Source organism: Gasterosteus aculeatus, chromosome 12 (genome assembly GCF_964276395.1).
Source record: "Gasterosteus aculeatus chromosome 12, fGasAcu3.hap1.1, whole genome shotgun sequence".
Lineage (NCBI taxonomy): Eukaryota > Metazoa > Chordata > Actinopteri > Perciformes > Gasterosteidae > Gasterosteus > Gasterosteus aculeatus.
The window spans coordinates 24,502,926-24,571,029 of record NC_135700.1 but is presented as its reverse complement, the minus strand read 5'-3'; the positions used below and the strand labels follow the sequence as shown (position 1 = coordinate 24,571,029).

At 47.5% G+C, this 68,104-nt stretch overlaps 7 protein-coding genes across 18 annotated transcripts in view; 3 read left to right on the top strand and 4 right to left on the bottom strand.

Moving 5' to 3' along the window:
* The window catches only part of vps13c (vacuolar protein sorting 13 homolog C), a 41,552-nt gene extending 20,890 nt beyond the window's left edge, over nt 1–20,662 (top strand). For 8 of the 9 annotated variants that reach the window (XM_040162241.2, XM_078086072.1, XM_040162250.2 and 5 more), the window contains 39 exons: nt 73–211; nt 298–416; nt 1,107–1,273; nt 1,516–1,754; nt 2,107–2,333; nt 2,690–2,782; nt 2,855–3,088; nt 3,181–3,312; nt 3,472–3,561; nt 4,080–4,235; nt 4,310–4,574; nt 4,952–5,112; nt 5,198–5,319; nt 5,603–5,900; nt 6,395–6,784; nt 6,930–7,034; nt 7,305–7,460; nt 7,534–7,659; nt 7,762–7,895; nt 8,216–8,342; nt 8,672–8,907; nt 9,596–9,740; nt 10,338–10,478; nt 10,555–10,636; nt 10,775–10,844; nt 10,917–11,028; nt 11,116–11,229; nt 11,465–11,589; nt 11,659–11,740; nt 12,035–12,148; nt 12,612–12,687; nt 12,924–13,087; nt 13,163–13,208; nt 13,508–13,631; nt 16,356–16,470; nt 18,821–18,912; nt 19,001–19,124; nt 19,467–19,550; nt 19,669–20,662. In XM_040162241.2, coding sequence (XP_040018175.2) covers nt 73–211; nt 298–416; nt 1,107–1,273; nt 1,516–1,754; nt 2,107–2,333; nt 2,690–2,782; nt 2,855–3,088; nt 3,181–3,312; nt 3,472–3,561; nt 4,080–4,235; nt 4,310–4,574; nt 4,952–5,112; nt 5,198–5,319; nt 5,603–5,900; nt 6,395–6,784; nt 6,930–7,034; nt 7,305–7,460; nt 7,534–7,659; nt 7,762–7,895; nt 8,216–8,342; nt 8,672–8,907; nt 9,596–9,740; nt 10,338–10,478; nt 10,555–10,636; nt 10,775–10,844; nt 10,917–11,028; nt 11,116–11,229; nt 11,465–11,589; nt 11,659–11,740; nt 12,035–12,148; nt 12,612–12,687; nt 12,924–13,087; nt 13,163–13,208; nt 13,508–13,631; nt 16,356–16,470; nt 18,821–18,912; nt 19,001–19,124; nt 19,467–19,550; nt 19,669–19,770 — 5,628 coding nt within the window. In that variant the 3' untranslated portion in view covers nt 19,771–20,662. Of the gene's footprint in view, nt 1–72; nt 212–297; nt 417–1,106; nt 1,274–1,515; nt 1,755–2,106; nt 2,334–2,689; nt 2,783–2,854; nt 3,089–3,180; nt 3,313–3,471; nt 3,562–4,079; nt 4,236–4,309; nt 4,575–4,951; nt 5,113–5,197; nt 5,320–5,602; nt 5,901–6,394; nt 6,785–6,929; nt 7,035–7,304; nt 7,461–7,533; nt 7,660–7,761; nt 7,896–8,215; nt 8,343–8,671; nt 8,908–9,595; nt 9,741–10,337; nt 10,479–10,554; nt 10,637–10,774; nt 10,845–10,916; nt 11,029–11,115; nt 11,230–11,464; nt 11,590–11,658; nt 11,741–12,034; nt 12,149–12,611; nt 12,688–12,923; nt 13,088–13,162; nt 13,209–13,507; nt 13,632–16,355; nt 16,471–16,884; nt 17,468–18,820; nt 18,913–19,000; nt 19,125–19,466; nt 19,551–19,668 lie in introns of those variants that run through there. The other variant, XM_078086073.1, reaches the window with a different exon arrangement.
* Nucleotides 20,663–26,810: 6,148 nt separating this feature from the next.
* LOC120809417 (EMILIN-1-A) lies at nt 26,811–40,582 on the top strand. The gene is made up of 14 exons (XM_078086066.1): nt 26,811–27,320; nt 32,075–32,200; nt 32,440–32,678; nt 32,862–33,130; nt 33,346–33,519; nt 33,624–34,325; nt 34,730–35,036; nt 35,466–35,873; nt 36,904–37,152; nt 37,293–37,484; nt 38,434–38,550; nt 38,648–38,665; nt 38,787–38,921; nt 39,253–40,582. Exons 1-14 carry the CDS (start codon nt 27,187–27,189, stop codon nt 39,573–39,575), a joined length of 3,393 nt encoding a protein of 1,130 aa, XP_077942192.1. The 5' UTR covers nt 26,811–27,186; the 3' UTR covers nt 39,576–40,582.
* Nucleotides 40,192–42,944, bottom strand: LOC120809257 (membrane progestin receptor beta-like). Its single transcript, XM_040162940.2, has 4 exons — nt 42,574–42,944; nt 42,379–42,491; nt 40,938–41,295; nt 40,192–40,851 (listed from the first exon to the last, which is right to left on the bottom strand). The coding sequence occupies exons 1-4, from the start codon at nt 42,814–42,816 to the stop codon at nt 40,543–40,545; spliced, it is 1,023 nt and encodes a 340-aa protein (XP_040018874.2). The 5' UTR covers nt 42,817–42,944; the 3' UTR covers nt 40,192–40,542.
* A 1,097-nt stretch (nt 42,945–44,041) lies between these two features.
* Nucleotides 44,042–45,343, bottom strand: il17a/f2 (interleukin 17a/f2). The gene is made up of 3 exons (XM_040161775.2): nt 45,235–45,343; nt 44,821–44,972; nt 44,042–44,593 (listed from the first exon to the last, which is right to left on the bottom strand). Exons 1-3 carry the CDS (start codon nt 45,265–45,267, stop codon nt 44,371–44,373), a joined length of 408 nt encoding a protein of 135 aa, XP_040017709.2. The 5' UTR covers nt 45,268–45,343; the 3' UTR covers nt 44,042–44,370.
* Nucleotides 45,344–50,950: 5,607 nt separating this feature from the next.
* Nucleotides 50,951–52,670, top strand: il17a/f1 (interleukin 17a/f1). Of its 2 annotated transcripts, none has more exons than XM_078086068.1 (4): nt 50,951–51,230; nt 51,483–51,742; nt 51,826–52,084; nt 52,447–52,670. In XM_078086068.1, exons 1-3 carry the CDS (start codon nt 51,198–51,200, stop codon nt 52,070–52,072), a joined length of 540 nt encoding a protein of 179 aa, XP_077942194.1. In that variant the 5' UTR covers nt 50,951–51,197; the 3' UTR covers nt 52,073–52,084; nt 52,447–52,670. The 2 variants fall into 2 exon arrangements, with proteins under 2 accessions (XP_077942194.1, XP_040019063.2); XM_040163129.2 differs by having other exon boundaries at nt 51,042–51,230; nt 51,546–51,742.
* A 1-nt stretch (nt 52,671) lies between these two features.
* On the bottom strand, nt 52,672–56,481 carry LOC120809320 (stathmin-4-like). 3 transcript variants are annotated; one of them, XM_040163051.2, is made up of 7 exons: nt 55,964–56,481; nt 55,147–55,203; nt 54,929–55,024; nt 54,593–54,801; nt 53,890–54,054; nt 53,773–53,790; nt 52,672–53,437 (listed from the first exon to the last, which is right to left on the bottom strand). In XM_040163051.2, exons 2-7 carry the CDS (start codon nt 55,157–55,159, stop codon nt 53,429–53,431), a joined length of 510 nt encoding a protein of 169 aa, XP_040018985.1. In that variant the 5' UTR covers nt 55,160–55,203; nt 55,964–56,481; the 3' UTR covers nt 52,672–53,428. The 3 variants fall into 3 exon arrangements, with proteins under 3 accessions (XP_040018985.1, XP_040018992.1, XP_077942193.1); XM_040163058.2 differs by having other exon boundaries at nt 54,593–54,798; nt 55,964–56,097; XM_078086067.1 differs by having other exon boundaries at nt 53,773–54,054; nt 54,593–54,798; nt 55,964–56,097.
* Nucleotides 56,482–60,735: 4,254 nt separating this feature from the next.
* gpn1 (GPN-loop GTPase 1) lies at nt 60,736–67,380 on the bottom strand. Its single transcript, XM_040162873.2, has 13 exons — nt 66,810–67,380; nt 66,213–66,306; nt 65,916–66,022; nt 64,029–64,066; nt 63,850–63,928; nt 63,684–63,778; nt 63,235–63,280; nt 63,000–63,146; nt 62,541–62,623; nt 61,747–61,786; nt 61,564–61,654; nt 61,365–61,469; nt 60,736–61,082 (listed from the first exon to the last, which is right to left on the bottom strand). The coding sequence occupies exons 1-13, from the start codon at nt 66,975–66,977 to the stop codon at nt 60,976–60,978; spliced, it is 1,200 nt and encodes a 399-aa protein (XP_040018807.1). The 5' UTR covers nt 66,978–67,380; the 3' UTR covers nt 60,736–60,975.
* Between the last annotated feature and the right edge of the window lie 724 nt (nt 67,381–68,104).

The window sequence follows — 68,104 nt, the reverse complement described above, 5'->3', positions numbered from 1 at the left end:
AATGAAGCTTACGGATCTTAAGAATCAAAGGAAGAAGGTCTCAGAGGAGGATGACCGATTCTCCGCCTGTAGGTGGAGCTGAGTCATGACGACCTGAAGGTGCTGCTGAGGATCCTGGTGGAAAACCTGGGCGAGGCGGCTAGTTCAGAGCCCGCCGGCCCGAGACGGGAGGCCGGTCTGCAGCTCCGAGGAGCCGGAGGGCCCCCAACAGGTCTCTCTGCTAGTAAACGTGTGTGTAGAAATATCCAGCTTCCATTGATCGAGATGAGTGTTTTACATCCTGTTTTCTGACTTCAGGTGATGTTGGTAAACCAGCTGTGAGCAGTGACGAAGAGGAAGAGGAAGAGGAGACCATGAGGTTTAACTTCAACATTGAGTCTCTCGGTCTGGTGCTGTACAACAACGACCCCAAACAGGTCAGTCTTACTATTCACTACTGTAAGTCTTCTTACTATTACTACTAAGTCCTGGACAACCCATGTGTCTGTCGATGGGTTGATTTGGCATCTTTAGAGGGAAGAAAGTGGGTCGGCGTGGCGCTGGTTGTGCGCTGGTTGGAGCCCCGGCTGCTCCATGTCCCATGTGAAAGTGTCCCTGAGCAAGACACATAACCACTAATCGCTCCCTGGGCAAAAATGTAAAAGCCACCGGATAAAAATGTAATGTAAGTCGCTTTGGATAAAAGCGTCAGCTAATTGACCTGTGATGTAAAGAATTGTCAAAACAAAGAAACCGCCAGAAAACTGTGCCATATTAATGTTATTTTCCAGACTCACAGTTTGGGCAGTTGAGCTTTTTATGGTGGAAAAGAATCTTGTTCACTGTATTCTGGGAGGATCAATGAGAATATGCACAATATGGCCAAAGTCAATACAATGTTGAGACCGTTGGCTTATTATAATAGAATAAATGATTTGATGTTGTAATGGGATCAAACATTCTGGTGGGTTATGACATCGTTGTGTCTGTACACTTTGGATTATATATTTATTATAGGAGCTGATTTTCAACTTCCAAGAGAAACTCTTTCTGTGTCATTCACCAAGATTCAGTAATCCATTTCAAGCTGGTCCTGGATCAGTGCTGATTGTTGTTGCTCCTCTCAGCCGTCGGACCTCCGGCGGCAGCCGAGCCTCCGGCTGGGCGAGTTCGTGCTCCACCGCCTCACGTCGTCGGGGAAGGTCCTGACCAGCGGCAGCGTGGAGGTCTCCACCGTCCTCAGGGGCTGCACGCTGGACGACCTGAGGACCGGCGTGGAGAGAGTGACCTCACGGTAACCACCTCTGGTTCAGCAGGCAGGAAGCTACCCCGCTGCAGTAAAAGTCCTGCCCCTTTGTAGCAACACAGCTCACAAATATGCATTCTATAATTTTATAAATTTGTAATGGAACAAAAACAGCAGGTCTTTGGCTTTTATGAATTCTACCAAAGTACTTATAGAAACAGGTCATGAAATAACAGAGTATGCAAGACAACAGGAGCGAATAAGACGAAGGAGGTTGTGTTTCGCTGCAGGATGGTCGGCCGGAGGGACGAGAGCCCCGAGTCGATGATCGACGTGACCTACCGACAGAGCGCTGCGGAGCGCGAGGTGGTGGCCGTCCTGCAGAAGCTCTACCTGTGCGCCAGCGTGGAGTTCCTGATGGCCGTGGCAGATTTCTTCCTGCAGGCTCTGCCGCTGAGTTCCTCGTCCGGGCCGAGCGACCGGCTGCCGCTGAGGCAGACCGCCGAGCCGCGAGCGGACGCCAAGACCGGTGAGAGCGAGCGAGAGGGGAAGGGTGGAGACGGCCAGAGGGCAACGGGTTCAGCACAACCCACCGCCTTTACCTAGAAAAACGGACCACAGCTTTTATGATGCGTCAGAGCCGTGATGGCGTGTGCAGCTTCCATAAAGAAAACGCTGCAGCTCTTCCTCAAAGACGTGGTTCTTTGTCTCCCCGATTATCTAAAATGCACTTGACATGATTGTCGACGGGCTGTTTGGTCGTTGTGTGTCGTCTGCGTAGCAGGAGATACCACACAGGCTGATGTTGGTTTCCAGCCTATTCAGAACCACCAGAATAGATTTATAGAGCACAATGTGAACTCTGCTCGTCTCCCGCCCAGCGCCACCCGTCAGGACCCGTCTGCGGGCGGTGGTGATGGACCCCGAGGTGGTGTTCGTGGCCAGCCTGATGAAGGCCGACGCCCCCGCCCTGGTGGCCTCGTTCCAGTGCGACTTCAGCCTGCAGGTCGAGGCGGACGGCACCCAGAACACGAGGGCCAACCTGAGGGAGCTGAAGGTCCTCGCATGCCCCTTCATCCGAAGCGAGGAGGACAAAGCCGTCACCACCGTAAGACCGTCAGACCTCCGCGTCCTCTATTCCATGATGAGGAGCTCTTCAGCTCCTGCCGTCTGCAGCCGGTGGCTGTTTTTAACATGGCTGTGAATATTTTGAACCCACCCGTCTTCTAATGTTATTAAAGTCTCGTGGCTGCATAATGACATTTGACTCACGCGCCTCAGGCGCCTCGCCTTCACGTCTCACGAGGTGAAGATGTCCACCCTTGGAGGACGATAACGTGTTCATTCAAGCATGTCAAATATATTGTATTGATTTCAGCTGCGGGAGAAATGCTCTCAGACTCTCAGGGAAATATCTCCTTCACCCGAAGGTGCTCTCTGACTCACCACTCTGACCTCCTACAGGTGCTGAGACCCTGCTCTGTTGCCTTGGAGACCAGAACCCACCCCAACCAGCCAATGAGCGGCTGTGTGACGGTGGAAGAAGTCATTGTCAAGGTACGTGTCCAGTCACAAGTTTGGACGCGCCAGAGACCAACTGTCCCTGAACTCATCGTCTTCGTCCCGCAGATCTCCCCGTTCATCCTCAACACGGTGCAGACCATAACGGCCGCCATGACGACCAAGCAGAGCGAGGAGCAGGGCCAGGTGTCCGAGGCGGACCTCGGGGACCTCTGGTCCGTGAAGAACGTCTACGGCGGTAACTACTGGTTCTTGGGGGTGGACCAGGCCACCGAGCTCACCGAGAGCTTCAGAGAGCAGGACGGCCGCCAAGCGGGCGAGAGCCTGACCGCGGAGGTCAAGGTGCGATTGTTGCGCCGCGAGACCCTTTTGTTGTGAAACCTCTACAAGCTTCTTGATGTGTTTCATGTTGACGAGGTTTTGTCTCCCGACAGGTGGTCCAGGTGACGCTGGAGTCCGGTTTGGGTCATCGCACGGTCCCCCTGCTGCTGGCCGAGTCCTCCTTCCGTGGATCAGCCAAAAACTGGTCGTCTCTGCTGCAGCTCAGTGCAGACATGACCCTGGAGGTGGGAACGGTCAAGCTGGACACCTTCGACATTAACCTGAACCCGTTAATATGCATTTGGCGCTTTAGATGTAGAAGCAGACGCAGCTGAATGTTTCTGTTACTGAAGCCAAACCGAACTTTAGCATGTATGACCTGATACGTTGACACCTGTCTGCAGGTGAACTACTTCAATGAGGTCCATGCGGTGTGGGAGCCTCTGATCGAACGAGTGGACAGCGGCAGACGCAGATGGAACCTGGAGCTGGAGGTAAATCCTCTTTGTTCTTAGCAGCTGTTTTTTTTTCTGCCACAAGGAAACTTTATTCAGAATCATTTAGTGTGTTTCAGAGAGATTGCCTTTGAAATAAGGCAGGTAGAACCCAACATGTAGGATGTTCTAGTCTGCAACCTTTTTAATGGCACTGACAAGAAGCCTTTTGTTCTGCCTTTGTTCCCTTTTTTGGCAACCGTCCGAGAGAACTCCTCCTTCTAGAGTGGATGAAGGGTTCTCAATGGAGCCCTTCATCCCAGGATAAAGGGTTCTCAATGGACCCCTTCATCCCGGGATAAAGGGTTCTCAATGGAACCCTTCATCCCGGGATAAAGGGTTCTCAATGGAGCCCTTCATCCCGGGATGAGCCCATAAGAACCGTAGCATCTAAGAAGGTGGAGTCTGGTTGGTCGGCGTTCGCACTGACAAAGCAGCTCTGCCTCTCTACTGTTTGAACAGTCAGGAGGACAAAACAGGTGATGAACAATCCTTCGTTTTTGGGCTTGTTTCTGCAGATGAAGAACAACCCGATCCAGGACAAGAGTCCTGTTCACGGAGACGACTTTGTCATTCTGCCCGAACCTCGCACGGCCATCAGCATCTCCTCCAAAGACACCATGAACGTCACGGTGTCCCAGTGCAGCCTCAACGTCTTCTATAACCTCGCTAAGGTAGGAAGGACCTCACCAGGGTACAACGCACGACATCTTCTACCACCTCAACCAGCTCACTGTGTTTTCATCAGGCGTTCTCTGAGGCCACAGCCTCCACCTTCGACTACACTCTGAAGGAGAAGGCCCCCTTCACCATCAGAAACTCCCTTGGCATCCCTCTCATCGTGCAGCACAGTGCCAACCTGAGGCCCATGGGTTCACCTGCACAGGGGAAGCTGCAGGAGCTGCCGGCGGATGGCAGCATGGACCTGGAGCACTCCATGTTTGAACCGTCGTCACGAGGCAAACTGTCGGCTCTGCAGCGGCAGGAGAGCTGCCTCTTCAACCTGACCATCGGTCAGAACATCTCCTTCACACCAACATTCATGTGTACCTGCTACATGTATGAGATCACACCCCTGCTCACTGCTCGTCTGGCTTAGCAGAACGTGTTGTAACATCCTGCGTCAGTTAGAGGCGCTAAAAGGTCCCGTGAAGGTGCACGCCGTTAGCATACGTTCATCTATCTCACCCGGCAGAGCGAGACACACGGGTTCACCCGGGGACAGCGACTCTGTCCGTGGCTCAGGAGGACCTGGTTGCACCGTCCTGTGCTGCTTGTGTCCACATGTAGAAGTGTTTCTGACACCCAAAGCATCGCGAGGACCGGTTGGCGCGGCGGGAAAGACGGGTTACTGTGACTGAAGGTGGCCCATGTGTCTCTGAACCCGCAGTTCCCGCCGGATACAGCGAGATCTCCAACATCGCTGTGGACAAGCCGGGCCGCCGCCTCTACAACATCCGCGGTCCGATGCTGCAGGAGGCGGTCTCTGTTCTGCTGCAGATCGACGCCGCCGAGGGCAACAAGGTCATCACCGTCCGCTCGCCGCTGCAGGTCTGGATCCCGCCTCAGAGAGTCTCCCTTCCGCCGTCTGATCGCTGGTGAAGAACCAACGGCGTTCCATGTTTTGCATTTTCAGATCAAGAATCACTTCTCGGTGCCGTTCACCATCCTGAAGTACTGTCCGACGTCCAGGAGCCTGCAGAGCCTCGGGCAGGCCGAGCCCGAGCAGGAGTTCCACATCGCCCTGGAAGCATACAGGTAGCAGCGCAGTGCCTTGCTCAGGGGCACGGGGTGTGTTCATCCTGTAAGTAAGCTGACGTTAAGTGAACGGCCTCGTCGGCTTTTGAACCTCCAGCTAGTTTTTACTTTCCGACGAGCGAACGGAAGGAACAGCGGACGAGGTCGTTCACGTAACGTTAGCTTAGTGTTTCAGGGCCGTCAATCACCTCAAGCATCGTTTAAAGGGATTTCATTGCCTTCAGACTTGTGGGGCTCTACAGATGTTGTCGGTGTGATCTATGCCCCTCCCCCCCCCCCCCAGATGTCAGCTGTTTGTGCGTCCGGCGGGTCGCCTGAGCGGTCGGTTCGGTCCGTCCTCCACCTGCGTGTCCTGGAAGGAGCAGGTGCACCGCAGCGCGGAGGTGCGCTCGGTGCTGCAGTGCCCGGCCAGCGACAGCGGCCCGCTGCCGCTGATGGTCAGCGCGCTGGCCGTCCCCGACCGCCTGGGACACATCGCCAGCCAGGGAGAGGAGGACTGGGACCCGGCCTACGTCCTGCACCTCCACCCGGTGGCCACGCTACGCAACCTGCTACCTTACACCGTCTGCTACCTGATGGAGGTACGCTCCTTTCATCGGGACGAGACATCAGTAACCTAAAGACACCTGAGCTGCATGGTCCCATGCGGTCCCATGTGGTCCCATCTGGTCCCATGTGGTCCGGTGCGGTCCCATGTGGTCCCATGTGGTCCGATGCGGTCCCATGTGGTCCCATGCGGTCCCATACGGTCCCATCTGGTCCCATGTGGTCCGGTGCGGTCCCATGTGGTCCCATGTGGTCCGATGCAGTGCCATGTGGTCCCATGCGGTCCCATACGGTCCCATGTGGTCCCATGTGGGGTCCCATGTGGTCTGATGCAGTCCCATGTGGTCTGATGCGGTCCCATGTGGTCCCATGTGGTCTGATACGGTCTGATGCAGTTCCATGTGGTCCCATGTGGTCTGATGCGGTCCCATGTGGTCTGATGTGGTCCCATGTGGTCCCATGTGTTCTGATGCGGTTCCATGTGATCTGATACGGTCTGATGCGGTTCCATGTGGTCCCCCCTCCTCAGAGCTCAGCCGACTCTTGTGAGCTTCAGGAAGGCAGCACGTCGGACCTGCTGAGCGCTCGCGTCTCGGGGGAGATGCTGTCCCTGGTTCTAATGAGGTACCAGGGCCGCGACTGGCACGGGCACCTGCGTGTCGAACAGGAAGTGCCCGAGTTCTTCGCCGTGTGTCTGGCCTGCGACTCCGACGCCAGCCTGACGCTGGACGTGAGCGTGCACGTGACGAGGACGGCCGGCCGCCTGCTGCTGTCGCTCTTCAGCCCGTACTGGATCATCAACAAGACGTCCAGAGTGCTGCAGTACCGAGCCGAGGACGTCAGCGTCAAACACCCCGCCGACTGCCGGGACATCGTCCTCTTCTCCTTCAGGAAGAAGAACCTCTTCAGCAAGAGCAAGGTGAGGCGTGTGGGGGTCAGAGGAAAATCGCTCTCATCTAAATTCAGATAATTGTGAGTTCATTTCCGTGGATTGAACGAATGCTTTGAGACCAAGGACTTTGTTTGCTCGTTGTCGTGGTGATGAGCTGAGGTTTTGGTTGCAGCTCCAGCTGTGCGTGTCCACCAGCTCCTGGTCGGACGGCTTCTCTCTGGACACGGTGGGAAGCTACGGCTGCGTCCGCTGTCCCGCCAACAACATGGACTTCCTGGTAACTAAGTTAGAACCGGACGCTCAGACCAGTTTCACCTGCCGGTGTTTGGTGAGAGGAAGGAGGAGGAGCTGATTAGTGGCTCCTTTAGTAGTTCGTGTATATTTGCTTTTTTTTTAATTCTTCTTCGACATTAAACTAAACTGTGGGTCCGTTTACACAGTTTATGAATCGTGTTTTTCTGGAGCGAACGGCCAAGCGACTCATCCATGAAGTCACCAGGATGAAGTATTAATAGAAACATGGCTCAGTGCTTGTTGGTGCCTCCAGGTGGGCGTCAGCATCCAGATGAGCAGCTCCAACCTCACCAGGATCGTCACCATGAGTCCGTTCTACACTCTGGTCAACAAGTCCTCGTACGAGCTGGAGGTGGGAGAGGTCACCGGCCAGGCCTCCACCAGGTGGCACTACATCGCCTCCAGCGAGGTTTGTGGCGCCGCAGACGGTCCCCGACGCGCAGAGAGCCGCTGTGGGCTGTAACTCTGTTGTTGTGTCGCAGTGTGCCCCTCTGTGGCCCGAGGACAGCTCGGGGAAGCTGTGCGTCCGCGTGGTCGGATCCGAGTCCACCTCCAAGTGCTTCTTCTTCAACCGGCAGGACAACGGCACCCTGCTGAGCCTCGACGTGGTCGGTGTCTGAGCTGATTGACCTCTGAGGGCCTCCAGCGTCCAGCGCTGCTCACCCTGTGTGTGTGTGTGTGTCTGTGTGTGTGTGTGTGTGTGTCTTCAGTGCGGCGGGATCATCGTCGACGTCAACATCTCCGATCTGTGCACCATCATCAGCTTCATCGATTACTACGAAGGGGCGGCTCCAGCCCTGCTGCTCAACCACACCCCCTGGGTCACCATCAGCTACAAGCAGAGGTCAGAGGTCACACATACACGCACACCACATGAGCCCTTTTTAGGAAGATCTGACTGATTCTCTTCAAACAGGACATTTTTAAATCTGATCATTTAGTTTCTGCAATGATGTCATCTCGTTTTTATTGTTACTGCTCCGATTGATTGTTTTTCTAAGCATGTAAAGTACCACGAGTAGCTTATGGAGGAGCTCTGTCTCTCTCTCTGTCTCTGTCTCTCTGTCTGTCTCTCTGTCTGTCTCTCTGTCTGTCTCTGTCTCTCTCTCTCTCTGTCTCTCTGTCTGTCTGTCTCTCTCTCTGTCTGTCTCTCTCGCCCCCCAGCGGCTCGGCGATGGTTCACCAGCTGAAGCCCGGCGAGGCTCGGCGCTTTGCGTGGGACGACCCGGCGGGCGTCCGGACGCTCGCTTGGAGCTGCATGGAATATTCTGGAGAGCTGGACCTGCTGAAGGTCTGACTTCTAAACATAAAGTAACGTAGAGCAATGGGACGATCATATTGATAAAATAAACCATGCCCTCATCGTGGTCGGAGTCTTTCAGCCTTTCTGCATGACAAAGAAAGTATTTCTGCACTGAGGAAGATGGACATGTTTTAGTTTATTTGCCTCAGATGTCGTGTTTGCAGCTTGTACAGTAAATGCAGGTTTCTGTTTATGCTGCAACGCCAGTTATGAAGCAATGTTTCTACATGTGTTTGGATTATGAACCCGTCAAGTCGGTCACTTAACTCATTGAAATGTTTGACAGTTAAACGAGTTGAGCGTGTGTGTGTCTACAGGACGCCGTGGGTCAGTTCTCCTACGACAGCCTGTCTCAGGTGCACTGGGTGTCCTTCTTGGATGGACGCCAACGGGTGCTGATGTTCACCGAGGACGTCGGCGTGGTGACAAAGGCTCGACAGGCCGAGGAGCTGGAGCAGTTCCAACAGGAAGTGAAGGTGTCTCTGCAAAACCTCGGTCTGTCGCTGATCAACAACACCAACCGGCAGGAGATCGCTTACGTTGGCATCACCAGGTAAATGCATCACCAGGTAAATGCATCACCAGGTAAATGCATCTCCAGGTAAATGCATCACCAGGTAAATGCATCACCAGGTAAATGCATCACCAGGTAAATGCATCACCAGGTAAATGCATCTCCAGGTAAATGCATCTCCAGGTAAATGCATCTCCAGGTAAATGCATCACCAGGTAAATGCATCACCAGGTAAATGCATCTCCAGGTAAATGCATCACCAGGTAAATGCATCACCAGGTAAATGCATCACCAGGTAAATGCATCACCAGGTAAATGCATCACCAGGCTAATGCATCACCAGGTAAATGCATCAGCAGGCAAATGCATCACCAGGTAAATGCATCACCAGGTAAATGCATCACCAGGTAAATGCATCACCAGGTAAATGCATCACCAGGCTAATGCATCAGTGTGAGTGTCATTGCCATGGAAACCTGCGTGCATTCAGTTGCTGAATGTGCTTCCAGCGTTCTCTGGTTGGTAATCCACCAATGTGAGAGACTTTGGAGGCTTTTGTCTCTGGATGAAGAGCATCTGAAACACGGCTGGATTCTGGTTGGTTGCTCTGATGTATGATTCCTTCATACGAGCTCAGCCACTGGAGCAGCGATATCTTTATTTGTTCCTGGTCTCCTCCAGCAGACGGCCAGTAGTCAATAAGAGCGTGATGTTTGACCCGTTACAGCTCAGGTGTGGTTTGGGAGATGAAGCCGAAGAACCGCTGGAAGCCGTTCAGTCAGAAGAACATCAACCTGCTGGAGAAAGCCTACCAGAGTCAGCAGAGCGGGAAGACCCAGGGGGGCTGGGTCAAACTGGAGACCAACCTGGAGGTCAGAGCTCAACCCCCCCACACAGGCCAAATACCATGTTTCTCATTTACTGTATCGTGCCTCCTCCTTCCCTTTCCTTGACTCCTTGCGTCTAGTCCCGCCCCCTTGAAGAGGAGGAAGAGGATTTTAAACAAGCGTCGTTTCTGAAATACACAATCAGCTGTTCTTTGTCTACATTTGATGAGCATAACACTAACTTTCATATTTGAATTAATTAATTACCAACGCGGCAGAACGTGATAAATATAATATAGACACGATGACCTTCATGACATAATAATATAATAATGACATAATAATATAATAATTAAACATGTCGATGTTCTAACCGCTGAATTGGTAAAAGTAAAATAACTGTCAGGTGAATTTAGTTATTTAGGTAAAAACATCCTGAAGGAAAGAAAACAGGTGAAATGAAAACACTTTCGCAGGGAAATAAAGCACTCGTAGCTCCTCCATCCTTCCTCCCTCGACTCCTCCATCCTTGTGAGGAGACAAGGAGACGCGTGATCAAGGACACACAAAGGGGGGAATAAGAGAGATCTCAGTCTCTGGTCCAATGAGATGGGAGAGATCCTGTGATGTCACCATCCGCAGGTCAACCTGAGCGGAGCCCTCATGGCGATGCGTCTGCCCTTCTCCTGCCCGCTGAGGCGCAACTTCCTGTCTGGGATCCAGGTGGAGTTCAAGCAGTCGCCGCACCAGCGCAGCCTGAGGGCCCAGCTGCACTGGCTGCAGGTAAACACACACACCGACACACACACACCGACACACACACACACACACACATGACCGGCGGGGCGTCTGTCTGCAGGTGGACAACCAGCTGCCAGGTGCCATCTTCCCCATCGTCTTCCATCCTGTTCCTCCTCCCAAATCCATCGCTCTGGACTCTGGTTAGTTTCCGCTTCCTTTGACCCTTTGAGCCTTAAAGCTTTCTGTTTCTGTTTTAATGACCAACGTTTACCCTCCGTATGTATTTGATCAACAACGACCTCACGGAGGGTCTTTAACTCTAAGCTCCGCCTCCACAGAGCCCAAGCCCTTCATCGACATGTCCGTCATCACCAGGTTCAACCGGCACAGCAGCGTCATGCAGTTCAAGTGAGTGGGAGTGGCTTTGGGCCGATGACGTCGCTCCGGGTCAGCAGGTCACCGGGCCGCTCTGTCCTGCAGGTACTTCATGGCGCTGGTCCAGGAGATGGCGGTGAAGATCGACCAGGGTTTCCTGGGAGCCACCTTGGCCTTGTTCACCCCCGCCGCAGACCCCCAGGCGGAGAGGCAGAAGGTCCGAGCCGGGCTGCGGGTTGAGGGTTCGACTCCCTGACTCCCGAGGCGGATGTGGCTCACGTTTGAGCGTCTGTTTGTGTTTCAGTCGCGGCTGCTGGAGAAAGATCTGCAGCTGCTGCAGACGGAGATGATGGAGGCGCCGCTCACTGACGCGTCAGGACTCAACTTCTTTGAACACTTCCACATCTCACCCATCAAAGTGAGACGATCACGTCTCACCTCTTCTCTTTTCATTTCATGACTGTTGTTATACCCCGTATGCCTCCTCCTTCCCTTTCCTTGACTCCTTGCGTCTTAGTCCCGCCCCCTTGACGAGGATGTTAAAGAAGCGTCGGTTCTTTGTCTACATTTGATGAGCATAACACTGACTTTCATAGATCTAATCTAGACTTTATTTATTTGTTGGATGAATGATGTCACCGATCATCCTTCAGCTCCATCTCAGCTTGTCTCTGGGCTCCAGCGGCGATGACCAGGAGGCGGCGGCTCTTCAATCCTTCAACCTGCTGCTGAAGAGTATCGGAGCCACGCTGACGGACGTCGACGACCTCATCTTCAAGTAAGTGACTTCCTGCTGCAGAGCGACGCGTCGGTGTGAAGAGGACTGACGTGTGCCTGTGGTCCTCAGGCTGGCCTTCTTCCAGGTGAAGTACCAGTTCTACAGCAGAGAGAAGCTGATGTGGGCCGTGGTTCGTCACTACACCGAACAGGTAACGCCTTCTTTGTTTGATCAAATGTACCATTACAGAGATGACGGAATGTAATAATACATTTTGAACAATATTAAAGCACTTCATTTAACTAATGAACACATTCTAAATCCCATATAATGAATGACGTGTCCATGATTTACTTGGTGCTGTAGTTGTTCTAAAGGATGAATATCTATTTATTACGTTCATGACGATTTGCTCTGGTCTTAATTTCCTGGACGTCTTCAAGTGTCAAAGTGAACTTGAGGAGGTAATTAAAGGGATGATCCGCGGTGTTGTTTGTTGTTGCAGTTCCTTAAGCAGATGTATGTTCTGGTTCTGGGTCTGGACGTCTTGGGGAACCCGTTTGGGCTGATCCGAGGTCTGTCCGAGGGAGTGGAGGCCTTCTTCTACGAACCCTTCCAGGTAACGAGACCTGTGCGCTGCAACGTGGCCACGAGTCCGAACCAATCAGATTAGAAGAACCACTCGAACCAAATGTGAGAGATTACGTCACATCACGGGTCATGTGATCAGACGCTTTTATCCAAAGCCACTTACATTACAGTTGTCACTCGTGGCTTTATACATTTTTGCCCGAGGAGCAATCAGGGGTTTGGCGTCTTGCTCATGGGCACTTCCACCATGAAGCAGCCGGGGCTCGAACCACCAACCCTGTGGTTCCCGGCGCAGCCTCTCTACTCCATGCGCGGCCATACATGGTACCAAAAGGATTACATGTGATGTCACATATAATTATGATGTCTGTGAAACGGATCTGATCCAGACTCTGAGATGGTTCCTCGGCGTTGAAGCTTCAGCCTGAATCTGCTCTGTGAGTCGTGTATAAATATCAATCATTAATATGAGTGTTGAATGTGTCCCTCAGGGAGCCGTTCAGGGTCCCGAAGAGTTTGCTGAAGGTTTTGTGATCGGGGTCCGGAGCCTGTTGGGTCACACGGTTGGTAAGAAAACCAGATACCGCCAAGATGGCTCTCGGGTGTAGAGAGATGCATTGTGGGTAATGTAGGCACCTGCTTCCAACCGGGGAGAAGAGTCACTTTGCATCGTTTAGTTCTGTTTAGTTGTTTTTTTCCGTTAAACTTTCAGTCTGACGGAGTTACGCAGGTATTATTATAATAATAATAATAATAATAATAATAATAATACAAAGCACGCGTCTCCTCCGGCCGGCCTGCAGGCGGCGCCGCCGGCATGGTGTCCAGGATCACGGGTTCGGTGGGTAAAGGTCTGGCGGCCATCACCATGGACAAAGAGTACCAGCAGAAACGGCGAGAGGAGATGAACCGCCCGCCGAGGGACTTTGGACAGAGTCTGGCGAAGGGGGGCAAAGGACTGCTGAAGGTCTGTGGACCCTCAGAGGGACGCCAGGTGACCCGCTCGGCAGCTGATGGTCAGTAACACGTTGTGTCTCCACAGGGAGTCATGGGGGGCGTCACAGGCATCGTCACCAAGCCGGTGGAGGGTGAGTACACGCATATATAAAAATATGGTTACATTATTATTCTATATATATATATATATTATAAAGGTCTAGATATTGTCAATGTATCCACAGTAACAGTTAACAGTAGTGACAATAATGTTTGAGTCTGCTTTTGTGTGCATATCTATCAATGTCTGATGCTTTATGGGGGTCACATGTAGTGTGTAACCTAAAGAACGAGTGTGTGTGTGCGTGTGCGCGTGTGTGTGTGTGCGTGTGTGTGTGTGTGTGTGTGCGTGTGTGTGTGCGTGTGTGTGTGCGTGTGCGTGTGTGTGTAGGGGCGAAGAAGGAGGGCGCGGCGGGCTTCTTTAAGGGCATCGGTAAAGGTCTGGTGGGCGTGGTGGCTCGGCCCACCGGGGGCATCGTGGACATGGCCAGCAGCACCTTCCAGGGCATCCAGAGGTACGCTTCACCTGAGGAGTCTTCTTCTCTGCTCTGTGTGCGTCCGCTGTCTCCTCCTCTTCGTCGTCTTCTTCTTCTTCCTGTTGTCTAACTAATTTTCACATCTTCTGCTTTTTTGTTTTCTGCCCGGTGTCGAGTTTCGTTCTTTTTCTTTTTTCTCTCGTCGTTCTTTGTGTGTGAGTATTTCACCGCGGGACGCGTTGAGGCCGAGCTCCGCCCCCCGAGGCCGAGCTCCGCCCCCCGAGGAGGAGCTCGGCCTCAACGCGTCCGGCAGGTTGTGGTTGCGTGTTTGTTGCCGCTCTGCTGCGGACAGACGGTAAGTTGCTGCATCGTGTCATAAACCCCCCCACGGTGTCCTGGACCCGACTCATGCTAATCGTGCATTCGCTCTTCACGCCCGCTCCGTAAACCCCGCCCCCCCTGCTGGCTGCGGCATTGTGAGCCGGGAGGCCCCGCCCACTGAGGAGAGTTGTTTATAGATACGTTTCTTCCCGGATCATTTCAATCCAATCAAAAGCCATAAAAACATTTATATTAGTGCTCAGTCGTTGCCTGGGCAACCTGCTTGTCCTAAAACATTTCCCAGCTGCCTCCGTGATCTTCATCCCCCATCCATCACGTGACCTCGTGAGGTCATGATAACCTGTTGATTGTTACCGTTTCATGCTGTCACCGTAGAGGTCACGAAAGGTGAGACATCCTGATGGACCAGCATCGTGTGCACTGAAATGAGATCAGATGACTCCTGATTCAACTAAACCAGGATTAACTACAGATATTATATGAAATCAACTAATCCGGGATTAACTACAGATATTATATGAAATCAACTAATCCAGGATCAACTACAGATATTATATGAAATCAACTAATCCAGGATTAACTACAGATATTATATGGAATCAACTAAACCAGGATTAACTACAGATATTATATGGAATCAACTAAACCAGGATTAACTACAGATACTGATGAAATCAACTAATCCAGGATTAACTACAGATATTGTATGAAATCAACTAATCCAGGATCAACTACAGATATTATATGAAATCAACTAATCCAGGATTAACTACAGATATTATATGAAATCAACTAATCCAGGATCAACTACAGATATTATATGAAATCAACTAATCCAGGATTAACTACAGATACTGATGAAATCAACTAATCCAGGATTAACTACATATATGAAATCAACTAATCCAGGATTAACTACAGATATTATATGAAATCAACTAATCCAGGATCAACTACAGATATTATATGAAATCAACTAATCCAGGATTAACTACATATATTATCCAAAATCAACTAAACCAGGATCAACTACAGATATATGATATCAACTAATCCAGGATTAACTACAGATATTATATGAAATCAACTAAACCAGGATTAACTACAGATTTTAAATGAAATCAACTAAACCAGGATTAACTACATATATTTTATGAAATCAACTAAACCAGGATTAACTACATATATTTTATGAAATCAACTAAACCAGGATTAACTACACATATATGAAATCAACTAATCCAGGATTAACTACAGATATTATATGAAATCAACTAATCCAGGATTAACTACAGATACTGATGAAATCAACTAATCCGGGTTTAACTACAGATATTATATGAAATCAACTAATCCGGGATTAACTACAGATATTATATGAAATCAACTAATCCAGGATTAACTACAGATACTGATGAAATCAACTAATCCAGGATTAACTACATATATGAAATCAACTAATCCAGGATTAACTACAGATATTATATGAAATCAACTAATCCAGGATTAACTACATATATTATCCAAAATCAACTAAACCAGGATCAACTACAGATATTATATGATATCAACTAATCCAGGATTAACTACATATATTATATGAAATCAACTAAACCAGGATTAACTACAGATATTAAATGAAATCAACTAAACCAGGATTAACTACATATATTTTATGAAATCAACTAAACCAGGATTAACTACATATATTTTATGAAATCAACTAAACCAGGATTAACTACACATATATGAAATCAACTAATCCAGGATTAACTACAGATATTATATGAAATCAACTAATCCAGGATTAACTACAGATACTGATGAAATCAACTAATCCAGGATTAACTACAGATATTATATGAAATCAACTAATCCGGGATTAACTACAGATATTATATGAAATCAACTAATCCAGGATCAACTACAGATATTATATGAAATCAACTAATCCAGGATTAACTACAGATATTATATGGAATCAACTAAACCAGGATTAACTACAGATATTATATGGAATCAACTAAACCAGGATTAACTACAGATACTGATGAAATCAACTAATCCAGGATTAACTACAGATATTGTATGAAATCAACTAATCCAGGATCAACTACAGATATTATATGAAATCAACTAATCCAGGATTAACTACAGATATTGTATGAAATCAACTAATCCAGGATCAACTACAGATATTATATGAAATCAACTAAACCAGGATTAACTACAGATATTATATGAAATCAACTAAACCAGGATTAACTACATATACTATATGAAATCAGCAGAACCTTTTCAAGCTGTCTTTCAAACTGAAATGTGTCACAATGTTTAGTGTTTTTAAGTTGTCATCGATATGATACAGATGGTCACTCACTGTAAACTCTGGTGTGTGTGTGTGTGTGTGTGTGATGTCAGAGTGGCGGACTCCACACAGGAAGTCACCCGGCTGCGTCCTGTGCGTCTCATCAGGGAGGACGGCATCATCCGCCCGTACGACCTGACGGAGTCGGAGGGCTTCGACCTTTTTCAGGTTTGCTTGCTGCGCCTCTTTTTACTCTAAATAGTTAAGAATATTAATTATATATTTATATATATATTTGATAATTTAAGGTTCCATTTTATTTATCAAATACACACCAGCACTAATAAAGGTCACCTCATCGCCGCATGTTTCCCTTTAAGAGCAGTGTTGTGGACACCATGGCAACAATTATTATATATTATAACAACATTAATACATTACATTACATCCTTGTGGTGACGCTTTTATCCAAAGCGACGTACAATAAATGCATTCAACCATAGGGTACAGAAGAACAAGAAAGTGCAATTTCCTAATACAATAGAAATAAGCATACGGTCTGTCTCTGGGACGCTTCCCCTTTTAAAACCCTTAATCAGTTTCTTCTTCTTCTTCTTCTTCTTCTTCTTGTGTCACATGCAGCCTGATGAGGAATAAAGAGGGTGGATCAACGTTTTCATTCAAGTGCTTTTAATGACCATAAACAATATTATAATTGTTATATTAATATAATTAATTCTGTCTCACAAAGCTTTGAGGATTCACCCTGTAAATACTCCATTAATCGATTAATCGATTCCTATTGTTAATGACACATTTATCTATGAATATTGTGCTGAGATCAGTCGGGATTCTATGCATGCACAACGTTCTATATACAGCATATCTATATATCGCATATTATACCTCAAACTGTTGTTTGTTGTACTTTTTTCTTTCTCGAATAGAAACATTGCTGCTTTTTAGTTCGGAGATATTAAAGTAGTTTCTTTACTTTTTGTTATTGACTTGTTATAAATCAAAGTTTGCAATAATGTTTTTTCTACGAATGTGTTTCACCTCCTGTAGATCTCAGTATTTTTGTAAAACATTGGATCTCCTCTGAACTTGTAGTTATAAATATATGACGTGTGATATTTCTGTATCTGTATCTGCATGACCTCTGACCTTTGAACTCTGCCCTGCTCGTGTGAGACGATTGTCAATAAAACTACTTCCTGATTAACACTTTCACTCTCTGCTACTACCGGCTATCTTCATAACATGAATAAATATATCTGTATATATATCCAGATATATGTGTGTTACATTTAGCTGACACTTTTATCCAAAGCGACATACAATGCATTTTTAACTCATGGTTTTACTTTTCTTTCTTTTTTAACCCGTCCCTGCTGTGAGGGGAGCGATTCGGGGTTGAGTGTCTTGCTCAGGGACACTTTGACATGGGACGTGGAGCAGCCGTCTTCTAGTACCACCACTTGTAATTTCTGATACAAAGCTATGAGAGACTAGTGGTCTACGCAGTTTGGTATTCTCATAGTAGTATTCTCATAGTTGTATTCACATAGTTGTATTCTAATGGTGATATTGTTATAGTAGCTCTATAATAGTGGTTCCCTTACAGTGGTATTCTCATAGTAGTATTCTCATAGTTCTTTCACAGTGGTATCTTATAGTGGTATTCTTATAGTAGTTCTTTCACAGTGGTATCTCATAGTAGTATTCTCATAGTAGTTCTTTCACAGTGGTATCTCATAGTAGTATTCTCATAGTAGTATTCTCATAGTTGTATTCTCATAGTTGTATTCTAATGGTGATATTGTTATAGTAGCTCTATAATAGTGGTTCCCTTACAGTGGTATTCTCATAGTAGTATTCTCATAGTTCTTTCACAGTGGTATCTTATAGTGGTATTCTTATAGTAGTTCTTTCACAGTGGTATCTCATAGTAGTATTCTCATAGTAGTTCTTTCACAGTGGTATCTCATAGTAGTATACTCATAGTAGTTCTTTCACAGTGGTATCTCATAGTAGTATTCTCATAGTAGTATTCTTATAGTAGTTCTTTCACAGTGGTATCTCATAGTAGTATTCTTATAGTTCTTTCACAGTGGTATCTCATAGTAGTATTCTTATAGTAGTTCTTTCACAGTGGTATGTCATAGTAGTATTCTCATAGTAGTATTCTTATAGTAGTTTTTTCCCAGCGGTATCTCATAGTAGTATTCTCATAGTAGTATTCTTATAGTAGTTCTTTCACAGTGGTATCTCATAGTAGTATTCTCATAGTAGTATTCTTATAGTAGTTCTTTCACAGTGGTATCTCATAGTAGTATTCTCAGAGTAGTATTCTTATAGTAGTTCTTTCACAGTGGTATCTCATAGTAGTATTCTCATAGTAGTTCTTTCACAGTGGTATCTCATAGTAGTATTCTCATAGTAGTATTCTCATAGTAGTTCTTTCACAGTGGTATCTCATAGTAGTATTCTCATAGTAGTTCTTTCACATTGGTATCTCATAGTAGTACTTGCTGCATGTCTCCCTGTGACCCCCATGTGCTCCCTTTCTCTCCAGCGCTCTGAGATCAAACATCTGGAAGGGGAGGTCTTCAGAGACCACTGTCTGTTCCCTGGACACCGGAAGACCACCATCCTCATCACCAACAGGTGGAGCGCCTCAGAGAGTCCTCCATGTCGCGTCTGCTTCACCACATTGTCCCCGTTTGTTGATGTTGTTGTTGTTGTTGTTGTGTAGGAGGGTTTTGTGCATTAAGGAGATCGACTTCGTCGGCCACTTTAACCGAGAGTGGGAGTGTTTGTTTGAGAACTTCTACCGACCTCCAGCTGTGACAGGATCTGAGCTGAAGATCTACTGCAAGGTGCTGTCTGTCTCTCAGCCTGTCTCTCAGCCTGTCTCTATCTGCCTCAGGCTTCGTCCACACTACTACGTGTTTGCTTTAAACACACATGTTCTGCTACGCTGGGCGTCCTCACTACATGTGATGAAAGCGGATCACGGTGTCACTCCCACTCTCTGATTGGTTCTTAGCCGTCGGGACGTGTCCTTCCCTGATTCGTCACAGTCCTTTCATGTGTTTTCTTCCTGTTTACAACGGCACGTGCAGCGTACTTTATGGTCATGTGATGTACGTGTGGACTGAGTAGTAGTGTGGATGTAACCTGTCTGTCTGCATGTCTCACTGTCTCTGTCTGTCTTTCAGGAGCAGCAAATGTTGAAGTTGCCAAAGAGAGACGGTCAGGAGTCGGTGAGGAGTGTCCAGCTTAGAGACCCAAACACTGCTCAGGTAAGCCAACAATAATAACAATACCGTTGTTATTATTATTATTATCATTATGAAAAATACTGAGTATGTGTGGAGGGATGCAGCTTTTTTTTCACCTGGTTACCGTGGTTACCCACAGAAAATGCAGGCGGCCATATCTGATGCCCAGATGGCGCAGCGGCAGCATCACATGGCGCGTCAGAGGTCCCAGCGCTTCCTCAAGGGGAACGGCCAGCAGTGATGTCACGCCATGTCGGCACGCCCACTTCCTCAAAAACTGCATATTGTAAAATATGTAAAGGAAATAGTTTATTTACCAAGATGAATCTATTGTTTTCTTTTGAACTTCTTTTTTTCTAGGATCCGTCCAAAGAGCTGTATGATACGGGTTGTGGGTTTGATTTACACCTGATGCTCTTATTTTGAAGTTTGACTGGTCCAAAGAGCTGTATGATAAGGGTTGTGGGTTTGATTTACACCTGATGCTCTTATTTTGAAGTTTGACTGGTCCAAAGAGCTGTATGATAAGGGTTGTGGGTTTGATTTACACCTGATGCTCTTATTTTGAAGTTTGACTGGTCCAAAGAGCTGTATGATAAGGGTTGTGGGTTTGATTTACACCTGATGCTCTTATTTTGAAGGTGAACAAGATCATGCTGCTGTGAGGCATTCTGGGTAAGAATCCTTCATCAAATGACGGGTAATGTGATGCTTATTGAATTGTGGAGAAGGTTATCTTTGTTCTGATTGGATCATATTTTAGTTTGAGGGTTTGGGTTGTTCTTCTCTGCTGCCACATGGTTGAAGATGAAGTCACGTGTTGCACTAAACTAATATTTACAATAATTTGATTATGAATGTTTTCTGGGGATTATTCCTTAAAGAAATAAACAATTATATCCCTCAGAAGAGAATAAAAGACATTGCAATGTCTTTAGATAATATCTTTGCTGTTTAATCCATATAATATTCAGTGGAATTGGTTCCTCGCATGGATCAATAAATCCAGGGATAGCGAATGTTTACATGTGTTTCACTATTATTTTCGTAATTCTTAAATAAGTTTTTGCTTCCATATTCATGTTTGAAAAGCCATATGATGTGTGACTTAAATAAATGTCTGTGAGTCGTGACCTGTTGTACATGAAGCTTTACAACGTGATCAGCAGAGACACGTGGACCCCAAATCCTCTCCAGGTCCACTGGTCCAGGTCCACTGGTACAGGTCCACTCGTCCAGGTCCACTGGTCCAGGTCCACTGGTCCAGGTCCCCTCACTGGCTTTACTGGTTTGGGGTTGTGAAGCTATTGAAGTGGTTGGATGAGTTTTAATGGAACAAGGATCAGCTCGCGTTCATGTATCTACACACTTCTCTTATTGTGAAAGTTACTGCGTGTTCATGTATCTACACACTTCTCTTATTGTGAAAGTTACTGCGTGTTCATGTATCTACACACTTCTCTTATTGTGAAAGTTACTGCGCGTTCATGTATCTACACACTTCTCTTATTGTGAAAGTTACTGCGCGTTCATGTATCTACACACTTCTCTTATTGTGAAAGTTACTGCGCGTTCATGTATCTACACACTTCTCTTATTGTGAAAGTTGCTGGAAGCAGGTGTGAAGGATGTTTGGTCTTTACCTTTATTGCTGTTGTCCCAGACTACGGAGGTGATATTAAGACCTAAAGTGACAAGTACAGCCACTATGATTCAAGTAGTATGCAAGGGGAGGAAGGACGAAACCATGGTAACCAGAGCTGATGAGGGTGATGCCGCCCTAGATGTGATCTTCTCCTGTATCCAGCGTAACCGGAGCCCGCTAACTAGCCGAGTGTCTCCCTATAGTCCCTATAGTCTCTGCAGGGACCCGGTGAGGTCCACGTCCAGCGGCCTGCTGTCCCACCTGGTTTCTTCCCACGGTAACGTGGCATGAGAACACCGTGGAACCAGCAAGCTAACGTCAGCGAGCTGCTGGAGGCCCAGCAGACGTTGTGAGGAGCTCGTGGGGCCTCTAGTTGCAGCTTCGTCCACTGTCTGGTGACGAAGAAGGTTCAGCTTCCTCTCAGATTAAACTCAAGGACGTCTGTCAGCTGATTGAGCTGCAGACCATCCTGTCTCTGCAGAGACCAACAGATTTATGGTCTCCATGACAACATGTTGATGACATCTTGTTCCTGCACAGCGGAGACAGGAACTGGGGTCTCATCACATCTCCTGAGGTCATCTCCTCAGGTCATCGCCGTGCATCCGAGCATTATGGTTCTCAAATGTGTGAAGGTCAGTTCGGACAAAGAAGTCCAACAGATGAACAGAAGAAAAAGATCTAAAACATGAGAACCATAAAGAACTTGGTAAAGAAATACAGGACGAGAACAGGAGAAAAGACAAAGAATATAAATATAAATACAATATTAGCAATTGACAAAATAATACTTGCATTTATTCTGAAATCTTTACCAGCATACTGTTAAACAAACAGGAGGCCTCTAAAGAGAAGCACAAGGAAGGAAAGAAGCAGACATGGAGCTGGATATCCGTGTGCATTCTGTACAGGAGAAGATATGAAGACATCACAACCTGTCGGTGCAGGAAAAAATAATCGCCACCTGTGTAGACTCACACCTGGAGAATAAAGCACCTGAATCCGACAAACACGTAGCGATTAGCACCGAGGAAGGAAGGCGGACCAGACGGTTCACACACATTTCATAATGTTTCTAATGAAATCACATCCTCATAACAACGGGTTCTGGAAGCAGGCGGAGACGCTTATCAGAGGATGTAGAGACGACATGTGAGTCCGGATCGAACTGGTTCCAGCAGTTGGAGGTTTAGAGTTCATTTTCATGACTATTTTTTTGTATAATAAATCATTTTGTTTACGTCACCGTACAAAAAGTCACCGTTGATGACCCGTGTCCTGCCATCTATATCTATATGTATATATACCTATAGATACATCTATACGGTATATATATATTATACATGTACCGTGTATCGTATATATGGATAATATAACGAGGCGTTCACTGACCCACCGAGCGTGTTTACAGCATAGCTGTGTTAAATATAATCAAACGTTTCCTGTTTACGTTGACCTTCATCTCTTTCTGCTGCTCTTCAGTTGACTCACAGTTTCCGTCCTCCAGACTCTGGCGTTATTGCTCAGCGGGTCAGTGAAGGCAACACGGGCTTCATCTCATCATAATTATTTACATGTCCCAAACTGTTAAAGAGGCCCCGCCCCCCGTGTGGCTCCTGCAGCTCTTTATTGGGCATAAAGTGGAGTTCAGCAGTGAGTCCTCCTTTGTTCTCTGCTGGAGGTTCTGCTCCTTCAACCAGACGAGCGGAAGTCGACCTGGAAGCGTCGGACCTGGTTTGTGAGCACGTCTGAGGGGAGACATGTCACCTCTGTGGTTGGACGACAGCCATGGACACATGTAGTGATCCATCTCAGTAACATCTCAGTATTATTCATAGTATTATTTTCTCTCCCGTTGCATGTGGTGTGTTCAGCGAGTCTTACTAAGCAGTAAACATGCTTGTTAAAGTCCTGGGTGGATTTGTAAAGTGGTAGAAGCACAGCCGGGCTGTGTGTTGGGGGGGCGGCGGGGGGTCGTAATGACTTCCAGCTGCCTGAGGCTGAGCAGAGGAGGTTCTTTGATTTCTACACAGAAACAGAAACTCTGACCTCTGTTGAACATTTTAACTCTTCATCGAACTCAACAAACGGACGTTTCGTGTGTTGAGGTTCGGTTTCTTTGCTTGAAGTGAAGCCGGTCGTGTCGTGGTCAGCTCGCTTTGTGAAGATGGTGCGTACTAAACAGAAGAAGAATCTGGATATTGAAGATGTCCTTCTTGTCCAGAGTACACGGAGCAACAACAGACCACATGATGTAAAGGAAGAGGAGCAACGTCTGGTTGATGATGATCTTCTGCTGGCTTCTTTATTTTCTTCTGGCAGCTCTCGGATTCGGTCGGTCAGGATCTTCCTCCACCTGAACTTCTCGCAGCGTGGAAAGAAAAGAAAAGATCCTGGATGAAGTAAAATAAACAAAAGGGGGAGCGGAGGGAGAGTAGGGGGGAGGATTCAGAGCCCAGCGGAAAGAAAGCAGAGCAGGGGTTAACCCGGCCCCCAGGTATGCCCCCCCCCCCAGCCAGCTGAGTTTAGATGAACCCTTCTGCTGCCGACTAAATAACAACTAACCCCGTCCATCAGAAACCCTCCATGCATTATTTGACTTACTACAACAACAATATGCAGCGACTCTTAGAACCGATGATTGAAGGACTGATGTCCAGATGTTTGAGGTAAAGATACTTTCCACAACATTCATTTGAGCTGCAGTGACTTATAACAAGATATGTATCTAATATGATATATAGATCACCACATGGACCCAGATCCTCCAATAGAAACAAGTCCACCAGGGACGGGCCCAGATCCTCCAATAGAGACCAGTCCACCAGGGACGGACTCAGATCCTCCAATAGAGACGAGTCCACCGTGGACGGACCCAGATCCTCCAATAGAGACGAGTCCACCAGGGACAGACCCAGATCCTCCAGCAGAGAGGTTTTCTAAAGGGACCCTGGTGGAAGGAGACTCCACTTCAGTACACAGATTTAAAGTTCCTTGTGATGGATTTAAATCTTTTGATTCCGTGACTTTTTAAATGTAGAAATCCGAATGCTCATCTGGGTTTTTGTCCCCTGCAGCTGAAGATGTCCGTGCTGCTTTCTGTCATCATCTCCCCTCCTTGGTTCCTCCTCATGCTGGAATACGTCTGTCAGTCAGGCTCAATTGTTTCCAGCTCTGCTGATGTTCCTTTGTGGTGGTCTCACTTCAATTCATGACCCACTTTCCACCGAGCACATTCCCAACGTTCCTAAGAACCACGATTGATATCCGTCACCACTGAAAGGGATTCTATTCACTGACATCTGTCCTCACTGTCCTCGCTCCTCTGCACATGCAGGTTCTTCCGCAGGAATCAGGTGTCACCGCTCGGCCTCCTGGGTAAATGTAAACCAGGCCTCAGGGAGTAACCGGGGCTGTGAGAAACAAAGTGGACCGCCAGAAAGGAACCCGGTTCCTGGAAAGAAGCCGGGCCACTGTGAGGGAGCCTAGAAGGAAGGAATTGAAGCGGGCTGCAGAACAGAAACGAGGCCAGTGAGAAGGAACCTCACTGAAGCAAAAGAACCGGCAGGAACCAGAGCAGTAGGTAGTTATCATAGAACCATAGTCCATAATAGAACCGGTGTGTTGGAAGGAACAAGAACATCTCTGAAGGAGACACTCTGAGAACGTGTCACAGCTCAGAGTCACTTCTTCTTCTGAACTTCATGCTCATATCCAAGTTCTTCATTTTAACAATAATGTCCTCGTTGCTTCGGTTTCTGAGCTCTGACAGGTGAGACTCTGTGACCTTTGACCCCACTGATAGGAGCCGTCACAAGCAGATCAACAGGACCTTCGTGGTTTTACTGCACCGCAGGAGGTCAGGAACATGAAATGTTACCCTGAGTTCTGTCTCCACCCTTTATGACCCACTTAGTCTGATAACGAGCTGGTTTACGGGCTGCACCTGAGTGCCGACTCCCAGGTGAACCCCTGCAAGACGGACAGGCGCTAGAGGAGGGGGCGGGCCATGGACATAGGTGGTGTCATGTGATTCCTCCACTAAACACACCCATCACATTCCATTAAGAGCAGCAGATCTGTGATGAAGATCTCACATCTGAACGTGTCCAGGAGGTGATGTTGCCAACTGATCCGCCACAGCGCAGATGTTGTTGTTGATGTTGTTGTTGTTGTTGATGCTGTCACAGCTCTGCTCCACGTGACCGCTGCCTTCCATCCCCGTTGTTCTGGTACTCCAGGTAGTCCACTCTGTAGACCGGTCCTGCGTGATGTGTTGGCGGTGGAGGGTTCGGCGTGCTGCTCGGAGGCACTACGGCAGCATGTTTCTGTCTTCATCAGGTCCGTTGTTGACATCGGGAGAGTTACAAACAGGGATCCACCGGAGTTCTGGCTTGCTTTGGTTTTCAGGTGACTCACCTGAGGCTCCACTGTGGAATGTGACTCTCTGTTTAATACAAAAGCTCATAAAGGGGAAACCAGTGGTTAGTGTGAGTGACGGGTCTGGGTGGTCTGAGGGAGGCCTGGGGGGGCTTCACCTCCTGATTTATGAGGTCTGATGAAGTTAAATCCCACTGAGCCCTTTTTGTTGTCTCACTCTGTTGTTCTTATGAGGATGGAAACTGTTATCAGAGTTTGCTCAGGTGTTCTCGTGTTTCCCCTCCAGAGCCGTGTTCTCTTTCCACATGTGATCACGTGATTGTTCCTGTCTGCGCTGATGTCACCTCAGCCAGCGGGCTGCGTGGGCACCAGGTTTTGGAAGATAAGAAGAATGTGCTGAATAAAAAAGAATGTCATGGAGCCTGAGGAGGCCTGAGGGGGTCTGAGGGGGTCTAAGGGGGTCTGAACTAGCCTGAAGGGGTCTGAGGAGGTCTGAGGAAGCTGGCATTATAAGCAAGCATTATATTATTATACAGACTCCACCCATTTATCATGCACAGTGACACAAATCAAACACACCCACAGGACGAGAAGCTCACACTGCAGCTTCTTCACTAATCTACTGAGTGTGTGTGTGTGTGTGTGTGTATTAGAGGTCATCTGGAGGCGTTTATTTTAGGGAGCAGATATGAAGTGACCTTTGACCCCAGGAAGTCGGCAGGATGTTTTCTTCTCTGTGGCTCTTGAAAGAGACGTTTGAAGGTTACGACATTTCATGAGCCTCTTATTTCTTTATATTAAAGGTTCACATGTTTAATGAGGAGCCTTTAATCAATAGTCAGTTCTCACACACGTGTCTCATCATCACACTCTGCATTATCGTACGTTGTTGCAGTGCATGTTTATTGCTTTGTTGTGTTATTTTGTTTCCTTCCATTGTGTATTTCTGAATGATTACAAAACGTTGTCATTCAATGTGGTTTAAAGATCTGCTGCTCACCTGCAGATACTCACCTGTACACGTCAAACAAAGTCAGATTAAAGTGTACTTTAAATCACTGGAGCTGTCATCACAACATGTTGGTACTTTTCATTAATACTCGTAATAATACTCGTAATAATACTCGTAATAATACTCCCTGCACGTGCTGCTGTTGGGTTCTCTGGGGGTCTGTCGGTGTTGGCGCGCTGCAGGTGTGGGCGCGGAGCTGCACGTGTCTGGTTTCTCCCGCGGGAGGGGCGGGGCCCGGGGGCGGGGCGGGGCGGGGGGGGCGGTGATGAAGAGGAGGAGCAGCTGGTCTCGGTTCAGCCTGTCGCAACGTTTTCTTCGCTCTTTGTTTCACATGAAAAGTTCTGATGGACAAACTCGGCCAGTCGCCGTAAACCGGATTCAACCCGGATTCAAACTGGGTTAAAGGTGAATGAGCAGCGGGACCCGGACCCGGTGCGGGACCCGAAGCGGACCAGAGGAGACTTGACTTCAGGTCTGGTTCGTGTGTTTGGACCGGATCATGGGTCGGTAGGACGGGCGGACTTTGGGGGACTTTTATTTCTTGGTCTCCTTGGAGATGGGACTTTTTCCCGCCAATTGAGGAGCCGATCAGTGTCCGATAACCCTCATCGATCCGCGGGATGGCTGCGCTCCTCATGCTGGTGCTCGCGCTCTGGACCAGCGGGCACGCCAGGGGCGCGTTCCCGCAGAGATCCTCCTACAGCCTGTACACCGGCGGGAACGCGCACGGAGCTCGGGTCGCCAGCAGACACAGGTAGGCGGACACGCGCACGGAACGCACGATGATGGTGATGGTGATGGTGACGTCAGGGTTTGGTCACCTCGCTGCAGAAGTGTGAGTGGTGCGCGCGTCCCACAGATGTTTTGTAGTGAAGAATGGGGAGGTTGCTGGTTTGAATCTCGGTCTGATCTACAGGTGACAGCAGGGCATCACGCGCCTCTGTGCTGTGTTTCCGTGGTAACGAAGCTGTCAGCAGCAGATGGATGCCTTTCGGTTTTCTTCATAATTCGTTTGGACACGTATGATGTTTGTGATTCAAAATGATACTTTGTTGTGTTGTTTTCAATGAAAGGAAAGTTTCATGAATCAAGAGGTTCTGAAGGTCCATTAAGAAGTTCTTTGGGTCTTTATAAGTGGCTTTTAGAGGTTCCATGGGTCTGTAGGTTCTCGATGAAGATGAATTTATTTTCTTGTCTTGACCTCACAGTCTCAGTGATGATGTCACTGATGATGTCACTGAAGAAGGAAGCGTATTGAGGTTCGACCACTGAGGCGGCTGGAAGCAGCTGACTGGTGACAGGGAGCTCGAGCCGAAGAGCGTCATGTTTACTGAGCAGTCTGAAGGTCTGGCTTTGCCTGTCGTTGCCGTGACAACCATCGGTTCTAGAGGAGAGCTTCACTGGGAGGTCATGAAGGTCATAAAGGTCATTAAGGCAGCGAGGGCTCTTATCTTTAGAGGTGAACCCCGTGTGTCAGAGGACACGCGCACACAATGAGGCGTGTGTCTCTAGCTAGCTAGCAGCGGACGTTGTGTGTGTGTGTAACCACACACTGCGGATGAAGACACATCTGCTAAATAGATGTCAGGCCTCTTTTTTGCAGTGGAACAAAACCTGCAGTCCGGAGATAAACATCAGAACCAGAAACTCCCCATGAAGCCTGGTGAAGGACAGCGTGATGTCATCAGTGACACAAACATCGGATTGACTCACTTCCTGTGGATCCACCCGCCCATCTGTCTGTCAGTCCATCTATCATATATCTATCTATCTATCATATATCTATCTATCGATCATATATCTATCTATCATATATCTATCTATCGATCATATCTATCATATATCTATCTATCTATCATATCTATCTATCATATCTATGGATCATATATCTATCGATCATATATCTATCTATCATATATCTATCTATCGATCATATCTATCATATATCTATCTATCTATCATATATCTATCTATCTATCTATCTATCATATATCTATCTATCATATATCTATCTATCATATATCTATCTATCTATCATATCTATCTATCATATATCTATCTATCAAATATCTATCTATCATATATCTATCTATCTATCATATATCTATCTATCTATCATATATCTATCTATCATATATCTATCTATCGATCATATATCTATCTATCATATATCTATCTATCTATCATATATCTATCTATCATATATCTATTATATATCTATCTATCATATATCTATCTATCGATCATATATCTATCTATCATATATCTATCTATCGATCATATCTATCATATATCTATCTATCTATCATATCTATCTATCATATCTATGGATCATATATCTATCTATCATATATCTATCTATCATATATATATATATCTATGATCATTTATCTATCATATATCTATCATATATCTATCTATCATATCTATCATCTATCTATCTATCTATCATATATCTATCATATCTATCGATCATATATCTATCTATCATATATCTATCTAACTATCATATATCTATCGATCTATCATATATCTATCTATCGATCATAGATAGATATATGATAGATAGATATATGATATATCTATCTATCTATCATATATCTATCTATCGATCATAGATAGATATATGATAGATAGATATATGATATATCTATCTATCTATCATATATCTATCTATCGATCATAGATAGATATATGATAGATAGATATATGATATATCTATCTATCTATCATATATCTATCTATCTATCTATCATATATCTATCTATCATATATCTATCTATCATATATCTATCTATCATATATCTATCATATATCTGTCTATCATATATCTATCTATCATATATCTATATATCTATCATATATCTATCTATCATATATCTATCTATTATATATCTATCATATATCTATCTATCATATATCTATCATATATCTATCTATCATATATCTATCGATCATATATCTATCATATCTATCATCTATCTATCTATCTATCTATCTATCATATATCTATCATATCTATCGATCATATATCTATCTATCATATATCTATCATATCTATCGATCATATATCTATCTATCATATATCGATCATATATCTATCTATCATATATCTATCTATCATATATCTATCTAACTATCATATATCTATCGATCTATCATATATCTATCTATCATATATCTATCTAACTATCATATATCTATCGATCTATCATATATCTATCTATCATATATCTATCTAACTATCATATATCTATCGATCTATCATATATCTATCTATCTATCTATCTATCTATCTATCTCTATCTATCTATCATATATCTATCTATCATATATCTATCATATATCTGTCTATCATATATCTATCTATCATATATCTATATATCTATCATATATCTATCTATCATATATCTATCTATCATATATCTATCATATATCTATCTATCATATATCTATCTAACTATCATATATCTATCGATCTATCATATATCTATCTATCTATCTATCTATCTATCTATCTCTATCTATCTATCATATATCTATCTATCATATATCTATCATATATCTGTCTATCATATATCTATCTATCATATATCTATATATCTATCATATATCTATCTATCATATATCTATCTATCATATATCTATCATATATCTATCTATCATATATCTATCGATCATATATCTATCATATCTATCATCTATCTATCTATCTATCTATCATATATCTGTCTATCATATATCTATCTATCATATATCTATCATATATCTGTCTATCATATATCTATCTATCATATATCTATCATATATCTATCTATCATATATCTATCGATCATATATCTATCATATCTATCATCTATCTATCTATCTATCTATCATATATCTGTCTATCATATATCTATCTATCATATATCTATCATATATCTGTCTATCATATATCTATCTATCATATATATATCTATCATATATCTATCTATCATATATCGATCATATATCTGTCTATCATATATCTATCTATCATATATCTATCGATCTATGGATCATATATCTATCTATCATATATCTATGATCATCCCTCTTGTTTCCATGATTACTGAGATCTGCAGTAAATATTGAGTCTGGGTTTGGTTCCTGTCTCTGATGTCACTCATGATGTCACTCATGATGTCACTCGTGCCTTCTGCATTATATCATGTTCTTTACTATGGAGGGGGCGGGGCTTCATGGGTCGCCCCTGTGATTCTCTTTTAAATTCACGTCAATAAAGATTCGTAATTATTTTCATTATCGTCGGCCTTTATCTTGTGTTTTAGTTCAGTTTGTGACTATTTACTGCAGAGGAAACATTTTCTGCACATTCAACTAGTGAAATTCCTGCTTGTTGTTCTGGATTCCAGAAAATAACAAATCAACTTCATTTAATTAAAACACAAAGAGACACCGTCAGTCTGCTGCTGATCCAACATGGCCGACACGGTCCTGTTGATCACACATCTGCACGTGACGCACACACACAGACACACACACACAGACACACACTCACAGACACACTGGGGACACTTCATGACTTGTATTCACTCGCTCACGTTACCAGCAGTGAGTCACTGTCTTCTGTCCTCATGAGAAAGGCGAGTCCCCACAATGTGATTGGCTGCACAGATGTTTGTCCCCACGAGGGTAGGAAAACGCCCACATCCACACACACATTCAGTAAGTGTTGTTATTCTGTGTGAAATATGTATTGTTATAAACTGATCAATAAACAGAACACAAAAAGTGATTTCGGCAGAGATCGAAGGTTCAACATTTTTATTTTTATATTTGATCAAAAAAAGTAATAATATAATAATATATCTTTATAGTATAGATATTTATCTTTAATAAATAGATCTTTATAGATATGTATAACTGTCTGGGGGTCACTTCAGGCAGCGTTAACAGGAAACACATTCAGCACAGCATGGATTTCAAAATAAAACATCTGACTACACTAGAACGGCTGTAGCTTGAAGATGATTCTACTTTGCTATTTGAATTCAGAGAGAATGTTTGTTTTGAATCAGTGTCCTGCAGCATCAGCTGCTGCTTCAAACTCCCCGACAACATCTGCACAAGCTCAGTCTCGACCCCACTCGACCCAAACAGATGTTTGCCGTTAAACTCTCCGGAGCCGCTGCTGACCGAGAGACGAGCTAAAACCCGCAGGAAGCGCCGATAAAGTTTAATGAACCCACTTTGTGTTCTCTTTAAAATGAAGATTCGGACATGAAGTTACAGACTGGTGTGAACGATCACATGTGCATAGTAAGTAGGAGTGAGGCCTCCTCTGAAACATCACGTGACGTCACAGGACAGCGAGTAGAACCCGGAGCAGCAAGTTTAATCCGATGTTTGTACTCTGTGTGGAGGTCAAGTGTTATTGTTTGTTGACAGGAAGTTAATGACCGGGGTGTGTGTGTGCGTGTGTGCGCGTGCGTGTGTGTGTGTGCGTGTGCGTGTGCCAAACAGGAACTGGTGTGCGTTCGTGGTGAAGAGGACGGTGAGCTGCGTGGTGGAGGACGGGGTGGAGACCTACGTGAAGCCCGATTATCACCCCTGCAGCTGGGGGGGCGGACAATGCAGCAGGGTGGTGGTGTAAGTACACACACACACACACACACACACACACACACACTTGTACATGCATGTTGTGAACACACACACATGGTAACATACACACACAACAAAACCGTGTCAATCATCAACCACCAAGTTGCTCAGTGGTGTCCATCACTAGAGACTGACCCAGGACCAGTGTCTGCACAGGATCGTGGGTACATGCTGACATCACAGAGGATTGTGGGTAATCTAACCGTCCTCTCGTGTCTCTGCAGCTACCGGACCTTCATGAGGCCGCGCTACAAAGTGGCCCACAAGATGGTGACAGCGATGGAGTGGAAGTGTTGCCACGGTTACAGCGGAGAGGACTGCAGCAGCGGGCCGATCGGAGGAGCCGGAACCCAGATTTCCACCAACAGACCTCAGCCCAAACCGGGGGGCCACGGTGGAGGAGGTCAAGGTGGAGGAGGTCAGGGTGGAGGAGCAGGCTACGGACAGGACGGAGGAGATAGCGGTGAGTGGACACTTTGGAACATTCATTCAGGAGCATTTTGTTCTTTAGCGGGTCCAGCACACCGATCCAGATCCAGATTAAAGTCCCATTGATGACGGATGTGCAGGTCCTGCGTCCGTCCCCACGGGGCCGTCAAAGCTTCTGCGAGTGGAGCTCTGATGTTGCAGCTTCGCTCTCTTCCAGGACGACCGGGGAGCGAGAAGACAAGGCAGCTGGAGGAGAAGATCCAGAGTTTGACCAAAAGCCTCCTGGACCTTCAGATCACCGTGAACGAACACTTTCAACGGGAAGTCAACAGGCCGGGCGTCAGTGGAGGAGGAGGAGGAGGAGGAGAAGGAGGAGAAGGAGGGTCTTCAGGGGGGAGGAACCCCGCCGATGCGGCTCAGCCTGAGATTAAAGAGACAATTCACATCATTCAGACCAAACTGGACCAGCTGGACAACCGCACACAGGTGAGTCCATGTCTTACCTGTGAACACCGGTCAGAGTGAAGAAGGACGTTAGTAAGGTGACCGTGATGGAGGTCCAGATGGATCAACTCCTGTTGAAGCGAGGATCGGTTTGTCTCCTTTGAGAAGAAGGTCGTCAGGGCGCAAAACCGTACGGAAGATGTTTAATATTCAACCTTTTTTCAGCAGAATAATCCCATCGACGTTCTCACCAACAGGCCCACGATAAAACCCTGGTTAGCATCAACAACCACCTGGTGAACGGGAAAGGCAACGACCTGGACGGAGGTCCGTCCGGAGAAGGAGGAGATGGAGGGAAGCTGAATTCGCTGAAGGAGGAGATCCTGAGGGAGCTGGAGAGGAGGGTGTCTCTGTCCTGCTCCTCCTGTCAGGTACCACTTGAACCGCCTGAGGCGACCCGTCCAGATTAAACGTCATTCTGAAGCGCGTGAAGCAGAAGGTTTGTGGGTCGTTCAGATGGTTTGTGTTCTTCCAGGCAGGTGTGGGAGATCTGCGCCGACAGCAGCAGGAGGACGGGGAGAGGATCCGAGCTCTGGAGAAGCGGATCAGTGCCATGGACGTCTGGTACCGGCAGCGCCTGGACGAGCTCCGCCAGGAGGTGGTGCGCTCGCAAGGCTGCTGCGCGACCGTCAACGACCTCCAGAACCGCGTCACCGACGCCGAGCTGAAGATCAGCGCGGCCGCAGAGAACTGCGACGCTCTGCAGAACCGCCTGGACGAGGAGCTCGGCGGCTTTGGAGGAGGAGGAGGGCTCGACGGTGGGAGGGATGCCGTGGTGACGGAGAAGGAGCTGGTGGAGGACGGCGCCAGCGACCACGACAGGAGGCTCTCCAAACTGGAGAACAACACATTCCTCATTGGCCGGAGGCTGGAGGAGTGCAGCTGTGGAGGAGGAGGAGCAGGAGGAGGAGCAGGAGGAGGAGGAGCAGGAGGAGGTGGAGCAGCAGGAGGAGAAGGAGGAGGAGAAGGAAGAGGAGAAGGAGGAGGAGGAGGAGGTGGAGCAGGAGGAGAAGGAGGAGAAGGAAGAGGAGGAGGAGCAGCAGGAGGAGAAGGAGGAGGAGAAGGTACAGCAGAGAAATCCCTGGAGTGGAGAGTGGTTGCCAACGAAGATCAGATTCAACACTTTAACACTCGACTCAAAGACCTGTCGATGTCGGGAGAGACTCTGCTTGACAAGGTGAGATGTTGACAACTGTCAAATCCTGTATTAAGGTTTCTAACTATGGCTGAATGTACTGGGCCACGAGGTCACCTGAGGAGGTTAACAGCAGGTCCACGCTAACCAACCGTGAGCTGCTGTTGGAGGACCAGGAGGAGAGCAGAAGGTGCTGGCTAGTTAGCTGTGTTAGTTAGGACAAGCAAGAAGACAAACCTTCTGTCACAGGAGTAACACATCTGCTACATCCTACATCTCCAGAGCTATTAGGCCAGCTGGTATCTGCTCTCCTCCCTGCAAAATGCTCCTCAAGCATTGAGGCTTGGTGGAGTTAGCTTGGCCGCTAGCTGCTAAATCAGTAAAAGTACTAAATTGTTGCCGCTGTTACCTGTGATATGAATATTAACACGTGACTCGACACCGAGGTCGTGGACCTGAGCCTCGATGTCCGGAAGATCAAGGCCCTGACCGGGGACCACGGCGAGCTCTTCAACCAGACGGTAACGGAGGTGGAGCTGCTGGAGCAGCACGGCGAGCTGTGTGGGAAGGTGGAGGCCGAGCTGCAGAGGCTGAGGAATTACTCCCATGATGCTCTGGGGCGCTTACAGAGTCACGTCGAGTCCCTGCAGGTCCGGCTGGACTTGAGGAAAGAGAGCTGCTTCCAGATGTGCCCTCAGCTGGAGGACGAAGTCCGCTTACTGCGGGACGCCGTCGGCAGCTGCACGAGCCAATGTAAGACACGCCCACATGTCAGATCGACCAATGACATGACTGCTAACAAAGCCCTGCACGCTAACCTGTTTACGACCATAACATCGCGATTCATATTTATTATTCAAACGTTCTAAAGTACTTTTGATCTGATTAAACGGATCTTTTTGGTTCAGTTATTTCTTTTACCTGCACTCACTTCTTTAAAGGTTCAAATGTCAGCATCTTATATCTAGAAATATAATAGTCATAAATAATAATAATAAAGGTCTACGAGCCACAACCTGTTTTTCTCACCTTCAGTTTGTTGCTCTTATTAGACATAATTAATATAATTCAAGACGAATATTGTAAAAGTCATTTTGTGGAAAAGTGGTTGCTTCATGAAGTAAAGTTTCCGGTAGGACGAACCTCCGGGTGGATGTTTAATGTAGGCTAACCGCTCTGCAGGTGGTGGTTCCGGTGGTTCCAGTGGTTCCAGTGGTTCCGGTGGTTCTGGTGGTTCCAGTGGTTCCGGTGGTTCCAGTGGTTCCAGTGGTTCCAGTGGTTCCGGTGGTTTCGGTGGTTCCGGTGGTTCCAGTGGTTCCGGTGGTTCCAGTGGTTCCAGTGGTTCTGGTGGTTCCAGTGGTTCCAGTGGTTCCCGTGGTTCCGGTGGTTCCGGCGACCTCAGACCCGGGCTGGAGGCCGAGAAGCCTCTTGACGGCCACAGCGTGATTGGGGGTTCCATCAACAACAACCAGCTGAAGACGCTGCAGGGCGAGTTGTCCGAGGTCATCCTCACCTTCAGCTCCATCAACGACACCCTGAAGGGGCTCGAACACACGGTGCAGAAACACGGCAGCGTCATTACCGACCTCGGTGAGGCAACCAGCTGACCGCCGCGCGTTTATCGCCGCTCTCTCTTATGGGGCGCCGTTTGTAAAATGTTGCACGTTCTAAAATCCTGCGCAGTTTTTCCACATTTAGCATTATCATATGAACAAAAAATAATAATATAAATGTTAAATGTAAATGTAAATGTAAATGTTAAATGTAAATGTTAAATCTAAATGTAAATGTTCCGCGCCCGTGAACCCCCCCACCCCTGCATGATTTCAACGTGGACAGTATGTGGCCCCCTTCCTAAAATAAGTTTGACACCCCTGCTCTATAACAAGAGCTAATTCATCCGGACTTGCCAGTTTGTCTTGCTAAGTTGCGCGTGAATTATCGTAATTATTGTAATGTTCAATTCGTCAAGTCTTCCTAAAACTAAATGTAGACTCTACATTTAACATTTACATTTAGATTTAACATTTAGATTCAACTTTTACATTTAGATATAACATTTAACATTTACATTTAACATTTACATTCAACATTTAGATTTACATTTAACATTTAGATTTACATTAAATATTTACATTTCGATTTAACATTTAGATATAACATTTACATTTAGATTTAACATTTAGATATAACATTTAACATTTACATTTAGATTTAACATTTAGATATAACATTTAACATTTACATTTAGATTTAACATTCAGATTCAACTTTTACATTTAGATATAACATTTAACATTTAGATTTAACATTTAACATTTACATTTAACATTTACATTTAGATTTCCATTTAACGTTTATATTATTTAACAACTTTGTTACTGCCAAACATTATCCTTGGAAAAGTTGAATTTCTCTCTAAATGTTTGAAAAAGTGACTGGTGTGCGTTCGTGGTGAAGAAAAAGTGACAATATTGTCGTGCTTTTTTGTTCATATTATAACGCTAAATGTGGCAAAACTGCACAGGATTTTAGAACGCGCAACATTTTACAAACGGCGCCCCATACTCTCTCAGCTAACGTCCGACCCCTGACCCCTGACCCCCCTTCCTTGCTGCAGGAAACACGAAGGACAAAATCATCTCCGAGCTCGACAAGATCCAGCAGGAGGTGACGGAGCACGTGGAGGACAGCCGCCGCCGGCTGGACGGCGTGGAAGGGGACGTCCGGCGGTTTGAGAGCACGCTGCTGGTGGAGACGGGAGACTGCAGGAGGTCCGGAGACGGGCTGGAGAAGAGGCTGTCCAAGCTGGAGGGAGTCTGCGGCCGGCTGGACGGCGTCTCCGAGTCCGTCATCAAGATCAAAGACGGTACCGATGTTTTATTCGGTGTTAAACTGTACTAAGCTCCGCCCCCTCTCACTTCCTCCCTGCAATAAAGTCCGGAGCTTCCTCATTGGTTGATTGCGACACAAATGACGGATGTGGTGTCCCGTGTTTTGATCCCTCAGGTCTGAACCGGCACGTGTCCGGCCTGTGGACCTGTGTCTCCGGTCTCAACGAGTCGGTGGTCCGTCACGGAGGAATTATGGACTTGATCCAGAAGAACCAGGACGAGGTCTACAGCCGTGTGAAGAACCTGAACTCCAGCGTGAACCAGGTCCTCAAGGACCTGCAGGGTTCTTCTGAGCGTGACCTGAGCGGTGAGCTGTTTTCTGTGTCCCAACACAAATCAGGCTTCATGAGATCAAGTGAATCTGCTTCACAGCTCTTCTTTTCTTCATTACATGTCTTTCTCTCAGCAGGACACGTTCTTGTGGTCTGCTGGGACTTTGTCTCCGTGTCTTTCTGACGGACTTTATTACTTTCAGGCGCATTTATCGCATACTGCCGTCTGCTGTGATCTCAGCTCTGTAAAGTCCTCGTGTTGTCAGTTCTATGAATGAGAAGCATGTGAAGAGCCTCATGTGGGATCTCTTAATACAGTAAAGTACAGTAAAATAAGAGCAGCAGAACTCCGTCAAACCGATGTGAAGCTTTGAAGAAGACGCCGTGTTGATGTCGCCTTGTCCTCAGCGCTGCTTAACAGAGGCTTTTTATTTCATGTTGACTCACTTATTCCTAAAAGTGTTGTTTTAACACCAGATAAGAAAAGTCCATTAAACAGTGAAGTAATCAGCAGATTAATAATCAAACCAACAGAAACACAAATACCTGCTGCTAAGAACATAATCTAGATCATGTCCAGATAATATATTATAATAATATAAAGTTACAACAACCTAGTTTATATTCAATATTGTTCACTTGCATCACAGCTAATCATGATCACCCTGTAATAAAAACCTGTTAGCTGCCTGCTAACATGCTAACAGAGTCTCTGTCACTAGAAAACAGCGCGTTAACAAACAGAAGGAATTATGGGTAACAGCTGCTTTTAGCTTTTATGTATATGTATATATGTGTATATATATATATATATATATATATATATATATATATATATATATATATATATATATATATATATATATATATATATATATATATTATATTTGAGTAAATCTACACAACTTTATTCCTGGTGTTCCCCAGTCGGGGTTAAATGCTTTGTTTTAAATGTCCGTTCATATCGTTCTCATATTAACTCAGGCCTGCCCGGACCCCCGGGACCCCAAGGAGAGAGAGGCTTCAACGGGCTGCCGGGTCCCCAGGGGCCCCTCGGGCCCCCAGGACAGCAAGGGGAGATTGGCTTCCGGGGTCAGCCTGGTACGACCTTTGTGTATTTATACTGATATAAATATGTATTTTTATTTTTGATGTTTAATGCTGTTCTTACTGCTGCTCTGTTCACTTTCTTCTCCAGGTCCCAAAGGTGAACCAGGTACCGACTTTAATACGGATTTCCATAATTGGGTTGAAATAGAAATGGATTATGATTCAGCTCGTTGACCACCTTTTGTGTTGTTGTTTGTTACCTTTCTCGTGGTCGTTGTTGCCTTCAGGACTGTCTGGCGTGGACGCCCACGTGCCCAGACTCTCCTTCTCTGCGGCGCTCACCGTTCCCATGGAGAGAGCCGGAACCGTCCTCTTCGACAAGGTCTTTGTCAACGAAGGGGACTTCTACGACCCCAGAACAGGTAAACCTGAAGGGTTGTCGGTCCGATTCCCCGTCTGCCCGGCTCCACGGTCAATATCAGGTCGATATCAAAACCAACGAGCCGCCGTCTGCCGGGAGGAAACCGTCACATTCCACGCATTCTGGGTCACGACATCGCCGGATGACTCGCGCTGGTCGGAGGCCGACTGGGTCGCTGTTCAACGAAATGTGTCCGTCAGTAAGCGAGGTGGCTAATTACCAGGTTACCAGGTTACCTGACATGGACCAGGCGATGGTGATCCTCCCATTGGGCGCCGCTGGTTCACCGTCTGTATTTATCATTATGATGAGTTGTCATGTTTCCCACTCAGGCATCTTCACCGCCCCCGTGGACGGACGTTACTTCTTCAGCGCCACCCTGACGGGTCACAGGAAGGAGAAGATCGAGGCGGTCCTGTCCAGGTCCAACTACGGCGTGGCGCGGGCGGACTCCGGCGGCTACCAGCCCGAAGGCCTGGAGAACAACCCCGTGGCCGAGGCCAAGGCCACGCCGGGGTCCCTGGCCGTCTTCAGCATCGTCCTGCCCCTGCAGACCCAGGACACGGTCTGCATCGACCTGGTGACGGGCAAACTGGCGCACTCGGTGGAGCCCCTCACCATCTTCAATGGGATGCTGCTGTACGAAGACATGTGACGGGGGTCACGAGTTCGGCCTCGCAAAGACAAACCTGGTTCGGTTGTTCTGAAGCGTGTTGGTGGGTTCGCCGCTGAGGACGGACGCGTCGGGACCGGCTTCCTCCCGCAGGAAATCTCTTATCAGCGGTCGATGTTGACATCTATGGGTTTGGACGCCGTCCGTCCCGTCCCTCATGGGACAATGTGACTTTAAAGACGATGAACAGATCTTTGCTCGGAAGCTTCATACAAACCGAATGTTTCTCCAGTTTTATTTCACTTTGTGGATTTTATGTTTCCCTGTTTTATTGGTGTTTTTATATCCTGTCAAGTATTTAAACCATTTAATATCACTTTGATGGACAAATGCTGAAAGACAAGGATGGACATTTTCTGCATTTGTCTCACTGTCCACGAATCCCATTTAAAGTCCAATGTTAAAAGACACGTTCAGACCATTTGTTCAAGTCCAGACCAACATTCTGCATTCAAGAATCAACTAAATGTCTATAAATGGTCTTTGGCTTCAGTACAAACGCAACGTATCCATGGACGGATTAGAGACACAAACCAAGAACCACAGAGAGACACAAGACAACAGAGAGACACAAGACCACAGAGAGACACAAGACAACAGAGAGACACAAGACCACAGAGAGACACAAGACAACAGAGAGACACAAGACAACAGAGAGACACAAGACAACAGAGAGACACAATCCGACTACAATCTTTGTATCAACGAATAAACGATTAAAGACGAGTCGTCACAGTCGAGGTTTAAGGGGCGAATCCTCGTACACGAGAGGTTTGGAATCAGAACAAAACATCTATTGTTTCTATTCAGTAGTAGAAAAGTCATTCTTGAATTATTGTTATTTTAGTCTGAAGCAGTATTTTATAATTATATAATTCCTGTAATTGTTGCAGGAGAAATCAGGAGGAGACAAATGAGCGTTTTCATTATTATGTCTAAACTTTATTTGTTACTTGGTTGGCAAACTGTAAAAACAAAATTCCGCAGGAGTTTGTGTCTCTGTTTCTTTCGGCCTCCTCGTGGAGAGCGCGGTGGCGGCGCAGCACATCGCCAGGCCGGGCAAGGAGGCGCAGGCCAGCAGGAGGCGCTCCTCTCCCAGCTGCCGGACCAGCGCCGCACGCCTCCACAGGAAGTCCTGGAGGAGCGCCTCCTGCTGGGCCACAACGCACAGGGACAGCAGGAGGCGGGAGAGCTGGTGGGGGGGGCGACCGCAGACGGGCAGGGAAGGCAAGATGGCCGACGGCAGGAACAGCACCACCTGGTGGACGAGGAACCGATTCACTCATTCGTTCAGGGGCTGTTTAACGAATCATTCAATCAGAATACAGGTGTGAGAAGCGCCACCTGCAGGAGGTGCAGCGCCCAGCCGCTGCTCCAGCTGTGGCAGGCCAGGCGATGTGCCACGGGGCTGATGTGCAGCAGGCAGGCCACGCCCACCGCCGCCGAGAGGCCCAGCCTCCGGCCGAGTCGGCGGGGGCGGCGCCGGGCGTAGCAGCGGGCGGCGCAGGACAGCCAGGCGAGGAGGGCGGCGGCCGGCAGGAAGGCCCGTCCCAGCACGCCTCGCGTCCAGGCGGCGTCGGCGCTGTAGAGGCTCAGAGCCAGAGCGCAGCCGTACTGGTAGACGGCCCCGCCCACGTCGTCCAGCAGGAACAAGGAGCGGCGCCAGAGCTCCGAGAGCGACTCCAGCAGGCGGACGGCGGCGCTGCAACGCTCAGGTCATCAGTCAGCGCCAAGGAAGCAGCTCAATGGCGTTATGTAAAGCCTAGTTAATGCAGAGAGACGTGTCCCTTATGTGTCCCTTGCGTGTCCCTTGCGTGTCTTTTCACCTCCTTGCGTGCGTCGACCTATTTTTCTAGACTAGCGTGTAAAGCTTTGCAGCGTCCTGCAGCACCAGGCTGTGATTGGTCTCTGACTCCGTCCTTTAGAGTCTCACGTCTCCGTTTTCACAGCACAATACGGCCGTTATTAAAAGGAAGAACGTTTACGAGAGAACGGATCAGATTGAAGAGCTTTTAAATATGAGCGCTTGTACAAGCCGTCATTGGCGGACTATGAGGACGCCGGATGGCCTCTGATTCATGGAGGGAGATCTCCACAAACGAGGGGAACAAAGTCGTGGAGGAAAATACGGGACAAATGTGTCCTTGATGAAGAGCAGCAGTGTGGATGCACGGGGCAATAAAGTCTATGATCAATAAATAAAGCAACCAACGACTTCCACACACAAAGACGTGACTCTCCAGGTCGTCTTCAACAGAACACGTGACTCCACCTGTTGTTCTGGAGGTGAATCGCTCTGCAACACACGCAAGACTTTACAACCTGGAAGTGAGACGAGAAACACGCGGCGGCGTTCAGTGAGTCGACGCTGGTTCTGCTGCCCCCTGGTGGCCAAAGGAACCTCCTCTAAAGGGTTCTAGAGTTGAATGTTGGATGTGAATGGAGGGTTTGGTGGTCCATGTGTAAGGCATCGATTAAGTTAAAGATAAAGCCTCTTATTCTTAGCTGGATTCAAAGTGCCAGTTATCAAGGAAGTGAATGGAAGAATCAAAATGCTAGATGAGCTAAATGCTAGCATCAGCATGCTAACATGCCCAATAACCTGCACGTATTTGCTCACATTTATCTTAAAGTCAAATCTGGGCAGATTACCGGTGAAAACATTCAATCTGTAAAGGCCAACAAAGTAATGATGAAAGGAACATGAAGAACCTCCTCAGAATCATCACGCTTCTTCAGGTCAGCTGAGGTCCTCACCGGAGGCGGAGGTCTCACTTTGGCTCACCTGCAGCTCAGGTAGGTGACGGCAGAGAAGACGTAGAGGACCAGGGGCAGCGAGGAGACGTCCACTGAGAAGCCCTGACCTTCAGGGCCGCACAGCCGAAAACCCAGGATCCCCTGGGGAGGTCAAAGGTCAGACAGCAGGAGGTCAGACTCGCAGCGTTGGACCAGCACAGTGACGGACACAGTGACCTCGTACCCCTCCCTGCAGGACGGTGAACGCGGTGAACCTCAGCGCCACGCAGGCGGCGGCCAGCAGGAGGCTCCACGCGTGGAAGAGGCGGGGCACGCAGGTCCGGCCCGGCGGGTGACCCCCCGAGATGAAGCGCTCCCCAGACAGACGGGGGACGACTATGTCACGCACGGTGGGGGGGAGGATCCAGTTCAGCAAGGGGAGGGAGATGAGGCACAGCGGGGGAGGGTCCAACGCCACCCAAGGCATGATGGGATAGGTCAGAGGTCAAAGTTAGAAGGTCGGAGGTCACACAACAGAAAACGATGCGCTGAAGGAAGCTTCTTCTCTCCTTCACAGCATCAGAAGCTCTGCTGCTTCACTCGTCCTGCTGCTGTCACATGGTGACACACACACACACACACAGACACACACAGACACACACACACACACACAATGTATTGTCTGCACATTAGAGCTGATTTCAGGCTGAATGAGCTCATTTTCCTCTGCAGAGGATTTAAGACATCATGAGACTCAACACACACACACACACAGACACACACACACACGCACACACAGACACACACACACACACAGACACACACACACACACACACACACACACACACACACACACAGACACACACACACACGCACACACAGACACACACACACACACACACACAGACACACACACACACGCACACACACACAGACACACACACACACACACACAGACACACACACACACACAGACACACACACACACACACACACACACAGACACACACAGACACAGACGCACACACACACACACAGACACAGACACACACACACACACACACACACACAGACACACACAGACACACACACACACACAGACACAGACACACACAGACACACACACACACACACACACACACGCAGACACACACAGACACACACACACACACACACACACACACACACAGACACACACACACACACACACACACACACACACACACACACACAGACACACACACACACAGACACACACACACACAGACACACACAGACAGACACACACAGACACACACAGACACACACAGAGACACACAGACACACACAGAGACACACAGACACACACACACAGACACACACACGCACACAGACAGACACACACACACGCACACAGACACACACACACGCAGACACACACACACACACACACACGCAGACACACACACACGCAGACACACACACACACACAGACACACACACACACACACGCAGACACACACACACACACACGCAGACACACACACACACGCAGACACACACACACACACACGGACACACACACGCACACAGACACACAGAGACACACACAGAGACACACACACACACACAGAGACACACACACACACACACACACACTGCTACAAGTAGAGGTACTAATACCACAGTGTACAAATACTATTACAAAGAGTAAAAGTGATGATGTCACATATTTGTATTTTTAATCGTTTTATTATTAAAGAGACAAAATCCCAAAACAAGAAAAGGAAACATGAAAAAACGCTCAATCTACACGAGGAACGTTGGTCTCTTGGTTCCACTCGGGTTCAGGGGTTCTGGTTCTGGTTCAGAGGGTCACCTTCACGTTCACCGGGTTCCGGGTGTTTTGGTTCAGCGTCTTTGTGTTTGGACTCAAATGAATGTTACGGTTCAGATTCCAATGGTTTTTGTTGTAATCGGGATGGTTCTGGTTGGACTGGGTCCAATTCAGTCCGTTGAGGTTCTAGTTCCGATGACGCCTCGGGTCCCGGTAGAGCCGGTTCAGTCCCGCCCGGTTCTGGCCCTGACACAAGTGCAGCCGACGGCCACCGAGCGGTACGAGGCGGTGAAGCAACGCTCTCGCTCCCGCCGGGTCAGAACCAGGAGGCTCTGGTAGATGGGGACGGAGTTCAGGTCCTGTCCGGCGCCGGGACCAGAGCAGGAGTTGCTGCCGCACTCGGCCTCCCAGATCGTGGAGGGGATCCGGTGGGTCACCGTGGACGACCTGATCCAGAACAACAACAAACCGGGTCGTGAACAGAATTCATACGTAGTATTTTCTAAAGACGTATTTAGATTTATAATCTGACAGTTTGACATCCAGCTGAAGACACATGGAGCCATTCCATCAAGAACAGACACGTATCCCATGTTGGATGGAGCGAGGCTAGCTGTTAGCAGACGCTAGGCTAAGCTACGCTAACCGCTCATTACAGATGTCTTCATCCTGACCTCCAGCTCCACGGAGACAAAGATCTCAGGTGGATGTCCCCGTTCCCGTCAGACGAGGACACCTCCGAGGAGAACGCCAGCCTGGAGTCACAGCGAGGGGGAGGAGCTTGAACCCTGGAGGAGCTGACTACCCACAATGCACTGCAACACACCTGGGGACAGAAGAGGACAGGTGAATACTGTCTTTTTAAATAACCTGTTCTTTCCTAGATCTTAAAGTTCTATTCTGGAGATTAGCGAATAGTGAAACATATATATATACAATATATATATACATGTATACTGTATGTAAATGTATTTATATTAAGTACATTTTAAGAAAATAGAACCTATTGTACAAAAAGAGCTTGTAAAGCGTAGAAACAGACGTGATGTGTGTCGATCTGTGATCTGCGTTGATTGTTCTTGTCTCACCAGCAGAGCTCTAGCGGTGCGTTCGGGCTCCATCTCGTCGCCGCGGTGATCGTCTGTGGCGTCCGTGACTCGCTCTTATGAAGACGCCTTATCTCTGCCATCGAGTGACAGGAGACGAGAGCGGCAGAGATGAAGGTCTGATAAGCTCTGACAGTAAACTACCTGCTGACTAATCTCCTGATCTCCATCAAGATAAACGGACGTGAGCAGAATGAGAAACAGCAGAGATCATCACCTCTGATTCAAACCCAGACACTGTTTCATCTTCATTGTCATCTCTCCTTCTAGGTCTACAGTTAGCTGTTAGCGGTTAGCAGCGTGGTGCTAAACATCAAGTGTTCTCAGGAAGGCTCCTCGCTGAGGGAAGTGCCGTTCTATTCTCTAATGCGAAGTAAAGGACCCACAATGCGTCCTTACTGAGCTCCTTTAGGAAAGGAGAGGAGATCATCTGTCCCACATTGGTTCATTGGTTCCTCAACACATGAAGCCTCTGAGACGCTCCTCTGCAGACGGACGTCCCCAACAAGCGTCTCCGTCCATCACAACGACGCATTCACTAAACACCACCTTGTCCTTTCCTAACTCCTCATCAACTCTCCTAACCACCTTTCCTTGACTCCGTGACCTTCTCCACAGAGGTCAAAGAATAGTGGTTAGGAGGTCATTCTTCTGACGGTTTGAATCCAGCCACAGGTGGGCACGCAGAGGGGCGGAGTTTGGCGGGCTGGTGCTCAGGTGTCTCAGGAGGAACACGGTGACGACGTAACGATCTAACTGGGGCGCGGCGGAGGGCGTATCAGGGGGGAGGAGTCAGCGAGCCACGCTGGAGACACGCCCTCTAAGTCATAAATGTAGGAGAGCATCAGGATGAGAATCCCAGAAGACGTTGATGAAAGACGTCCTGAGACAGGAAACACACACACACACACACACACACACACACACACAGACACACTCACACACACGCGCACACACACACGCGCACACACACACACACTGAGGTGTCCTCCCTGATAGCAGCTGTTAGAATAAGATGCCTTCAATGCTTCCTTCACTAACTCCTTTAGCATGAAGAATTGCTCCAAAACACAAAATATATACAATACAATAACCACTTATATATACACACATATATATATATATATATATATATATATATATATATATATATATATATATATATATATGCACATATGTATCGTGATGTAGTTGATCGATCAGAGCAAAAAGCCCCTGCAGGTGTTTCCACAGCAGATCTCCTAGAAGAAGATCAAAGGGACCTCTGATCGTCCTCTAGTGCATCACCATGGAAACGCTTTGACCCCTTTTCCCTCCAAACGTCTCTCTGCTGATTGGTGGAAATCTGTCATTAACACTCACAAACTGAACACACACACACACATACACACACACACACACATTCAACACATTTTGACTAATGTGGAAACTACCTCTGAATTTATTCATTTAAATAACTTATATAAATAATTACATTCAATTCAATTTTATTTTGTGGAGCCCAACATCGCAAATCTGCCTCAGAAGCTTTACAGTCTGTACACATACGACATCCTCTGTCCCCAAACCCATCGGCACAGGAACAACTCCCCAACAATGAAGAAACTCTTCCAAGAGGGAAAAAAGGGAAGAAACCTCAGTGAGAACGTCAGAGGAGGATCCGTCTCCTGATGGACGACTACAATGACGTCATGTGTACAGAATGAACAATGTATAATACATGAGACTATATGACAGGAATGATTCAAGTAACTGTGAGTAGTAAACCAGACGCACAGCAGGACCACTGCAGGGACCACCACCATCAGATAGAACCACCATCAGATAGAACCACCATCACATAGAGCCACCATCACATAGAGCCACCATCACATAGGACCACCGTCACATAGGACCACCATCACATAGAACCACCATCACATAGAACCACCATCAGATAGAACCACCATCACATAGAACCACCATCACATAGAACCACCATCAGATAGAACCACCATCACATAGAACCACCATCACATAGAACCACCATCAGATAGAACCACCATCAGATAGAACCACCATCAGATAGAACCACCATCACATAGAGCCACCATCACATAGGACCACCGTCACATAGGACCACCATCACATAGAACCACCATCACATAGAACCACCATCAGATAGAACCACCATCACATAGAACCACCATCACATAGAACCACCATCAGATAGAACCACCATCACATAGAACCACCATCACATAGAACCACCATCAGATAGAACCACCATCACATAGAACCACCATCACATAGAACCACCATCACATAGAACCACCATCACATAGAGCCACCATCACATAGAACCACCATCACATAGAACCACCATCACATAGAGCCACCATCACATAGAGCCACCATCACATAGAGCCACCATCACATAGGACCACCATCACATAGAACCACCATCAGATAGAACCACCATCACATAGGACCACCATCACATAGAACCACCATCAGATAGAACCACCATCACATAGGACCACCATCACATAGAGCCACCATCACATAGAACCACCATCACATAGGACCACCATCACATAGAGCCACCATCACATAGGACCACCATCACATAGAGCCACCATCACATAGAGCCACCATCACATAGAGCCACCATCACATAGGACCACCATCACATAGAGCCACCATCACATAGGACCACCATCACATAGGACCACCATCACATAGAGCCACCATCACATAGGACCACCATCACATAGAACCACCATCAGATAGAACCACCATCACATAGGACCACCATCACATAGAGCCACCATCACATAGAGCCAACATCACATAGAGCCACCATCACATAGAGCCACCATCACATAGAGCCACAATCACATAGGACCACCATCACATAGGACCACCATCACATAGAGCCACCATCACATAGAGCCACCATCAGATAGAACCGCCATCACATAGAACCGCCATCAGATAGAGCCACCATCACATAGAGCCACCATCACATAGGACCACCATCACATAGAGCCACCATCACATAGGACCACCATCACATAGGACCACCATCACATAGAGCCACCATCACATAGGACCACCATCACATAGAACCACCATCAGATAGAACCACCATCACATAGGACCACCATCACATAGAGCCACCATCACATAGAGCCACCATCACATAGAGCCACCATCACATAGGACCACCATCACATAGGACCACCATCACATAGAGCCACCATCACATAGAGCCACCATCAGATAGAACCGCCATCACATAGAACCGCCATCAGATAGAACCACCATCACATAGAACCACCATCAGATAGAACCACCATCACATAGAACCACTATTTAGATTGAACCTCCATCACATAGAACCACCATCACATAGAACCACCATCACATAGAACCTCCATCAGGTAGAACCACCATCAGATAGAACCACCATCACATAGAACCACCATCAGATAGAACCACCATCACATAGAACCACCATCAGATAGAACCACCATCACATAGAACTACCATCACATAGAACCACCATCAGATAGAACCACCATAACATAGAACTACCATCAGATAGAACCACCATCACATAGAACCACCATCCACAGAAGCCTGTGGGGAGGGAGAGCACAGAGACTTTAGGAGAGGGTAATGTTGGTTTACGAGTACAGTAATATGATTAATATGTAAAATAATAATGATGATGGCAAAAACTCCTGGAAAGAAGCTGAATTAGTCATGTTCATTAATAAAACGTGGATTTTTGTAGAACGAGAGCGTGAGAGAGGAGCTCGGTGTGTCCTAAGAATTCCCCCGGCAGTCTAAGCCTGTAGCAGCTTAACTAAGGGCTGGTCCGGACTAACCTGAGCCAGCCCTAACTATAGGCAGAATCAAAGAGGAACGTTTTAAGTTTTACTTTAAAAGAGCAAACCGAATCTGCCCCCCGGACTGAAAGTGGAACCTGGTTCCACAAAAGAGGAGCTTGATAACTGAAGGCTCTGGCCCCCAGCCTACTTTTTAAAACCACAGGAACAACAAGTAACCAGCATCTATGGAGCGCAGTTGCCTTGTAGGGCAATAAGGTGTTACAAGCTCTTTAAGATACAACGGTGCCTCACCAGCAAGTGCCTTGTAGGTGAGGAGAAGTACCTTAAAATCTATTCTTGATTTAACAGGGAGCCGGTGCAGAGAAGTTAATACAGGAGTGATATGATCCCTTTTCTTAGTTCTTGTTAATACACGTGCTGCAGCATTCTGAATCAACTGGAGAGGCTTAAGAGATTTACAAGAGCAACCTGATAACAAAGAATGAACCTAATAAACCTCCCAGGTAGATTAAACATAAGTTTATATATATAAATATATATATATATATATATACATATATATGTATATATATATATGTTATATATAACAAAGGGTTTCATGAGATTCTTGAGGTCACGCTTGGAGCAGGATGTCTCTCAGATGTCACCGATAACCATCCGTCAATCAAACCGGTCGGAGCTGAGGCGGAAACGTGGGCGTGAAAACACACACACACACACACATACACACACACACTCTCACACACACACACACACACACACACATACACACACACACGCACAACCACACACACACACACACACACACATACACACACACACACACACACACACACACACACACATACACACACACACACTCTCACACACACACACACACACACACACATACACACACACACACACACGCACAACCACACACACACACACACACACACGCACAACCACACACGCACCGATAGTGATGATGCAGCACTGTGAGCCGACCTGAGTCACAATGTGACGGTAAACGAGGTCACTGAGCTCGGCGCTCACATCCTGCATCACACGACTCTGAACGGAAGGGGGGGAGAGTTCCTGGGCCCCCCGAGGAGACTGGAGACCCCCGAGGAGACGAGAGGCCCCCTGAGGACTCTAGAAGCCCCCTGAGGAGACGAGAGGCCCACCAGGGAGAGCTGTGGACCCCCTGTGGAGACCAGGGACCCCTTAGGAGACGAGAGACCCTAAAGAGAGGATGTGGTCTCGATGAAGTTTCTCCTGTTGCATCAGACCTCAAACCGACGACATTGCAAACAGCCGCAACGACGTCATGTGACTTCATGTGATGTAATGTGACGTTCAAATATCATCAAAAATAAAAGTGGAGTGGAACAAAATAAAGAGAGAAAGGAGGGTTTATAATAGTATAATAATTCATACAAAGACGCTCCACAGACATTACAAATGGTCACAAAGGGCTTCGACATTAAAGCGTCTCTGACACCTTCATGTCTTATTGAACCAGGTAAAGAAATAGCATTTTAAATATGTTAAAATGCACATAACAGAAGATATAATGATATTAGTCTGGACGTTAAGGCGAGAGGCCTTCGGGGAAGAACCTCCAAACGCTTTAAAAGTCTCTTCTTAATCCTCTGAAGATGTTTGTGTTCTACCTGAGCAGGTAGAACAAAACCCACGTTGTTATTAGTGAAACAAATGATTATAGCAGCATATGGAGATACGAAGTCCTCACAGCTGGATCTTCACCTCTTAAGGCTTTGATCGTATTCCAGTTCATCGTCATGGTTCTTTGACCCAGAAAAAAGGCGCCGTGTAGAATAAGTGTGAAAGTGGGTCGACCTGCGTGTGGTTCAGAGAGGCGGATCAAAGGGGAACGCGGGCGGTGACATCATCGGAGGGGGCGTCGCACAGCGGGATAAAGGTCGGGGCTCCAGCCGACGTCTGGCAGAACACCAGCGAAGAAGAAGAGGACCACCAGCAGGGTACACATCTGCAACTTCTCACCTGAACCTCCAGCGGAGCCGGAGAGCCTGCAGAAAGACTCAAGTGAAGATCCGAATCCACTTTTATTATTCTGAACGAACAGACGTCCAACGCGGCAGCATGTCGACGACAGCAAACTGCTCCAGAGTAACGGTGAGTTAAAGTGTGACGAGCATGAATAGTGTGAAGTCATGTGTCCATCGAGGGGAGGGTCTCAGGACGTGAGACATTGTCATTTTTATTTGGGATAAACTAAATCATGCAATGCATTGAATTTAATGACTGTGTTCGGGGGACATTTTTGTATTTTTATGTTTATTTTGTATCTATATTATTATTTATATTACATTTAAAATCCATGTGTTCCTGTGAGTGCTGAAATATTCTTCACGTCTTCACATGTAGTCAGAAGTAAAAACCCAGATATCAACGACTGGAATGGAACCTGAGTCTCGTCCTCTTCCTCAGGCTGTCTGTGTGATGACGATGATGATGATGATGATGGCAACGGAGGCCATGCCCAAAGCAGGAGGCCAGTCGAGGCACACGGCCAGGTCACACAGGAAGCTGGAGACCGTCCCCCTGCAGCTGGACCCCGGCGCCGTGGCTCCTCCCACACACACCCGGGCGCTGCAGAACGCCTCTCTGTCGCCGTGGACATACAAGTAGGGGACAGGAGCAGCGCGCCGCCCCTTTGACCCCCCGAGAGGGACCCGTGCTCACACCTGTCTTTGGTCTCCGTCCTCAGCGTCTCCCGGGACGACGCCCTGTTCCCCCCCCTGCTGTCCGAGGCGCGCTGCCTGCTGCGAGGCTGCCTGGACCCGGAGGGCCGCGAGGACCTGAGCCTGGAGTCCAGACCCATCCTGCACCAGACGCTGGTCCTGCGCCGGGTCAAGGCCGAGGGGGCGGGGCACAGCTACCACTACCGGCTGGAGTCCCGCCTCCTCGCCGTGGGCTGCACCTGCGTCCGACCCGTCATCCGGCACCAAGAGTGATCGGGCCGCCAGGTGAGATTTAATGAGTGGGATCCTGCGTGGAGCAAACGTCTATAAAACGTATCATCATCATTATTGTTTAATAGAAAAAAGGTTTGAAATGGTTTGAAATAGTAGGACGAGATGAATAAATACAAACCTATTGATAATTAAGGAAGTTATTTTACATTATTAGGTATTTTATATTAAACATATAATGATTATGATTAGAATATAGTTATAGATTAAAGTTTGACTTTAGAAGTCAATATATATTAATATAAACAACAATTATTATAACTCATAGATCCTCTTCCTCTCTGTATTGAACAGAATTTGAGACAATTATTCCATTTGTTTTATTTGACATCTTACTTTTATTTGTCTCCAAACAGAAAACAGGACAAAGTCGATTGTGGAGCTGAAGAGTAAAACTATTGGATGTATGTTCATATAAATTATGTTCTATTTAAGATTTCACTTAATTTAAAATGACTTTTAGTTGGTATTTATTGATAATACTCTATTTATGTGTAAGTGTATTTATTCAGAAGCTGAATATGATTAAAAAATGATTTTTTTTTTGAAAATGAATTAAAAAGAATTTTTTAACAACAAAGTAAAGAGTCATTGTTTTATTTTTGAATTTAAAATAGAATCATCTTCATCATCATCATCATCATCAGTTTCCTTTACATTAATGAGAAACGTGCACAAACACGCACACGATCCTCCACGAGTCCGACTCGTCTCAGACTAATGAGTTAATGAGTCACTGAGTCGCTCACGTCTCTCATAACAGTCTCAACCGAGTCCACTTGACCTCGGGTCCCGGTCTGGTACCACTGGACGCTGCTGTGGAGCCACGTGGTACCGGCTTGCAGTAAATGTACTGATCCAGAGCAGCACATGAAGCTGTTTGACTCGGCGTGTTTCCAGGAAGCAGAGACTCCTCCACGCTGACGCCTGATCGGGTTCTTCAGGTCCGCTGAACCAAATCCATTGGCTCAGGTCCGGTTCCTGTTATTGGTTTGGTCCAACTTGAGTTCTTGATCCGTGTCCAATCACACTCACACACAAGTACATTGGCACAGTTGGCAGCATGGCGACAAAGCCGGTAAGAGGCGCTGCGATGTGGTGATGAATGTGCAGCGTCCTGTGGAAGTGTTTTGTTTGAGTTTATCTCAATAAAAAGAGTCCTGGTCATGAAGAGGAGGTCGCGCGGGTTTGACCCGCCTTCGGTCCTCCTCCGCCTCCTTTCCATCTTCTCTCTTCCTGTCCGTCTGTGGCCGGCGTCTCCGGCAACTCAATCCTCAGCTCGCCAGTCCTCCAAAAATGGCTTCCAAAGAAAGTTCAGCTTGTGTTGTGATCAGGCCATCAGGACACCTGGAGGCAGAAAGAAGGGGCGGAGTCACTAACCGCTAACAGGTCGCTAACACGTTGCTAACACGTTTAGATTCTGTTTGCAATCCATGGAAAGACAAACAATGTGTATTATATTGACAGATATGCTTCCTGCCTTTATGCTAAGCTAAGCTAACGCCTTACTGACTCCAGCTTTGTCTTTAACACGCAGATGCGATATTTGCTATTCGTCCTAAATCGAACTATTCCATTAAGAACGCTTTTCCCGCTCTTCATCATTGTCATGACAACGCTCCCCTCAAATTTGGTCTCAGGCTGGTTACCCAGAATCCCCTCCTCCTGCTTTGTGTCCTCACCTCCACACAGTGCTTGTCCTGAAAGACATAAAGACAAATTCCCTTTAGCGGTTCATTCCCACCAAACAGAATGCAGAATGGCGTCTGTGATACAGGCGACACCACGTGCACGCTCACCTCCGCGTGCAGTCGCTCCAGCGGGGCGTTCTCGTGCATCTGCCGCTGCTCCTTGGCGGCGTCGGCGCGATGCTCCTGGCGCTCTTTGGTCAGGGCTTTCTGTGCAACTTCCCGCTCGTGCTCCCGCCTCTCGGCCAGGTGCCTCAGAAGCTCCGCCTCCTGACACTTGGGGGAGAAAGAGGACAAAGTTTTCTTCTGCAGGTTTGACAGAAGATTATTGTTTCATCTACTGAGCCTGTTGAGCTTTCTGTCTGTGCTTGATTTTGAATGACCAATATTCAGAAATTTAGCATTAAACTAAATTAATTTCCTTTACGGTCTTGATTTCCTGAATTCTGGCACGCTGTAAATAACTGGTGGCGTCCCTCAGGGATCGATTGGTGGGCCCCTCCACTTGAGGCTAGATTGAAACATCACTACTATTGGATGGATGTTTTGAGAAATTACTACAGACATTTATGTTTCTTCTCAGGGTGAACTTCACTTTGTTGTTTTTATGACTAAATACCGGCAAAAATAATGATCTTCCCTCTTAGCGTTATTTGTGGAGCTAATAAGCAAACATTAGCATGCTAAGCAGTGTTAGCAGTGCCAGCATGTTGATGTCAGCATTAAGCCCAAAGCCTCATTTCATTAACGACGGATCAAATGGTTCTTCTCAGACATCACAGTAACAATTAGCATTCTACTCATCATCACCCACCTTCCTCCTCTCCTGAGCGGCGTCCAGCTTCTTCTGGATTTCCTCCAGAGACGGTTTCTGGCGAGGCGGCGTGGTCGCCCGGAGCTCGGGGCCGCCGTCAAAGGAGGGCGGCTTCAGGATGACCTCGAAGGCCTGGCCGCTCGACCGCTTGCTCAGTTCGATCACCTCCATGTGGCGAATGTTGCACAGGTTCAGGTCCACCACGCCTACTGGGAGGAGGACACGGGAACATGAGACCACCCACGGTGTCTTTGTTCCGGCTTCTTCGCCATCACATCTCTGAATAAAGCATCACGTGGAGCTAATGTCATCGCGTCACTAAAGAGGGCTGCTGACCTTCCTTCTGGTCGGCCGAGGCGTCTCTGCGTTGGGGGAGGATGCAGGAGCAGAAGAGAGACACCAGGGGAAGCTCTCGCATCTTCTCTCTGTATGCTGGACCGTTCAGAGAGAGAGAGAGAAGGAGAACAGCTGCAGATGAGCAACAGACCTGCAGGGAATCAGTCAGAAGAAGCAGAGGAACGTGAGGAGAGGGAAGTCCATCAGAAGAGGTTTACCTGCTAGAGTCATTCTGCGGCTCTCTGTCGAAGACACTGTGGTGAGGTAGAGTGTTCCTGAGGAGACACAGTCAGTTAATCCAGAGGGACCACAGAAGAACCAAACAGAAGGTGACATGAAGAGGAGAAACTGATGGAGCGCTTGTTGTGACATGTGTTTCCCAGATATCTAGTTTCTTGTGATCTTTGATGCGTCTTTTGGTTTTACGTGTTCCCTCCCATCGTCTACTGGCTTCAAATCATTTAGATTTAAAAGTCAGCATATTCCTTCATCAGAATCCAGATGTTCAACCTGAGAAGACTACAGCGAAAGACGCTGCTTCATGCACCACAAAGCCTCGTTTGCATCATAAACTGTGAAAACAAATACGTCCAAATCTCAACAAACATAAAGATTCAGAAGAGAAACTCAAGAGAAGCAAATCATAAATACACGATTCTGTTTGCTGCCTATTTAAGAGCTGATCCCAACGTGTCAGAATGTGTGCGTGTGTGTGTGTGTGTGTGTGTGTGTGTGTGTGTGTGTGTGTGTGTGTGTGTGTGCGGCGACTAAGCGATGATGTCATTGTCAGCTTCTGCAGAGTGGAGCTCAAACACTAAACCGCTTTATGAAGAAAAAGACGAGTAACAAAAAAAGAAGATGCAGGAAATAAAGAAGCAACTGAGACGGAGACGCAGGAAAAGATGAAAATAATTTAAATGATTTAAACAAAGAGGCGGAAGGAAATAAGAGACGCCGCTGTGATCTGTCTGCGTGTTTGGCTTTTAAAGCTCACAGACGTGATGAAATGCTCATGAACCACAGACGTGGACTCACCTGCAGTGACGCTCGCTCGCTCTGCTCAGAGTGAAGATCTGCAGCTCAGCAGCATCAGCACCAAACAGCAGCTCGCTGCATGACATCACCCACCGGCCATCCCATTGGCTGCCAGGGACGCCAGGCTGTGATTGGTCCAGCAGGGCAGAGGGCGGAGGAGGAGGAGGAGGAGGAGGAGGAGGAGGGGGGTTGATTTCAGAGGCCGAAAGCTCCTCATCACGGTTCTAATAGAGATCAATACAAGAATGTTTATCAGTTTATTGTTCATATGTTCATGTGGTTGATTCTGGGTGGTTCTGGTTCATGTGGTTTGTTCTGGTTTATGTGGTTTGTTCTGGTTCATGTGGTTGGTTCTGGTTTATGTGGTTTGTTCTGGTTCATGTGGTTGGTTCTGGTTTATATGGTTGATTCTGGGTGGTTCTGGTTCATGTGGTTTGTTCTGGTTTATGTGGTTTGTTCTGGTTCATGTGGTTGGTTCTGGGTGGTTCTGGTTCATGTGGTTTGTTCTGGTTTATGTGGTTTGTTCTGGTTCATGTGGTTGGTTCTGGTTTATGTGGTTTGTTCTGGTTCATGTGGTTGGTTCTGGTTTATATGGTTGATTCTGGGTGGTTCTGGTTCATGTGGTTTGTTCTGGTTTATGTGGTTTGTTCTGGTTCATGTGGTTGGTTCTGGGTGGTTCTGGTTCATGTGGTTTGTTCTGGTTTATGTGGTTTGTTCTGGTTCATGTGGTTGGTTCTGGGTGGTTCTGGTTTATGTGGTTTGTTCTGGTTTATGTGGTTGGTTCTGGGTGGTTCTGGTTTATGTGGTTTGTTCTGGTTTATGTGGTTGGTTCTGGTTCATGTGGTTGGTTCTGAATGGATCCGGACGGTCGGGTCGATGTGCTTCTGAGGAACTGTCAGCTCTAAATGTGGCGGCTGCCAGCGGGCCGTGAGTCATCCACCATGTCTGGTCATTGACCATCTGCCGCTCTGCTTCAGAACTCACCGGCGCTGCTCCAGCAGACGTCCTATGATCACAGCTTCTCGTACAGGTTCTCCTACAGGTTCTCCTACAGGTTCTCTGGCTCACCAGCTGCCACTTTGTTCCACTTGTTTAAAACACAGTCATTGATTTGTGAAGCTCCGAGTTCAGAGCTACAAATAGAGAACCTGAAGAAGCTCCGCAGCTCTAGCTGGGGACTACAGTTCCCATCATGCACCACGGCAGAACACATTGTTCCCACACACGCTTCCTCGTGTCTCCTCTCACTGAAGCAGATGATGTAATGCAGCTGCAGTGTGTGTGTGTAGGTGTGTGTGTGTGTGTGTAGGTGTGTGTGTGTGTGTGTGTAGGTGTGTGTGTAGGTGTGTGTGTGTGGAGGTGTGTGTGTGTGGAGGCAGAGAGCAAAAGGCTCCAGCAACAAGGAGAGAAACTGCCTCCACATCCCAACTGGTGATGTCACCTCCAGCCAATCAGCTGATAGCTCTGGATGCCACACAGCCAGTGTGTGTGTGTGCGTGTGTGTGTGTGTGTGTGTGTGTGTTTCTTAGAGGAGTGTGTTTACAAAAAACAGAATAAAGTAAAATAGGATATTAAATACATAAAAACAGAGTACATTGAAATATAAAAAATATGAAAAAGAGAAGAATTAAATGGGTATAATGAAAAATCCAATAAACATTTATGAAAATGATAAAACGGAGCATGAAATAACAAACAATATATTATGAAAACAATAGGACAGAATTCAGTGCAGTGAAAATGAAACGAAATGAAATATATATTGATATGTGATAAAAATATTTATTGAATAAAAAGAGCAGACATGCAATAGAAAGGGGGCGGGGCCTCTGCAGACACTCAGCAGCAGATTAACTGGAAGCAATGACATCATCTCTGAGTCCGGATGATGAGGTCACTGCGCTGGAGTGATGTCAAACCCCCAAACTATGGAAAGTGCTCTTATCAACCGATTAGCTTCATGAAAATGAAACCAGCTTAAACCGGTTTGTGTGTGTGTGTGTGTGTGTGTGTCTGACACTCCGCCAGCAGTCGTGTGCTCGTTTGTGTCGGCGAGGCGCCGTGACTCAGTCTGTTTGTGCTCGTGTCTGCAGCCCACTGGGGGGGACGGGGGAGAGGACGGGGGACGGGGGAGAGGACTGTCAACTGAAGTGAGTCACAGACAGATGGAGACAGAGTTTGTCTTCATATATAAACATGTAGATACACGCTGCTCCAATTAAAGCAACAACAGACACATCCAAGTGAAATGAATGAAAAATGATGCTGATCCATTTCGCCAAAATTCCATTTCTCAAACTCAAAATGCGGTGGACATCAGTGGTAGACGACAGCGGTGGACATCAGTGGTAGAAATGGGTGGTGGACATCAGAGGGGGACCTGGACGGTGGACATCAGAGGGGGACCTGGCCAGCAGGCGGCTGGAGGACCTTCTGTAGGACTCAGGCAGTCTCAACACGCTCCTCCTGGCACAAAGCAGCAGACATCGGTCCTGCTGATGGGTGGAGGACCTCCTTCGGCCGTGTCCAGCTCCCCTGTCCCCTGATATCTCCACGTTCTGGAGATCGTGCTGGGAGACACCATCAGGTCTCCATCACGTCCAGCAGCGAGGAGGACTCCAGCTGGGGGGTGTGGCCTCGTCTTAGGTAAGGGGCCACAGACCACCAGACCAGTAGGATCATAGTTAATGGTGCCTGAAGGGGGGGGGGGTCCATCGACCTTCTGGCCCCCGCTAGACCAACGCATGCGCCGACTCAGAGCGCCCCCAGTGGAGCGATTAGGAACAGCAGCCACTTCGATTTAAGTCTTTATCGGAGATGATATAAACAACCGCGTGTAAAAGACACACTTTCTAAAATGATTGTGTGTTAAATATTAAGACAATCGTGATTAATGAATTTCAAAATGTGAGATTAATTAATGTTTTAATCTATTGACAGCCCTAATAGTTATATATAAATATATATTGGTATATAAATATATTGGTATTATTGGTGCCAAGACAACTAATAAGTACTTCATTTGGCAATAAATGTTATTGTACACAAGTAGTGGTTTAGTGGGGAAGTGACTCAGCTCTTCAGCTCCAACCATGACAGCGTGGGACAGACAGAGACACGTGAACGAGAGGGAGGGACGGAGACAAAGACACGTGAACGAGAGGGAGGGACGGAGACAAAGACACGTGAACGAGAGGGAGGGACGGAGACAAAGACACGTGAACGAGAGGGAGGGACGGAGACAAAGACACGTGAACGAGAGAGGGCGACGGAGACGCGTGAACGAGAGAGGGCGACGGAGACGCGTGAACGAGAGAGGGGGACGGAGACGCGTGAACGAGAGAGGGGGACGGAGACGCGTGAACGAGAGAGGGCGACGGAGACGCGTGAACGAGAGAGGGGGACGGAGACGCGTGAACGAGAGAGGGGGACGGAGACGCGTGAACGAGAGAGGGGGACGGAGACGCGTGAACGAGAGAGGGGGACGGAGACGCGTGAACGAGAGAGGGGGACGGAGACGCGTGAACGAGAGAGGGGGACGGAGACGCGTGAACGAGAGAGGGGGACGGAGACGCGTGAACGAGAGAGGGGGACGGAGACGCGTGAACGAGAGAGAGGGACGGAGACGCGTGAACGAGAGAGGGGGACGGAGACGCGTGAACGAGAGAGGGGGACGGAGACGCGTGAACGAGAGAGGGGGACGGAGACGCGTGAACGAGAGAGAGGGACGGAGACGCGTGAACGAGAGAGGGGGACGGAGACGCGTGAACGAGAGAGGGGGACGGAGACACGTGAACGAGAGAGGGACGGAGACGCGTGAACGAGAGAGGGACGGAGACGCGTGAACGAGAGAGGGGGACGGAGACGCGTGAACGAGAGAGAGGGACGGAGACGCGTGAACGAGAGAGGGGGACGGAGACAAAGAGTCATCAGGAGAAAATCCAGAATCCGTTGAGGGGAGCAGAGACGTGAATAAGGACCAATCAGATACATCAGACAACGTGGTGCTTTTGATGAAGTTGACAGCGTGGGAGTTCAGAGAGACGGTACGTGCGTTAGCTTCAGTTAGCTGTAGCTAGCAAACAAACAAAAACAATGCTAATACCAAAATACAAAGTGTGACAGCCACCGTCCACTGAGCTGTCAACAAAATACAATCACCTATTTAGATTTGTTAATATGCAAACATTGAGTGTCAGATGGGCCTGTTTGCAGGACCTCCCTGCTGTGAGGCCACGGTGGTGTCCACCACGCCAGCAGCGTGCCGCCCCGCCGTTGACCGGCTGCAGTAAAAACACAATGTAATCCAAGAGGGCGGATTTATAGCTTCATTAGAACCAATTTATTTCATGTGCAACCACGAGGTCTATTTGAATAATGTAGTTGTCATAGTAAATCCGCCCAGTGAGCGTGCTAGCACTGGCTAACAGGACGTTAGCGTTTGGTCACTAGAAAACACTTTTCATGGCCAACTGCTACAGTAGAGACATTTTACAGCTATCTGTTGTCAAACCGTTGGGTTGCTGATGTGCTCCGGATGTTTGTTAAGGACCCCACTAGTTACACTGTGGGGTCCACGCAAACACTACAATCAATGAGGGTTTTATCAAAAATATATATATAATATATACACACACACACAGCACCCCGGCTAGTCTTTCGTGATTAGTTACTCTTTGAAAATCCCTCAGAGCTCCGGCTGAAGTCAAACCGATGAGCGGCTGGTTGCCATCGGCAACCGGGTCTTCAGTTCTTAACAAAGAGAAGCAAACTTGAACTGAAAGATATTTTATGCAACATAAATCCCTTCAGTACTTTTACAAACAAACGTCAACAGGAACACAAGACAAACAGAAGAGTCTTTTATGATAAAAAAATATATCCTTCTTTTTCATCGGAAGAGAAGCAGCCAATGAGCTGCGGTGAACGAGCGAGGTCACGGGGTCACCTGATCAGACAGGAAGTGCAGGCTGTGCTTCTGTCAATGTCTTTAGTCCCGACAGCGTGAGAGGTCAGGGGTCATCGGGCAAGGCACACTTTCTGTTTCGGACCTGAACCACTTCCTTCCTTTCTTTCAGGAAGTTTCCAAAGGCGTCGACCTCTTTGCTCTCCTCCGTTGCTGGAAAGTAATTTACAAAAGACGAGTTCGACTACATTCGTCTTTCAAAGACATGAATCTCAATAAATATCTCTGTAAAGATGCAGAACGAAGTCTGTGTGTCGATGTCAGAGCGTCTTCTCTTTACGTTTAGTGCCTGAGACCTCGCGGTGCCACTCAGCTCCCATTGGGTCGCTCTGACAGCGTCGTCATGGAAACGTAGCACCCGCCCTCTGGTCGCCCCTTCGGCTAACGGCGTTAGCGGCTATCTGTTTTTACGATGTGACATCTCGCTCTACTCACCGCTGTGATCAATGTCGTCCGTGTCGCTGTCCTCGTCCTCCTCGCTGTCGTCAGGGTTACCGCGTGACATGATGAGGTCACTGGAGCTGGGCGTGTCCGCTGCCTCTGCCGACAGGAAGTCAATCAGAAGAACACAGCGTTATTACGCAGAGCAGCAGGCGACCAGCTGACGTGGCACGGAGACGGTAAACGCTCGGACCCGTTGGCGCCGCGGCCGTCATGTCCACGGCTCCCAAGTCCTTCCTGAGTCGCTCCAGCTGCTCCTGCTGCTTCCTGCTCTGAGCTGCCGCCTGACAGACAAGTCAAGGGACACGATGACTAGAGGCAGACAACTACAGTAATATATATATATATAATGTATTAAATACAAAAACTAACTCACCAGCTGTTTGCGGAGTCGTTCGTACTCGGGTCGATACTCCCTGAGGAATTAGGAGGAACTTTAAAAATCAGCCAGTAGGATCAAACATTCCAGTTTTTAAATGGTCAATAAACAGTTACATGTATTCACATTAGTCCGTCCATTAGGCTGTTTGCACAAACAGGTCTGAGATCTGCTTAGTTTATGCTGGTGTTCGTAAAGACAGGAAGTCACAGAGCCTCACGTCACCGGAGAGGTCTGTTGGTACCTGAATGCATCGCAGGGCTCAGAGGAGGCAAAAGTCATCTAGATCAGACGTGTCAAACTCGTATTATATTATTATTATTATTATTATATGTGTGTCAGAACTGGCCGGTCAGCACAAGGCTGATTGATACTAGAAGTCCCAGAAGACACAGCGGCACAGAGGAACTTCTCTGGTTACTATAGTAACAAAGCATGTCAGACCGTCACGGACCGCTCCGCTAACGTTGCACGCTAAAGAAGTATGTAGTATGATTGTGCATATTTTTAGTATTGTTTCGTATTTGTGGTCCTGGATACTACGGTAAGTATCGGCTATCATGATATTTATGGCAGGAACTCAGCCATAAATATCATCAAGACATGTCATCATCATGACATCAAAGTCATCATCTTGGTATCGAGGCTCCTCTCCGCGTTGGGGTCCCAGCGGTTCGTTGGGGTCCCAGCGGTTCGTTGGGGTCCCAGCGGTTCGTTGGGGTCCTGGTCGAGATGAACCAGTGACACGGAGGGTTCGACTAATAAAGGAAGATCTTATCTTGAAGGATCACCTCTCGTATTCATCGGCGGCGTCCTCCACCTGGACGAACAGCTCGTCCAAGCCGCTCCCCGTCACCGCGGACACGCCCACCACCTGAAAGCGGGGGGTGGGGGGGGTGGGGTGGTGTTAGGGTTAGGCAAGGTCATAAGCACTTGATGAACTGAAGGAGCAGCAGCTGGTTGAGGGGGGTTGTTCCACTACAGTGGTACCGGTACCAGAATAAAGTCACGTACTGCTACTACGGTTATTCTACGTCAGCGTGCATTATGTTCCTCGCTGAGATCTGAAGCCGTTACCTCTGCTACCAAACAGCAGTTTAACCTCAGATCTGCTTCTGCCTCCATGGTTCAGACAGTCGGTGTATCCGTGGGACAAACCGTTTAAAGCACCAGAACCGTAACCCAGAGGACCAGCTGGAGGTCCTGAGGTTAAAGGAGTCTTGAGGTCTGATGCTCTTAGCTGCTCTCACCCTCAGGTGGGCGTAGAACTCGTCCAGCACCAGGCTCATGGAGCGCGTCAGGTTGCTGACGTACGACGTCTCCTGGTTCAGAGCGTCCTGGAACACCTCAAAGTCCTGCATCCACTCCACCGCGAAGCTGTGGTCAATGATGTCGGTCTGACAACAACAACAACAACAACAACAAGGACCAGTGAGCAACGCGCAGACGAGACTGGAGGAGGAAGCAGACAGGAAGTGACCTCACTTTGTTCATGGCGACGATGAAGGGCAGCTTGGTCTTGTAGAGGATACTGAGGGAGACACAGAGACAGAGACTTAATATTCTTTTATGCGTCCCGCTTGCTCCCCCTGCTGGACATCGTCAGCATAAATACGCCTTCATATCGGTGAGTGAGACGCATTTAGGTGTTTCTGTGATATCTGGATGTCTGGGAAGGAGACAAAGACAATTGTAGCTTCGCTTTGTACACAAAGACATCCGGGATTCAGACATTTGCATTTCTCATAAATAATATACTTTACATTACTTAAGGTCATTGTTTTTATGAATTTAAAATGTTTCGTCTACAGTTACAATATGATTTTAAGTTGACTCCTCGTATGAATCTAGTGGGATCCGATTTATGTTTGAAGTTGTGGCATTGGAACAACTAGTTGTTGGTTGTTTGTTCTTGTATCCCTTAGACCTCCTACCTGCAGGCATACAGCATGTTGGACATGAAGGTGACGGGGCTGACGCTGCGGGACGTGTCCATCACGTAGATCACCACGCAGGGGAAGGACGAGGCCTGAAACGACAAACAAGCCTCAGCACCACGAGGAGGCTGGAATGAGCTGCTGCACGAGTAGATGCACGAACCAGCGTCTCGGTGATGATGGTCCCAGACGCTGACCAGGTGAAGACTTCGATCTGACCCGGCGTGTCGATCAGCACGTAGCTGCAGAGGACAGGAGGCACCGGAGGGTGAGAGGTGGACAGAGAGGAGGAGCCTCCAGGAGACACAGAGACCAGGAACCCACTTTCATTCCTTCACTCACCGGTGGTTCTGCTGCTTCTTCTCCAAGAAATGCATCACCTGAGGAACAGAGACACAAGTAGGTTAGACTCCACGGACTCACAACGTCGTCCTCCTTTGATGCTTTTTAACGCCGTCGTATGCAGAAGAAATCGAACGCCATCAACACATGAAAAGTAAAAGATGCTCCTCTCTGCTTCAGTGTCTGACACTCACTAGGACCCGTGGACCCTTCTGGGAGCTCACTTCGCTTTCTGAACAACACAAAAGACACAATTGCTGATGTGAGACACGTGTCGGTTGGCGTCAGACAGAATCCTTCCGGACTGAGCAGAGGTCCTCACGGCACAGAAGGACTCTCCTTTAGGCCTGAATGGGCCACAAGGAGCCGTCTCTCCTGAGGGCTGAAGGCCGACGTGTTCAACGTGACAGACTGTCACTCACAGGTACAATACAAAAGTGAAAGTACACAGACGGCTGTTGCCTCCAAACTGGATACCGATCAGAGCGACACGTGATTATGGATTGAGAGTCTGCAACCTGTTAAGGAACGATTAGTGGAAAGCCGGTTTATTGGAGCCACTTTTACTGATAAATTGTGTTTTATAAGATGGCTGACACGCATGTGCACTGAGTGGGTTTGGTGTTGCACCTCCTCCGGTCCACTCAACAGTTTGCCCGACTGATTCTGGAGCCGGCGGGGATCAACATCTCTTCCTTCATGGTGGTTGTGACAGAAAAGGTTGGAAGAGCAACGGCTCACAGACCTCACGGTTCGGCGAGCGTGATGCTTGTGTGTCCCTCTGTGACCGAGACCAGTCCAGTGGACATCGTCCCTCGCTGGACGATAGCTGGGATTGACTCCAGAAGCGTGGACGGAAGTTTGGGACGGATAGCCTAAGCTGCTGCTAGGCTAAGCTAGCCGCTAGGCTAAGCTAGGCACTAGGCTACTTCCATCTCAACATCCCCCTTGCAGAGGACCACCACCGTGTCCCTAAAAGGCCGAGGTTTGGAAAACGTCCTGGCACTTCAGGAGTGTCACATGATGGACAGTTGAGAGCAAAGTGCACGAGGAGAGCAGGAGGAGTCACTAGTTCAGCAGGTTCCACCTCCAAACATCCCCCCTCACAGGATGGAGGTTATTTGGCGGATGGTCCTCAAGGAGCGGCGGATACACACGACTAAATAAAACCCGATCGGTATGAAACATCCATCCACATAATGCAGATAGATCTGTGCTGATACTCAAATGAGGCTTCCTTTCTCCTTCGTCTCCTCAGGGAACTTTTCCTCTTTCCAAGGAAACTCGGAAGGTTTTTGCTCGCTTTCTTTCTCGGCTGGTTTATTTTGCAGTAATTATCACATGACGGAGACAAGCTTCCTGAAATGTGTCAGGAAGGACAAACGCATGTAATTGGGAAAGAATCCAGTCATTTTTTAAAGAAAATAAATTTGAATTTTATCTAATCGAGAAAGATCAAATTAAAATAAATGTATTCTTTCTTGGGACCAGTACCGGTGGTTGGAAACCAGTGCTCTGTAGTAATTATGATTAGTTGGCTGGGATAGACTCCAGCCCCCCCACCCTGTGTGCAGGATAAGCGGTGTGAAGATGGATGGATGGATAATTATAATCATGTATTATATCCCTCCTGTCTGTCTCCTTAAGGTTTCTTCCTTAATGGGAGAAAAACTCCCCATTAAAGGGATTTTGGGAGGAGTTTTTCCTGTGTTGATGACAGGGTCAAAGGTCAGAGGATCTCACATGTGAGCACATTATAACACCACCCGAGGCTAATTTGCAATTTGGTGCTGAACAAAACGAATTGAATCATCCAAATTTCACGAAATACAGACAGAATTACGTCTAATCTTGAACAAATACGAAGGCGCAGTCAGACCGGGTCACCTGATCAAAGCGTGTGGCGAACAAGTTGAGTGAAGTCACGATGCCCCCGTTCGGCCCAAGGCCGTACTGCTTCATCACCTCCTTGTAGTTCACAGTGTCCCTGATGTCTGGAGGACAGAAGACAGACGGAAAAATGAAATGAGGACTGTGCCGGGAGTACGATTTGTTTTCCTATTAACCAGTGAAGAGGAAGTGACCATATGTCGGCTGAGGAGGATGCAGAGACCTGTCAATCAGCGAGTAGCCCCGCCCCTAAAGCGTCCATCAGCAACATGACATATGAACACGCGCGCTCACCGATGTTGGCGGGGAACGGGACCTCGTGCACCGCCGGGTCCAGGTTGATGACGTACGGAGGCGCGTTCACGGAGTGAAGGTGCGCCGTCAGCCGCTGCAGGAGACAGACTGACGTCAGACGGGAGGCTGGATGTCTGTTAATGTCGGTTTATACTCAACAGCAAACTATTGTTCAATAAAAGGATTCATTTCCTAAAACAACTGCTGTAGTTTTTATGGCGACTGTTGGCAATCTCAGCGTTATTTACTATATTTGATTGACAATTCCGATGTATGTTTTATTAAATAACACCGTTACTCACTTTGAAATTGTTTCAATCGTGCTGAAGCAAAACTAACGTTATATGTCGGGTGCAATGGCGGAAGTACATTAAAGTAGAGCACGAATCTGAGGCCCTTGTGCTTCTCCGGAGTATGAATAACTGTTTGCAAGCTCATATTTAATTAAGGTTTTAAGACAACGTTCTAAATGAGCTAACCGACGTTAGCTAACTAATTCACTAGCTAGCTAGCTAGCCTTGCTAGCGCGTTGCGTGCCTGGAGAAACTAGCGTTAGCTAACGCGGCTAGCTGCCGTTAGCCACACGCGCCGACTCACCTGGACGAAGGTGGTCTTCCCGGACCCCGCCATGCCCAGCACGATGAGACACACGGGCTTGTCCCGGGGGGCGGTTCCCGGTGGCCCGGCATGTCTCCCCGCCGCAGGGCTCTCCTGGTTCTCCGCTGACACCGCTCCAGCAGCGGGACGCGGATCCGCAGCGGCCATGTTGTCTGATGTTGTGAGAAAGCGGGGGGCCGTAAAGACGCCGGTGCTGCCGTAAAGACGCCGGTGCTGCCGTAAAACGGGCCGCTTACAGGGCGGATGAGGAGAACCATAGACACATATACGGCCTTTATATATACACGTCTATGAGGAGAACCATAGACACATATACGGCCTTTATATATACACGTCTATGAGGAGAACCATAGACATATACATAAACTACCAGACCTTTACAACATATACAAGTACACGCAGAAAAAAAATATATATATATATATATATATACTACATGTACCAAGCCTCACCTGCATGTCTGTATTCACTTTTCTTTTTGCAGGAATTGATGCAGTTACTTTTTCTTTATTAGCTTACGTTAGCTCGATGGCTAATTGGCATAGCTCATTTGTTTAGAACAGTTGCATTGTGGTCCACGGCTGCTTCATTCCCTCACTAGTTGCTGTCTTTGTGGAGTTTGAAGGTGTATCTTATTTATCTGCTGTGTTTCCTGGTTGTGACCTGGTGTTCGACTTGGCTGAAGGGATGTGCTCGCTGTGTCTTCACCGAGGACGAGCTGGCTCTATTCTCAGCCTTCATCCTGCTCTCTGCAGGCGAGGCCACTAACCTCTGACCTTAACACTTGTAAAACTGCTGTTGTGCTTCAGATGGTCGTGGCTGCAGGTGGAGAAGCTGCAGCAGAAGACTCAGCTGGCTCTGCAACACGTGCTGCAGAAGAACCAGAGAGAAGACCGAGCGCTGAATAAGGTAAATGGAACCTGGTCACCCGGATCTAGGTCCACCTTTAAACCTCCTCTTCATCCCTCTCTTCCTGCTTCTCCTCTTCCTCCTCCCCATGCTTTTCGTCCTCTGGGTTTGCATTAAGGAACCAGATGTTCTCGTCTCGTGGCTACGGATCTCGAATGAGGACACCCCCCCACCTAACGACTCCTTTGGGTCTCCTGTTTGTCTCCTGGTCATCAAATAAATGTACGTGCCAGGAACATCAGAGCCAAGGACACAACCATCAGGATGCAACTCGAACACTTGTTGTTATACTTCTTCTCACACGTACATCATAACATCATATATCAGGGCGCCCTCACCTGGCCATAGCCGGCCACTACAAAGAG

Bases quoted from the DNA above. Each gene is read 5' to 3' on its own strand.
- LOC120809417 (XM_078086066.1), top strand. From the start codon at position 27,187: ATGGCTGCGCTCCTCATGCTGGTGCTCGCGCTCTGGACCAGCGGGCAC. The intron at 34,326-34,729 runs GTGAGATGTTGA...CTCGACACCGAG, and splicing joins GAGAGACTCTGCTTGACAAG to GTCGTGGACCTGAGCCTCGA. The intron at 38,922-39,252 runs GTAAACCTGAAG...TTTCCCACTCAG, and splicing joins CTTCTACGACCCCAGAACAG to GCATCTTCACCGCCCCCGTG.
- LOC120809257 (XM_040162940.2), bottom strand. From the start codon at position 42,816: ATGCCTTGGGTGGCGTTGGACCCTCCCCCGCTGTGCCTCATCTCCCTC. The intron at 42,492-42,573 runs GTACGAGGTCAC...TGACCTCCCCAG, and splicing joins TCACCGTCCTGCAGGGAGGG to GGGATCCTGGGTTTTCGGCT. The intron at 40,852-40,937 runs GTGGCGCTTCTC...CTCGTCCACCAG, and splicing joins GGGCGCTGCACCTCCTGCAG to GTGGTGCTGTTCCTGCCGTC.
- il17a/f2 (XM_040161775.2), bottom strand. From the start codon at position 45,267: ATGGAGCCCGAACGCACCGCTAGAGCTCTGCTG. The intron at 44,973-45,234 runs GTGAGACAAGAA...TTCTGTCCCCAG, and splicing joins GCACCGCTAGAGCTCTGCTG to GTGTGTTGCAGTGCATTGTG. The intron at 44,594-44,820 runs GTCAGGATGAAG...GTTCTGGATCAG, and splicing joins TTGTCTCCGTGGAGCTGGAG to GTCGTCCACGGTGACCCACC.
- il17a/f1 (XM_078086068.1), top strand. From the start codon at position 51,198: ATGTCGACGACAGCAAACTGCTCCAGAGTAACG. The intron at 51,231-51,482 runs GTGAGTTAAAGT...CTTCACATGTAG, and splicing joins CAAACTGCTCCAGAGTAACG to TCAGAAGTAAAAACCCAGAT. The intron at 51,743-51,825 runs GTAGGGGACAGG...CTCCGTCCTCAG, and splicing joins CTGTCGCCGTGGACATACAA to CGTCTCCCGGGACGACGCCC.
- LOC120809320 (XM_078086067.1), bottom strand. The intron at 54,799-54,928 runs GTCAGCAGCCCT...TCCTCCCAGTAG, and splicing joins CTCGGCCGACCAGAAGGAAG to GCGTGGTGGACCTGAACCTG. The intron at 54,055-54,592 runs GTGGGTGATGAT...TTCTCCCCCAAG, and splicing joins CCGCTCAGGAGAGGAGGAAG to TGTCAGGAGGCGGAGCTTCT.
- gpn1 (XM_040162873.2), bottom strand. From the start codon at position 66,977: ATGGCCGCTGCGGATCCGCGTCCCGCTGCTGGAGCGGTGTCAGCGGAG. The intron at 66,307-66,809 runs GTGAGTCGGCGC...TGTCTCCTGCAG, and splicing joins GGAAGACCACCTTCGTCCAG to CGGCTGACGGCGCACCTTCA. The intron at 61,470-61,563 runs GTCCGAGCGTTT...TCCTGTCGGCAG, and splicing joins GACGGCCGCGGCGCCAACGG to AGGCAGCGGACACGCCCAGC.